At 39.8% G+C, this 72089-nt stretch overlaps 1 protein-coding gene across 2 annotated transcripts; it reads left to right on the top strand.

Annotated features, from left to right (window-relative positions):
• The first annotated feature begins 18876 nt into the window (after positions 1-18876).
• Positions 18877-62078, top strand: TMEM65 (transmembrane protein 65). 2 transcript variants are annotated; one of them, XM_080646873.1, is made up of 8 exons: positions 18990-19699; positions 34511-34591; positions 42009-42053; positions 43036-43103; positions 53469-53523; positions 54410-54452; positions 56275-56380; positions 59812-62078. In XM_080646873.1, exons 1-8 carry the CDS (start codon positions 19399-19401, stop codon positions 59911-59913), a joined length of 801 nt encoding a protein of 266 aa, XP_080502999.1. In that variant the 5' UTR covers positions 18990-19398; the 3' UTR covers positions 59914-62078. The 2 variants fall into 2 exon arrangements, with proteins under 2 accessions (XP_080503000.1, XP_080502999.1); XM_080646874.1 differs by lacking the exon at positions 34511-34591 and having other exon boundaries at positions 18877-19699.
• The last annotated feature ends 10011 nt before the right edge of the window (positions 62079-72089 follow it).

Below are 72089 nucleotides of genomic sequence, written 5' to 3'. Positions count from 1 at the left end.
AATTGTAAGAAGGCCCTCCAGGTTTCTGGCTTGAATGGCTAGGTGATGATAATAATGCTGTTCAATAAAATAGAAAACACTGAAAAAGGAGAAAGAGGTGTAAAAGAAAAAAAAAAGGATTTTTCCTTATTTATCATCTCAAGTACCCTGAGAGGTAGATATTGCTTTCTAGGTTTTAAAAGAAAGTCTAAAAATAATACAGAGCCACTTTAAAATGGAGTCAGAGTTGCTATCCCAGAGGAACTGCCTTGCATGCCTTATTCCTCAAACCTTTAGAATGCTAAAAGTAGGCGAAATAACCTTTGTACTGGGCCTAAAGTAGCATTGCATTCCAAACAACTACTTGCAAAGATAACAGGAAAACAGACATAACTAGGACTTAAAAATAAAGACATTCTCTAAAATTAGCATCACTATGTTAGCTTATATATAACTACAGAAATTCCTTTCTTAGCTTATTAACACCCATATAAATTCCTTCCTTCTATTGACATAATCAAACCCTTCCCTTTTTCATAAATACCCTTTGACTTCACCTCATCAGAACACTATCTGGGTTTCTGCCTGAATCCATGCTTCCCGATGGATCTCAAATAAACACCTGTTGCCTCTCACTTTGGCCTTTACTTTTAGGTTAACAGGAGGAGAGCAAAACTCAGAAAAAGGTAAGTGGTGAGACTGTGATTTGAACTTTTCTTTTGACATCAAATCCCATGCTTTTTTCTTCTATACCATGTCTCGGTTAACCTCTGCATCAACTGTCTGAATTCCTGTGTGGTGGGGAGAGATTTCAGGGGTAATGGGAGGCATCTGGGAGACCAGACCTGAGGGAGGGAATTTCTTATTCCAGGATTCAGAGGGTCCTTAGCTTAGTTGTGCAGAAGGCTGGACCAAGTCAGAGCGCCATTTCAACATATCACAAAGGCCAAGACTGTTGGGACAGAGGCATGCACACTGAACTTACAGTTCAGAGACTGGGATCTGGAAGCCAAGAAGGACAAGAACCAAGAACGTGTGTTTGTGAAGAGATGGGAATTGGACCAGCTTTCTAAACTTGCTTTAGCATCCTAGAAAAGGTCATCAAAAGTCAAGAGCACCAATAGCACTCATGGGTCTCACTATCCCCTCAGTCATTCCAGCTGCCCAACCAGGGTAGGCTTGGAAAGAATGTGTTCCCCAGGAGTTTCTCACTCTGGGATGGTCATCAAATTTGTTCTGGGTGAAGACTATTTTATTTCTGTACTAGAGGCCCGGTGCATGAAATTCGTGCATGGGGATGGGGGTGTCCCTCAGCCCAGCCTGCACCCTCTCCAATCTGGGACCCACAGGGATCGGGCCTAAACTGGCAGTCCAACATCCCTCTCCCAATCTGGGACTGCTGGCTCTTAACCGCTCGCCTGCCTACCTGCCTGATTGCCCCTAACTGCTTCTGCCTGCCAGCCCGATCGCCCCCTAACCGCTACCCTGCCAGCCTGATTGATGCCTACCTGCTCTCCCCTGCCAGCCCAATCGCCCACAACTGCCCTCCCCTGTGGGCCTAATCACCCAAAAATGCCCTCCTCTGCCACAACCCACGTCCTCTGCCAGGACCTGCCTCCTCCATGCGAGGTGGCAAAGACACTGGGACCAACCTCCTCCGTGCCACGCAGAGCCCCGGGACCCCCAGTCCTCACTGCGCAGAGCAGCCGCTGGGCCCTGCCTCCGCTGTGCAAGCAGCCATCTTGTGGTGGCCATCTTGTGACAACGTCACGCGCAAGGGCACGAGGACCACCAAGGCTTTTATTAGTATAAATTGGCAGTTTTTATTATTGTTGAATCTTTTATGACTGTGCAAGTATGTCTTAGACCACCCATAGACAGTAAGCCCAACTTCTTAAGGGCAAAAGACTGCGCATTATAATGTGTGTCCTACATGTATTTATATATGCAATAATTATTGAGCATCTTTTTTGCCAAGCATGATGGTAAGAGTGGAGATTGAGCAGTGAGCAAGACCTTGTCTAAGGTCCCCATAGAGCTTATTTTTACTAGGGGGAAATAGACTATAGAAAAGTACACAAATTAATGAATGAGCAAGGTTATTTCACATAACAAAAATTGCTAAATAGCGAAACAAAGTGACAAGAGTAAGAGTAAATGGGAGAGAGGTAACTCTATCTAGGGCAGTGGTTGGCAAACTCATTGGTCAACAGAGCCAAATATCAACAGTACAACGACTGAAATTTCTTTTGAGAGCCGAAAACCGACTTCTGCGCATGGGCCACAAAGTTTCAATCACACTGTATATGCATGCCCGCACGTGGTATTTTGTGGAAGAGCCACACTCAAGGGGCCAAAGAACCGCATGTGGCTCGTGAGCCACAGTTTGCCGACCACTGATCTAGGGTGATCAGAAAACGTTTTGACTGTCCAGGTTTTGACAGCCACTGGGAAGTTGAGAAGCAGAGTACTACAGAAGGAACAGCAGGGGCCAAAGCCCTGAGGCAGGGACAAGATAGGTCTGTCCCAGGATCCTAAGTCAGTGTGGCTGAAGTGCAGAGCAAAGGGCAGTGTGTACCCAATGTGAATGGGGTCCTGATAGGTCATGTAAGGTCCAGTGGGACTCAGTGAGGAGTTAGGATTCTATTATAAACCATGAGAATAGAAGAATAAGGGGTTAAGCACGGCAGTGAAATGATCTGATTTACTATGTTCTAGCAGGCGTCCTCAAACTACGGCCCGCAGGCCACATGCGGCCCGCTGAGGACATTTATCCGGCCCGCCGGGTGCCGCTGCCTGTCCTGCTTAGCAGCCGACTCGTCCCGGGCCTGCAGTGCGCATAGGAATTTGTTCATAGTTTTTTTTTTTTTAAAACTATAGTCCGGCCCTCCAACTGTCTGAGGGACAGTGAACTGGCCCTCTGTTTAAAAAGTTTGAGGACCCCTGTTCTAAGATAACCATTTTGTCTGCTTTTAAGGATTATGGATGTGAATGAGGCTCTAGTAGAAGCAGGGAAACTATTTAGGCTATTATGCTTTAGACCAGAGATTATGGGCCAGGACTAAGATGGTGGTGCTGAAGATGAAGAGAAACCTTGAAACTCATACAAAGACAAGGTCACAGTAACTCACTGTCTCTTCACTCTAAGGTCAACATGTCTGTGCCTGAGCTTGGCTGGACCTTAGAGATAAAAAAAGCTTGAACCCTGGAGTCACAGAGACCAGAGGATGGAATCCTGTCCATCATTTCTTAGCTGTGTAATCTTGGACAATGCACCTAACCTGTCTGCACTGTTTCATTAGTTTTCATTAAAAAAATTGAGGGTTAAAAATAGTTCCTATCTGATAAGGTTATTAATGAAAATAAAGAGAGCTAATCCATATTAAAGATATAGCACAGTACCTGCACCATGGTAAGCACTCAAAAATGGTGAGCTATAATCAGCATCCTTATTATTCTTATCTATAAACTAGAGATAACAAAAGCTACTTTGGAAGCCTAAGAGGATTGAAGGAGATGAAGTATGCAAAGTACTTAGCACAGTGTCTTCCATGTGGTGAATACTAAATGATTAGCTATTACTATGAAATTGATCAGCAGACCTAAGCATTTAACTTTATAGCAACCTGGGAGTGATGGAGGGATAAATAAATTGTTTTGCTCAAATTTATGAAATAAGATAGATTAAATTCCATTTTATTTTGTTTTAATAACATACCACATTTTCTTTTCCCATTCATCAGTTGATGAATACTTAGGTTATTTCCATATCTTGCTATTGTGAATAATGCTGCAGGGAATATTGGAGTGCAGATAGTTCTTTGAGATGCCAAAAATATGGTAGTTTTATTTTTTATTTTTTTGAGGAATCTCCATACCATTTTCCATAATGGCTATACCAATTCACATCCCCACCAGCAGTGCACAAAGGTCCCCTTTTCTCCACACCCTTGACAACATTTCTTAGCTCTTGTCTTTTTGGTACTTGCCATCCTAACAGGTATGAGGTGGTATCTTCGTATGGCTTTGATTTGCATTTCCTTGATGATTAGTGGCATTGAGTGCCTTTTCATATACCTGTTGGTCATCTGAGTGTCTTCTTTGGGAAAATGTCTCTTCAGATCTTCTGTCCATTTTTAATCCAGTTATTTGTTTTTCCACTATTGAGTTGTAGGAGTTCCTTACATATTTTGGTTATTAACCCTTATCAGATATATAGTTTGCATATACTTTCTCTCATTCCGAAGGTTGCTTTTTCATTCTGTTGATTTCTTTTGCCATGCAGAAACTCTTTAGTTTGATATAGTCCAACTGGTTTATTTTTGCTTTTGTTGCCTGTGCTTTTGGTGTCATATCCAAAAAATCATTACCAAGACCAATGTAAAAAAGCTTACCCCTTAGTTTTCTTCTAAGAATTTTATGAATTCAGGTCTTACATTTAAGTCTTTAATCCATTTTGAGTTCATTTTTGTGTGTGGTGTAAGGTAAGGGCCCAATTTCATTCTTTTGAATGTGGTGGTTATCCAGTTTTCCCAACACCATTTATTGAAAATACCATCCTTTCCCCATTGTGTAGTCTTGGCATCCTTGTCAAACACTCATTGACTGCACATGCATGGGCTTATTTCTGGGCTCTTTATTCTGTTCAAATGTTTTATGCTAGCACCATACAGTTTTGATTACTATAGCTTTGTAATATAGTTTAAAATCAGAACATGTGATGACTCCAGTTTTGCTCTTGCTCAAGACTGCTTTGGCTATTCAGGGTCTTTTGTGGTTCCATTTGAATTTTGGGATTTTTTTTTCTATTTCGGTGGAAAATGCCATTGGGATTTTGAAAGGGATTGCATTAAATCTATAGATGTCATTGGGGAGTATGGACATTTAAATGATATAAATTCTTCCAATCTATGAACATGGTGTATCTTTTTACTTATTTTGTGTCTTGTTCAGTTTCTTTCATCACTGTTTTACAGTTTTCACTACATAGATCTTCCATCTCCTTGGTAAAATTTATCCTAAGTATTTTATTGTTTTTGATGCTATTATAAATGGGATTACTTTCTTAAGTTTTTTTTCAGACAGTTCATTGTGTATAGAAAAGTAACTGCTTTTTGTATACTGATTTTGTATCTTGCAATTTTACAGAATTTATTTATTCTAATAGTTTTTTTGGTGGAGTCTTTAGGATTTTCTAAACATAAAATCATATCATCTGCAAACAGACAATTTACCTTCGTTCTTTCTGATTTGGATGCCTTTTATTTCTTTTTCTTGCCTAATTATTCTAACACTTCCAGTACTATGTTGAATAGAAGTGATTAGAGTGGGCAAGCTTGTCTTATTCCTGATCTTAAAGGAAAAACTTTCAGCTTTTCACTGTTGGGTATTATGTTAGCTGTGGGTTTGTCATATATGGCCTTTTTTTTATGTTGAGGTATAGTTCTACACTCAATTTATTGAGGATTTTTTAAATCATTAAAGGATGTTAAATTTTGTCAAATTCTTTGCTCCTATTGAGATTATCATATGGTTTATGATAATGTTAATATGGTGTGTCATGTTTATTGATTTGCATATGTTGAACCACTTTTGATTCCCAAGGATAAATCTCACTTGATCATGGTGTATGATGCTTTTAATGGGTTGCTGAATTTCGTTTGCTATTATTTGTTGAGGGTTTTTGCATCTATGTTCATCAAGGATATTGGCCTATAATTTTCTTTCTTGAAATGTCCTTATCTTGCTTTGATATGAGTTTAATGCTGGCCAGTAAAATGAAGTTGGAAGTGTTCTGTCATCATTTTTAAATAATAACTCCCCAACTCTGTCCAAAGCTAGTAAGTACTTTTGGCAATTGCTTAACACAGTTCTCAACACTGATAATAAACATGGTACCATTGTTTAGGTACCATTATTGTCTGAATTTTTCCAAAAAGGAAATTGAGGAAAGAAGGCTCAGGAGGTTAACTGATCTAAAAATATGGAGCTGATAAAGGGCAGTGTCAAGATTTCAGCCCAGGTTACTCTGACTCCTATACCTCTGTTCTTAACCTTTATTTACATGATGGATACAATATTGGGTTATGGCTTCTCAATTTTTTAAAAATATTTTTATTGATTTCAGAGAGGAAAGGAGAGGGAGAGAGAGATAGAAACATCAATGCTGGGAGAGAATCATTGATTGGCTGGCTCCTACACACCCCCTACTGGGCCTGTGCCCTTGACTGGACTTGAACCCGGGACCCTTCAGTCCACAGTCCGACACTCTATCCACTGAGCTAAACCAGCTAGGGCGGCTTCTCAATTTTAATAGGATTTTTCAGTCCCCAGATCTTTTCCTTAACAATCATATTTTTTTTATCTTGCTAGTACCTAGGACAAAATTAGATAGTATTATGATGACAGTTCATTAAAGTTACTGTTCTTTTTTGTCTTTCAAATAGCAGTATATCATAAAATCAAATACTGATGAGCAGAATGGTTACCAGGGGGTTGGGGGAGAGAATTAGGAGAGTTGTTCAATGGTATAAAGTTATCCTATATAATAAAAGGCTAATATGCAAATTGTCCCCTCAGGAGTTTGACTGACCGAGAGTTCGACTGCTCGCTATGACGTGCGCTGACCACCAGGGGGTGGCACAGAATGAAGGAAGGCTCCAGCCCGCAGCTGGCAGCCAGGGAAGGAAGGCCCTGGCCAGCAGCCGACAGCCAGCAGCTGGGGGAAGGAAGGCCCCGGCTGGCAGCCGGAAGGCCCCGATCGGCCCTGATTGCCAGCCAGGCCTAGAGACCCTACCCATGCACGAATTTTGTGCACCGGGCCTCTAGTAGTTATATAAGATGAGTAAGTTCCAGAGATCCGTTGAACAATATAGCACCTGTAATTAACAATAAAGTATTGTGTGCTTAAAATTTGTTAAGAAGGTAGATCTCATGTTACCGGTAAATGTTCTCACCAAAACAAAAACAAGGGACACAAGGAACCTTTGAGAAGTGATGGATATATTTTTTACATTGATTTTGGTGATGGTATCACAAATGTATACATATGTCCGAACTTACAAATGATTAATTATGTGCCATTTTTTTGTATGCCAATTAAACCTCAATAAAAAGGAAAAATATTGACTGGCTACTTAATTTAAAAATCCAACAAATGTATTAAGTATGTGTATGTACAGGATACTGTGCTAGCTGCTAAGGGAAAACAAAGATGAATTAGGCAGGGAAGCTTCCTTCAAATTACTTATAATTGGGGCACCCTATGTGCTAGAACACAAGGAGAAAGTTCAGAAAAAGAGCTCAGGTCTTCATGGATAGGAGAAGACATTTGAGCTGGGCCCTGAATAATGGGAAAGATTGGTCATGTAGAGAACATGAGGATGAAGGTGCACCAAGCAAAGGTGACAATGTGAACACAGGTGTGAAGAGTGGAAATCTTGGGGAGCACTTAGGAGTCATGTTTCTCTCAACAAAGGGGAAGTAATAAGAGATGTGGCTGGAAAAGCAGTTTCTAATAATATCATGAAGTTCATTAACTACTAAGGAGAGCTATCGGAAATAATAGTTTAGAGGCATGGAGAGGTAGTTGCTCCATAGTGACAGCCAACAAATCCTGATGGCTTAAACTCCGTCAGGCTCAGCCAGGATGGAAGGAGGAAATAAAAATTAAAAACATTTAATGGGCCGAAACCGGTTTGGCCCAGTGGATAGAGCATCAGCCTGCGTACTGAAAGGTCCCGGGTTCGATTCCGGTCAAGGGCATGTAACTTGGTTGCGGGCACAGCCCCAGTGGGAGGTGTGCAGGAGGCAGCTGATCGATGTTTCTCTCTCATCGATGTTTCTAACTCTCTATCCCTCTCCTTTCCTCTCTGTGAAGAATCAATAAAATATATTTAAAAAAAAACAAAAAACATTTAATGGACAGAATGTATAGCATTTGTCAAGGACAAGATGGAAGTAAAAGAGGAGGTCAGAGATGGTTCAAACTTTGATTTTCAGTTAGGAAGGTATACAAAGGAAATACAGCAAGAGGAACAGGCATCAGAGGCAAGATGATATTTTGGGGACAGGTTAAGAAATAACAGCCAGAAACCATTTTAATAACTAAAAGCACAAAATGATGTTCTGAATCCTAAAACTGTGCATGAACATGGGTAATACATGTGGAACCAAAGCAGCAGTATGTGGAGCATATTAAAACACAGTTCATATGAAGGAACACCTCTGATGCTGGAGGCTAATTCCAGCATGTCATAAATGCAAGAAGTTCATCAAAAGGTTGGTGGACCTTGAGGCTTCAGCAGGGCTGGAGATACATATTATTGCCTGTTGGAATGGCCGAAGGCATTTCCCCACACCTAAAGATTTGCATATATTATTGCCTGTTGCCAGACAGCTGAGGGCATTTTAATCTACATGTTATTGCCTCCTGCTGGCCAAATACCTGAACAGCCAAAGGCAGTTCCCCCCAAACTGACAATGCCTCTATATACTAAACCTTAGACTTTGATATGTATATATGCTTTGCCGGGCAATTTGTGTTAATAAAGTGTGAGGGGAGGGGTCCGGAGATTCAGGAGAATGTGGTTCCTACAGCTAAGCTCCTCTGGCTCCCGCATGGATTACAAATTTATATTGTATTTCTAGTCTCTTTATTAATTTACTAGAGGCCCAGTGCATGAAATTTGTGCATGGGGGTGTGTGTCCTTCAGCCCAGCCTGCACCCTCTCCAATCTGGGACCCCTCAAGGGATGTCCGACTGCCCGTTTAGGCCCAATCCCACCGGGATTGGGCTTAAACGGGCAGTCGGACATCCTTCTCACAGTCCAGGACTGCTGGCTCCCAACTGCTCACCTGCCTGCCTTCCTGATTGCCCCTAACCACTTCTGCCTGCCAGCCTGATCACCCCCTAACCACTCCCTTGCCAGCCTGATTGATGCCTAACTGTTCCCCTGCCAGCCTGTTTGCCCCTAACTGCCCTCCCCTGCAGGACTGGTCACCCCTAACTGCCCTCCCCTGCAGGCCTGGTCACCCCTAACTGCCCTCCCCTGCAGTCCTGGTCACCCCTAACTGCCCTCCCCTGCAGGCCTTGTCCCCCCCAACTGCTCTCCCCTGCAGGTCTGGGTCCCCCCCAACTACCCTCCCCTGCAGGCCTGGGTCCCTCCCAACTGCCTTTCCCTGCAGGCCTGGTTGCCCCCAACTTCCCTCCTCTGCCGGCTTGGTCACTCCTAACTGCCCTCCCCTGCAGGCTTGATCGCCCCCAACTGCCCTCCCTTGCAGGCCTGGTCCCTCCCAACTGCCCTCCCCTGCTGGCCATCTTGTGTCCACATGGGGGCAGGATCTTTGACCACATGGGGGAAGCCATCTTGTGTGTTGGAGTGATGGTCAATTCGCATATTACTCTTTTATTAGATAGGATAGAGGCCTGGTGCATGGGTGGGGGCCAGCTGGTTTGCCCTGAAGGGTGTCCCGGATCTGGGTGGGGGTTCCCTTGGGGCATGGGGTGGCCTGGGCGAGGGCCCTGTGGTGGTTTGCAGGCCGGCCATGCCCCCTGGCGACCCAAGCAGAGGCCCTGGAATCTGGGGTTTATTTATCTTCTACAATTGAAACTTTGTAGCCTGGAGTGGAGCCAAGCCTTCTGCTTGCTCCGTGGCGGCAGCCATTTCTATTGGGATTTTTGTATCTTCTATAATTGAAACTTTGTAGCCTTAAGTGGAGGCCTGGGCCAGCCAGGGTGTGTGGAAAGCTTGGCTTCCTCCATCGCTGGGGGCAACCCTAGCCTCTTGCTCTTTCCAGCTCCGTGGCTCCCGCCATTTCTGTTTGGATTTATGTATCTTCTATCATTGAAACTGTGTAGCCTTGAGTGGAGGCCTAGGCCTACAAGGGCAGGCGGAAAGCTTGGCTTCCTCCATTGCCGGGGAAACCCAAGCCTCCCTCCTGCTCTCTGTGGCCGTAGCCATCTTGGTTGGGTTTATTTGCATATTTGCTCCTGATTGGCTGGTGGGCGTGGCTGGTGGGCGTAGCTTGTGAGTGTAGTAATTTGCATATTACTCTTTTATTAGATAGGATGCCACAGCACCTTCTCCAGATTCCTGAACCCTTCCAGATGCTGAGAAACACCCACCGGCATTACTCTGATCTACCTAAACTAAGTGACTTTAACTAAACATTTGAATAACAACAGTTGGCTGTCTTTTAAATTTCATCTCCCACTCATCTTACCTTCTCTTCTCAACCCCACTATAATGTGACCTCTGCTCCCAGCACTTAACTGAAACTGCATGTCAAAAGATTATAAATTATTTTCTCATTGCAAATCCAAAGAGCACTTAAAAATTATTTCTATCAACGTTGCATCCTGTATAATAAAAGCCTAATATGCAAATTGACCGAATGGCAGAACAACTGGTGGAACGACCAGTTGCTATGACGAGCACTGACCATCGGGGGCAGACGCTCAATGCAGGAGCTGCCCCCAGCCCGCAAACCCCAGGCCAGCCAAGGTGGGTGCCAGCAGGGGCCCCCGATCGCCCCCCTAGATGCCCTGCAGAGGGAGGGGACTGGCAGTAGCAGCAGGGGGAGGGGCCAGCGAGCAGGCAGCGCCAGGCTGGCCAAGGCAGGTGCCAGCAGGGCCTCCCCAATCGCCCCACCGATTGGTCCTGACCACCGGCCAGGACTAGGGACCCTACCCGTGAATGAATTTCGTGCACCGGGCCTCTAGTTTTGTTATAAAAGTCAAATAGTTCTCCAAAGTATATAACATAGAAAAGCAGTTCCCAACCATGTCTTCCAATTTCCAATTGTTAGTTCAGAAAGGCAATTATTTTCAACTCTTTTAGAAGCTTCTTCTGAGTACATAAAAGGATGATGCCTATTGTTTCTTCATTTTTGTGTGTGTTCTTATTGTGTTGGATCTTTTCCATTTGTCCCTTGGATCTACTCTCTATTGTTCTCTGTTCAGAGAAACTCACCTGTATAAACAACATCAATGGGTTTATAAATGGTCCCTTTGGCTTTCAATTGAGTTGTTCTCTAGTTGGGAGAACCTGGAGAGGAGATGAGAGAGAGAGAGAGAGAGAGAGAGAGAGAGAGAGAGAAATAGAGAGAGAGAGAGAGAGAGGAGAGGCAACACAGAGAGAAGGGGGGAGAGAGAGAGCATGAGAGAGAGAATGATTATAATATTTATACCTGTGGCTCCCTCTTTGATGATCTATTCCAGCTGGCTGTGTCTTCAACTGGAAGTCACTGATTCCCTAAAGAAAGACTACTCTATCTGACTCCCATTCTAGATTGTGGTCCCCATGCACTACACTTTTACCCCTTTGGGCCTAAGGTTGGTGACAGTGCAATTGCTGTTAAGTCTTGCGTTACTGTACTATCTCTTGTGGCTTCCCTACTTTTACACCTTTTCCAAATTTCAGAGGGAAGTTGCGGGGAGGAGCAAGGGGAGAGTAATCAGTGAATTTATATGCATACTAGTGGCCCAGTGCATGAAATTCATGCACGGGTAAGGTCCCTAGGCCTGGCCAGTGATCAGGGCCGAACTGAGGGGTGACGGGCGGGGTGATCGGGGAGGCCCCTGCTGGCACCCACCTTGGCCGGCCTGGCACCGCCCACTCTCTGGCCCTGCCCCCTGATTGCCCAGGGTGCCACCAGTCACCTCCCTCCGTTGGCACCCACCTTGGTTGGCCTGGGGCCTGCAGGCAGTTCCTGTGTTGAGCATCTTCCCCCTAGTGGTCAGTGTGCATCATATCGACCAGTCGTTCCACCAGTTGTTCTGCTGTTCAGTTGATTTGCATATTAGGCTTTTATTATATAGAATATGCATAGCCAGAGACACAGAGTATAGTGTGGTGAAGGCCTGGGAGGAGCAAGTGCAGGGTGGAGAGGATCAATGGGAAAAAAAAGGGAACATTTGAAAAACTTTCAACAATAAAGACAAATTAAAAAATCCTATCTAATAAAAGAGTAATATGCAAATTGACCATACCTCCACTATACCCACAAGCCATGCCCACCAGCGGATCAGGAGCGAGTATGCAAATTAACCCAACCAAGATGGCTGCGGCCATGGAGAGAACATGAGGCTTGGGTTGCCCCCGGCAATGGAGGAAGCCAAGCTTTCTGCCTGCCCTGGCAGGCCCAGGCCTCTGCTCAAGGCTACAAAGTTTCAATTATAGAAGATAAATAAATCCCAACAAAAATGGCTGTGGCCACGGAGCAAGCAGGAGGCTTGGCTCTGCTCCAGGCTACAAAGTTTCAATTATAGAAGATAAATAAATCCCAGATACCAGGGGCTCCACTTGGGTCACCGGGGGGGGGGGGGGGGTGTGGTCGGCCTGCAAACCACCACAGGCCCCTTTCCCAGGCTGCCCCATGCCCTAAGGGAACCCCCACCCTGATCCAGGACACCCTTCAGGGCAAACCAGCCGGCCCCCACCCATGCACCAGGCCTCTATCCTATCTAATCCTATCTAATAAAAGGATAATATGCAAATTGACCATCACTCCAACACACAAGATGGCTGCCCCCTTGTGGTCAAAGATGACTGACCCCATGTGGACACAAGATGGCTGCCACAAGATGGCCAGCAGGGGAGGGCAGTTGGGAGGGACCAGGCCTGCAAGGGAGGGCAGTTGGGGGTGATCAAGCCTGCAAGGGAGGGCAGTTAGGGGTGACCAGGCCGGCAGAGGAGGGAAGTTGGGGGCGACCGGGCCTGCAGGGAAGGGCAGTTGGGGCGGACCCAGGCCTGCAGGGAAGGGCAGCTGGGGGGGACCCAGGCCTGCAGGGGAGAGCAGTTGGGGGGGACCAGGTCTGCAGGGGAGGGCAGTTAGAGGTGACCAGGCCTGCAGGGGAGGGCAGTTAGGGGCAAACAGGCTGGCAGGGGAGTGGTTAGGGGGTGATCAGGATGGCAGGCAGAAGTGGTTAGGGGCAATCAGGAAGGCAGGCAGGCGAGCAGTTGGGAGCCAGCAATCCTGGATTGTGAGAGGGATGTCCAACTGCCTATCTGGATCGGGCCTAAACGGGTAATCGGACATCCCTCAAGGGGTCCCAGATTGGAGAGGGTGCAGGCTGGGCTAAGAGACACCCCCCACCTACCGTGCAAGAATTTCGTGCACCAGGCCTCTAGTATATAAATAAAAGAGAAAAAAATTTGACCTTTTGTTAATGAACCCTCCTCAAATTATCCCATTTAGAGTATACTACTATCTGTGTCCCATTGTGACCCTACTTGGCATGCTTACTATGAAAGACAAGACTGTAGCTTTCTTACTCCCACTTTCTTGCTCTACAACACTATATACATAAACACACACACACACACACACACACACACACACACACACACACTTCTTGCTATGGACTGAATGTCCCTCCTACACAAATTGTGTCACTTTTTAGAGATAGGGATTTGGGAAGGTAATTAGGTTTAGTTGAGGTCATGAGTGTATGGCCCTCATGATGGGATTTGTGCCCTTATAAAAGAAGAGACACCAGAGAGTTTTATTTCTCTCTCTCTCCACTTATACAAAGAATAGGTCATGTGAGCACACAGAAAGATGGCAACTGCCTACAAGCCAGGAGAAGAAGTCTCAGAATGAAATCTACCTTGAAATCTATCCTGGACTTCCAGCCTCCAGACCTGTGAGAAATAAATTCCCGTTGTTTAAGCCATGCAGTCTACGGTATTTTGATATGGCAGCCCAAGTTGACTAAGACACTTCCCCTCCCCAACTGCCGAGTTTAGACACAGCATAATTTTTGGTTAATTCAATATTCTGTATTATTATCATCTTATAAATACTATTTACCTGTGCCCTTTTAATTTCTTATACTTCCTCCCTAATATAATTTTATTTACTAGAGTTAGTAATAGCCTTAGTTTTTGTTCACTTAATTTTCCCTCAGAAGTGTAACTCTGCTTTCAGTACTTCAAATACATCCAAAAAATCTAGTAAACCCATCTCTTTGTTAGAGGCACACCTCCCCAAACCTTCCGTCACTTCGCTCCCATTGGGACTGGGCACTCTCTAGTTGTCCTGTGACTTCCCATTTCCTGGTTTAATCCTTCAACTTAATGGAGTACATCTTACAGTTACTCCCTGATATGACATATGAAATATAAATATTTTGAGACTTCAATAGCTAAAAAGGTTATACTCTACCATCACACCAGATTGCTAGATATAGAATTCTAGATGGAATAGTTTTCCTCAGAATTTTAAAGCTGTTTCTCCATTGTCTTCTGGTTCCCAGTGTTGCTGTGGAGATGTCTGAAGCCATTGTGAAATGGGATTCTTTTTATTGAATGTCCCTTGAGAGCCACTGACTTTGCTGCTGCAATAAATGACCTTCTCTTTAGGAACTTTCCTTCGGACATTTCTTTGACAATTTTCTCCCTTATATTTTCAAAACTATTTTATCTTCTTTAACGCTCTTGTACCTCCTGACTTAAATCTTTAATTTTGTCATTTATCTTCTATTTTATATTTGTTATATTATCTACCATCTACTTTTAAAGAATTTTTTTTCTCAATGTTATCTTCTGATTCTTTTGGAACATTTTTTACTATGTCATATTTTTAATTTTCAAGTCATATTTTTGTTTTCTGGATGTTCTTTCTTTTGTAGATTCCTATTATTCCATAGATGCAGCATCTCTTCTTATTTTGCAAAGATATTAATGTTACTTACGCATTTTCAAACATTTACTTTGCTCCCTATATCCTCAGAGATCCCCCTATTAAAGAAATGCTAGCTATTTTGGCTCTGTCTTTCCATCTTGAAGGCTTTCTTCAACTTACTAGTGATTTTGGGCTCCTGGCTCATACTTTGTATTTAAGGGTGAGAAAACAAAAAGCTGCTTGGAAATTGTGAGCGACAGAGCTAGTTAACTGACGGCTTCATTGTAGGGTGGTCTAGCTGAGTCTTTTAGTAATTGCTCAGAGAGAAATCCCCCAAGAGTATGGCTACCAGTGTTTCTGAGGCAAAGCAGAAGCGTGGCAAGGGATCCGTGAGTCAGAATGTGGCACTACCTCAGTCTCCTTGTTTCTGGTGCACCTCCCTTGCCTCAGGTGTTTCTCCTGCCTCCAAATCTAGTGTCTCCACTAGTAAACCTCTAGACTTCTGCTGGGACAAGCAAGTGGCAATCTCCCAGCTGCATCAGATGCACAAGGAAATTTGGCTTTATTACTGCTCCCTTAAAATTTTTCACCTAGGTCTTCTTCTTTTTTTTTTTTTTTTTTTTTTTTTAGCTCAATTATATTTCTACCTTCAGAAGTACCTGGCATGTCCAATTCCTGTACTTTTTTGGGGCTGTTGCTCAAATTTACCTTCTTCTAGGTTGTTCCATTCTAGCTGATTTAGTAAGTCTTTCTGAAAAGGTGTTCAGAAAGTCGGAATGCATTCCTTATTTTTCTTCCAAAACAAATAGGAACATTCAAAATCCTTCTATTGATCTTTCTGCTGGGCTCAAAAATAGAGTCATTTTTAAAAAGTAGATGTATGATTTGGAGGCCTCACTAAAAATCTGAGCTTAAAGTTTGAACAGAAGGCATTTCGTAGCCCTATTACTTATATTTAGCTTGATCAATCTCCCTCCCCAATCTCAAATATGATGGGAAGCCTGGAAGGGGAAAAAGTTACAAAATATTACCCTGAAAAAGTCATATAGGTGGGTGTTCATACATGCACGTGCCTGGGTATTATATGTGTATGCGCACTTTTTATGTTGGTTGTGGGCAGTCACAGTCTTGTTGCCTGTAGGTATGTTTATGGACAGATAAATATGAGCCCATGGAGTATGAAATTGAGCAGCTTTAAAACACGCCCCGAATTCGTTGGGGAGAGGTGAGGGCTCTAACATTCCCTTCTTTTGAATCTGAGATGGCTTTTGTGGCTTGCTGGTAGCTAGTAGAATAAAGTGCAAGTGATGCAGCATGACTTCTTAGGATAAGTCCGAAAAGGTCATGAGCCTGGTACTTTCAGACACTCACTCTGAGGGAAGCCAGATGCCATGGGAGAAGTCTGACATGCTGGAGGGGTTGGGAAGGCTCTGGTTCATAGTCTCAGCTGAGCTTCCAGACAGCCAACAGCCAGCATCAACTGTCAGCCACAGAGTGTGCCATCTTGGATGTCCAGCCCAAATAAGCCTTCAAATGACAGCAGCTTCAGTTGACATCTGATAAGAGACTCAAACAATAAACTGGCCAAGCACGCCCTTCCCAATTTCTGAGCCACAAAATCAATAGCAAAATAAACGGGCTATCTAAGCCGCCAAGTCCGGCATAGCACATTCACTCAAAGAGCAGCAACAGTTACCTACCTTATCAACCAGTTTAGAGCAGAGTGCGAAGCAACAGGAAAGAGATGTGGTAGATAAACGTGCCTAGAGAGGGTAAAGCAGAGTGGAAGGACCACAGTACCTCCATTTTGTTTTATGCAATGTTCATATGTCCTAACCCTCTCTGCTGTGCCCGTCTTCTCTGCAGAGGGTGTAGTTCTAAGGACCGGAGTGAAGAGTGAGTAAGGGGCGTTTAGCAGATTAAAGGAGCCAGGAACCAACATGCCTCTCTTCTGTCAGAGATGTGAGGACACGTATGTCTAGTCATAACTGTGTCTGGTCATTAGCTGGCTGAGTAGCTAGGGGTTTATCTAGTACAGAGACTGCATGAGGCCATAATGAAGTTATAATGGGTGTTACTAGTAGGTGGCCAATTTAGGGATGACATTGTTGTCAGTCTAGAAGTAGTACAATTCATGCTTTATTAGTATTTAAAGTTCACTTGGTCTACCTCTTTCTATCTAAAAATAGCACTTTCATTTTTTCCATCCTTTTTAAACACATATCCATTTATATTATGTGTAACATGTCTCATAAGCAAATTGTGTGTACATTTCAGTTTCTCCTATTTTTTAGAGCAGAATGAAATATCCATAAATCATACAGCAAACACATTACAGCAGACACATTATAGCAAGTCCCAACGAGCAAGCACTTATCAGATCAGGTTGGTGATGTCCCACTAATTGGCTAATAGCAAGTCATATGGCCAAGCCCACAGTCAGTGTGGGACAGGTCCACACAAGGGAGTGGATACCCTAAGGCATGGCTCATTGGGACCACGACTATAATAGTCTACTACTAACACCCAGCTAGGCCATGGTTTTCAGCAATCTGTTGGGAATGGGTTCTTAGTGAGTAGTTTTTCCAAATTTCACTTCCCAGGACCCCACCCCAAGCCCAGTGAGTCAGAATTTCTTGGGGGTAAGAGATATAGAGGAAGGTGGTGGTAATACCAAGAATCCGAGACTGAAATAACTGCAGAGGATTCCAACACACACGGGGGAATATAGGGTTTCAAAGACAAGAAAGACAGTCTGTGCACTCAAAAAACTTAGTTTCCACAGAGTACATTCTTTTTAAAAAAACATTTCCATTGATATCAGAGAGGGAGAGGGAGAGATAGAAACATCAATGTTGAGAGAGAATCATTGATCATTGATTGGCTGCCTCCTGCATGCCCCCCATCAGGGATGGAGCCCAAAACCTGGGCATGTGCAATGACTGGGAATGGAATCATGACCTCTTGGTTCAGAGGTCAACGTTCAACCATTGAGCCACACCGGCCAGGCCAGAGTACATTAATTGTCATTACTATACCAGAGACGTTGAGAATTAAAAGAAAAATTGCTTTCCATGTTTCTTTAAGTTAGAGCAGTGGGTCTCAAACTTATGCGTGCACCAGTATGAAGTAGAGGGCCTGTTAAAACACCGACCACTGAGCCCAACTCCCAGTTTCTGATTCAGGAGGTCCGGGTGGAGCACATGAATTTGCAGGTATAACAAGTTCTGCTGTCCAGGGACCATACTTTGAGAACCACTAGGCAGGGAGATTTAGTGGATATATTGCACTCACATGTTTACAGCACATCTACTACAACCCAGGGCTTGGTCTGGCTGCAGCAGCAGCAGCGGCGGATATAATAAGGATAGGATTTAGATCTTGATTATACTTGAGCAGATTTAGTATCTAAGTGGATCTATTCCCTTAATAAGGGAAGCCTAGGTGACATTAAGACAAGTTCAGATGAAGAGAGAAAGTAAAGCTTGGAGTAGGCGAGTCTGAGCTGGGTCTTGAAAGATGCCTAGAACCTGGACATTTGGAAATAGTGGAGAATCGCGGAATTCTTTGTTTTGGTACAGAGAAATCACACAAACCTTGAGAAAATACCGGGGAAAGGTCTGTGACACAGGTCTCCAGCGCTCCAGCATCAACCATCTGCAAGCTGCTGGCATCAGAACGAGGAAGGGTGTTCTCAGTGTCAAGATGTCAGTCTCAAACCCTTCTTGGGAAGGGGTAGAACTGGCCTCGCCCTCTCTTTGGAGCTCCCAGAGCGGGTGCCTTGGAGACCGAAGTGTCTGTCCGAGGCCACGGTGGGCGCTGACTTGGCAAAGAGCACAGCTTGGGCGCTTCCATCTCCAAAACCCTCAGTGGGGTGCTGTGACCCCGCGAGGCTCGGAGCGGTAGCGCGGCTGTCCGGGCGGCCTGGCTGGTACCCTCCTGGCCCAAGTCCGGAGAGGGGGGCGCAGGCTGGGGCACTGTTCGGAAGGAGCCTCCGATTTAGGCACGGCGCTTAAGGCGGGCCGGGTGACAGCTGCACTACCCGGCCGGGCGAGGGGTTCAAAGCTCCTCTTCGCCATTTCCATCCCCAGACTTAAAGGTGACGGACTCCAGCACAACGGGGGCGCGCCCTCTCTGCCTCCATTTCCACGCACCGGAGGGGGTGCGCACGCTGGTGCACGCTCCCCACACCCGAGCGCGGCCCGCGAGTCAGAGGACTACGCCTGCGCTGCCCCACCCCTCCCTGCCCGCCCCCTGCCTTGGCTCCGCCCTGTTACCCCTTAAACCACCGCTAGAGGTACTGGCGGCGGCTGCGGCCTGACAGCGCGGCCGCTTTGAGGGCGCGGAAAGCGATCGGGGTGGGAGCGAGCGCTGGGAAAGCCGGCGGGAGAGAAGGGCGGCGCTGGAGGAGGGCGGCGCGTGGCTGACTCATCCCCCTGGAAAGGCAGATCGACAGACACAAACCCCGCCGAGCCCGCCTGCCCGCGCCGCTCCTGCTCAGCGCGGGAGGCGCCCGCCCGCCCCGCCCGCCCCCCCTCCCAGCCCGATCGCCTCGCACAAAGTTTGTCTCATCAGAGGGACCGGAGCCGCCGCGGGCCTTTTGGAAGGGATCGGGGACGGAAGAGGACGCGAGAGCCGTGCGGGCCCGGGGAGTGCATGGTGCCCGGCGCCTCGGCTGCCCATCTGGAGGACATCGGGGCGGGGTCGGCGGAGCCCAGCTCTTTCTAGCCTCAGCCTCGCCCGAGATCGCCCTCCCGGACTGCCGCGGGGGTCCCCGCGCCCCACCCCGCCATGTCCCGGCTGCTGCCGCTGCTGCGGAGCCGGACCGCGCGCAGTCTGAGGCCGGGCCCTGCCGCCGCCGCCGCGCCCCGCCTGCCGTCCTGGTGTGGCTGCGGGCGGGGGCTGCTGGCGATCGCGTTCCCCGGAGGCTCCCCCGGCGGCCCCCGGGCGCTGGGCACCCACCCCAAGGAGCCCATGGAGGCGCTGAACACAGCGCAGGGCGCGCGCGACTTCATCTACAGCCTGCACTCCACCGAGAGGAGCTGCCTGCTCAAGGAGCTGCACCGCTTCGAGTCCATTGCCATCGCCCAAGGTAAAGGGGATGGAGAGGGGGGTGACCCTGGGGGGCCTGGCGCCCTCCCCTGCCCCGCCTGCCCCGAGAGCCCTGCCGCCCCTCGGCCTGGGACCCCAGCCATCGCCGCCGCCGCCCCACCCGCTGGCCCCCCTCGCCGGCCTGGCCCAGCGCCTGGGACGTCCGAGGTGGGGGGAACTTTCCGCCTCTTGAGTGTCCTCGGGGCAGGTGGGACCGGAGCCGATCTGGCCAGGCAGCCAGGGCCAACGCTTGGCTGGCTGGTTCCTCCCCAGTCTCAGAAGCCCGAGCTTCAGCCCAAATGGCCAACCGATCCTGTTTTGATTTTGTTTTGATTTGCTGTGTGCCTCCCCCTCCCCAGGCCTCTTGTCACTCGATGCTTTCGTGTGAACAAGCAGCCGCGCAGGTGGCATTGCCTGCTTCCCCCGAAAGTGCTACGAACCCGAGAGGAAGAAACTTTCTTGAATGGTTATGGAACGAAGATGTCTGGGGGCCCATAAGCAGGGATGTTGCTTCTTAAGGCAGAGATGCTCTCGGCCGCTTGTTTGCAAACACATCTAGTTGTATTCATTTGAGCAGCGGAAGGGAACATTTCCCCGGGAAATGGAAAGAATGGATCAAACCAGCAACGGCAGATACATACTTACAAGCCCATATTAAGTTCGGTGCTTCGCGAGTTAAAGTCCAGTTTTTGTTGTTTCCCCAGAGGTTGAAAGAATGAAGTAAACAAGAAGGTATTTTTCTGAGAATCTGTGGCTCTACAAGAAAAAGCAGACCTCTGCTCAAAAGTAATCTGCAATGGTGAAAGCAAAGCTATTTTTAAGCCAACATGTTAAAATAGGATATTTTTACAATCAGTGCAGCATGCTGGTAGGTCAGAATTCGAGTCCAGCTGTAAAAGCTAACAATTCATAAAATCAAAGGGATGAAAGGAGCAAAAGATAAAATCATTCCGTCTTAAAATATTTGCCATTTAAATATGGTAATATAGACAAAATACATTGCTCCTATTTTATATTACATTCTGATGTGTTTGAACATTAAAAGTTTACCTCCCCTCCAAAGTTGGTAGGTACATAACCATTCTGTAGATTCCTTGAGTTTACAGCATATTGCTTTGGAAGATGGTATTTGATTGGTCACAGGCACTTGAAGGTGTTTCTTTGGCCTATGCACAGGAATGGAGGAAAGATTTATCTACCTCTTTATGACTTCCTATACCACTTCTTCAAAAACTTTTTATTAGTTGTGTCTTTTTAAAAATATGTATTTTTATTGATTTCAGAGAGGAAGGGAGAGGGAGCGAGAGATAGAAACATCAGTGATAAGAGAGAATCATTGATAGCTGCCTCCTGCATACCCCACGCTAGGGATCGAGACTGCCACCCGGCATATGCCCTGACTGGGAATCTAACCGGGACCTTTTGGCTTAATTGTATCTTTTAACCACTACCCTCCCTCCCCACTAAATTCAGGGAATTGTGGACCAATTTATACTATTGGGTGGTTCAAGAGAGTGTCTACCCACAGCGCTTTTACAGGAAAAATGTCACATTGCAATCAATTCATTTTTTAATGTGTAATCACATTATATTAAATCATAATCAAATGCTAGCATATTTTGTAAGCTATGTGTGTACTCAGTATGTGGTTTTAAAATATTCAGTTCTGAAAATGAGCTCCTTGATACAATAGACACTCACATGCTGAAGTTCTCCATGGGCAAGACTATTTGAGCACACATTTGACCTAAGTAATTTCTTGGAAATTCTGTATTACCATTGTTACAAGATTGAAGGGCCCTATTAATATGATTTTGTGACAATTCATGAAAAAGGATGTCCTGGGTAAATTTTACTTCATACCTATTGCACATTGCAATAGATAGGCTGCATTTTACAATGAAGATAGTATTTTGAAGTTTAACACAGTTTTATGTATGCTGGAAAGGACCTATAAACTTCAGTCAATGGAGATTAGTTAGATCAATTATACTTAATAAGTATGAGAAAGAACGCTTATCTCCTATTTATACGCTAAAGAACTTTAAAGTTTAAGTAAACTATTTTTGCCAATGTTGATGACTAAATTATTGCTCTTTGACTCAAATGACACTTAAGTGATGCTACTGGTTTCATTTTTACGACAGTTTTAATGTTCTTTATTGTTTTCAATATCAATACATATAGTTACTATGGAGATAACTGGAGTAGAATCGTTACTAATAAATTACCTTATTCATTATTATGTTGCAAATGAATGCAGCTCATTACATTGCTGAAATCAACATTTCTTTTCCCAGACAAACAAAAAATTCCTGTTTTTCTTTTATTGTTGCTTTTTCAATACCCGATTCACGTATTAAATGTGTGTGTGTACTTAGTGGATTTTCTAATGAAATAAATTTTTGTTAAAAGGGCTTTTTCTTACTGTAGGGAATCTTATGTGTTCCTGGGAAGGTTTCTTGTATGATGTTATGACATGTTTTGGATTTGGTATGGAAACATTACAAGAAAAAAATCATCAATGCTTTGATATGTCAGTGGAATCTACTGCTGAAATTTGGTACTTTTGCCCTTATCTTCCTTATGAGTTTATCAGTAGGCAAGTGATATAGTCTGTGACAAGATAAAGCATTAAATTCATAGAATTGATTTATAATAGATAACCCCTACTTTGTGGGATGTCTTATCATAGCTACTTAGGGTACTGAGATTTTTAAATTACAAACTGATTTCCTCCCCAATTTAAAAAAAGTTGATATTGTGTTCTCAATTTACCTACTCAACCTGTCTTTTTCCAGAAACAGTTCATATCCTCAGATAGTACATTGTTAGTTCATTGTTTTTACAAGTAGGGCTGGCAAGCTGACATCATTACAGTTGCCTTTAATTTTAGCCAAGACTTTCAAACAAATTTGTCTCCCACTTTTTGCAATTACAATTTCTATTTATAATTATTTTTAAAAACTGGTTCCAGGACCCTTGTGGGTACCAAAATCTGTGGATGCTCAAGTCGCCTCTATAAAATGGCATACTATTTGCATATGACCTATGCACATCATGATCCCTGTGTACTTCAAATCCTCTCTAGATTACTTCTCATGCAATGTAAATGCTATGTTAATAGTTGTTACAGTATACTGTATTGTTTAGGGAATAATGACAAGAAAAAAAGTCTGTACATGTTCAGTACAGACGCAACCATCCTAGGCCTAACTACAGCAACGCGTAACTCCCTACCGTCCCCCCCTCGAATATTTTTTATCTTTGATTGGTTGAATCCCCAGATGCAGAGCCTGCAGATACTATGGGCCGAATGTACAGCAATTTGGTTTTTGAAGGATGGGCAGTGGCATTGCTCATTGTATTAGTTGTACATTGCTGTATTACAAACACCCCTAAATATAATGGCTTAAAACAAACAAGGTATTGTCTCACAGCTTCAGGAATCCTGGAGCAGCTTAGTGAGATGTTTCTGACTCGGGTCTCTCATAAAGTTGTAATCAAGCTTTCAGCTGTGGCTGCATCGTTTGACATCTTGACTGGGGTTGGAAGATCCATTCCCAAAAAGGCTCCTTCACTCAGCCGTAGGCTTGAAGTCTCAATTTCCTGCCACGCGGGCCACCCCCGGGGGCCACCTAAGTGTTCTCAAGATGTGGCAGTTGGCTCTCTCCAGGACAAGCAATGCCACAGTCTAAGTTGGAAGCCACAGTCTTTTATTAGCCAGTCTTAGAAGAGATAGTCCATCTCTTTTGCCCTGGTACATCGTAGGAGGGTACTGTACAGGGTGTAAAACCGGGAGGTGGAAGTCATTGGGAGGCATCTGAGAGGCTGCCTTCCACACTTATTTAAGGTGTTGTAATTAATGTTTGCTGGAGAATTACCTAGAGATAAGATTTGGCTTTGGGGAAAGCGCAGCAAAAGATTTGAATTGAAAAAAAGGAGCTTCTTAGGGAATATTTTTGTTAAACATGTACTTTAAACATTTTAAAAATGAGATTCTTTTGACATATAACAAGAGATATATTACAGTGAACAGAGTAGTTTTTCCATCAATGTTAGATCTTTTTAATAATATATATATTTTTATTGATTTCAGAGAGGAAGAGTGAGGGAGAGATAGAAACATCAATATGAGAGAGAATCATTGATTGGCTGCCTCCTGCATGCCCCACACTGGGGATGGAGCCCGAAACCTGGGCATATGCCCTGATGGGGAATCGAACCCTGACCTCCTGGTTCTTAGGTCGACACTCAACCACTGAGCCAAGTGGGCTATCAATGTTAGATCTTAATTAGCTTGCATTTTTTCTTTTTCGCCATATTAAGTGGTAATTGTGTACATCTAGGTTTTCTTTTTACCATTTATCTACGTCCACATAGGCACACCAAATATATAATTCTAAACTATGTATAATCTTGTAGTTCCTCATCTTCTGTGATTACTTAAGTAGATGAGGAGCTTCGTTTTGAGAACTTGCCATATAGCAGAAGGGCCTTTGTCAAATGAAAGGCTGCAAGATAAAAAGCTGATGTTAAAGTGGATATCTAGAATACTTAAAAACAAAATTTTTCATGGAGTTATGACCCAGTAGGGATCTTGGACTCTTAAGGAGAGTATCTCCATTTTTCTCAGCCTATTGTTCAGAATTATGGGAGAAAATAGCCACTCTGTTAAGCTATTAACTTCTGGGATGAATTGGAGATAATTTCAGCTTTTGCTGAAAGAGAATGAGAACGAGGGTAAGGAAAGCATTTCATACTCTAAATTCAGATGCGTGAATAAAGATATTTCAGTGCCTTCCCTGAAATAGTATAAGAGGAACAAAGGAAGTAGCCCCAACTAGACACAGCAAAAAGAGAAGAGCCAGGGTGAGGATGTGAAGTGTGAATTGAGTCAGGAGGAGTGAGAGATATCTAAGAAGCTGAGAGTGTCTATATCTTGGGCCTAGATAAGTTAAAACAAAGCTTATCCACAATCAATTATTTTACTAATATGGAAAGAACCTAACATATCAGCATATTCCAACAACCTTAATTCTGAATACTTTGGAGTTATTGGGCATGTTGGAGTGGCCCCTATTACTAGGGATTACTGCCCGTAAAGAACAGATAACACAAATAAGATTTTTTTCCATTATAAAATGGATATATGCTATTTAACAGTCTTTAATCATCACTTAGTGGTACATATAACTTGGTGTCCAGAGTTACATGTGATTTAAAACAACAACCATTCTATTATATCTTTTGATTTTTGTGGATCAGGAATATAATCAGGGCTCAGCTGGATAATTCACCTGGTTCATGTGGTATCTATAGAGGTCACTCTGTAGACTTCAGCTGGAAGATGGGCTGATTACAGAGTCCAAGATGGTTCTGCTCACCTCTGGCACATTGGTGGAGATGGCTGAAGGCTGGGCTCCGCTGCAGCGGTTGGCCAGAGTAGGTGCATGTGCCCTCACCAGCATATCAATCTCAGCATGCTGTAATAGCTGGTGATAGACCACGGTCCCAGAGAAAATGTTCCACAAAAGCTAGATAGAAACTTTAAGACTTTGTATTGGTTTCATATTGCTGCTATAACAGATTACCACAAATTTAGTGGTTTAAAATAATACAAATGTATTTTAGCATTCTGGAGGTTTGAAGTCCAAAATGAGACTTAAGGGGCTAATAAAAGCATCAGCAAGCTTCTGTCCTGGAGGCTCCATAGGAGAAGCTCTTCCTTGTCTCTTCCAGCTTTAGCCATTCCTTGGTTCCTGTCCACATCACTCTGATCTCTGTTTTTGATTGTTATGTCATCTCCTTCATTGACCTTCTCTTGCCTCCCCATTATAGTGACCCCGCCCCCCCCCCGAGATCACATTTAGGCCCTGGATAATCTCCTTCTCTCAAAATCCTAATTTAATCACATCTGCAAAATCTCCTTTGCCATACAAGGTAACATATTCAAAAGTTGGAGGATTGGGTATGGACATTATTCAACCATCCACCCGACTTGTTATGACCTAGCTTTGGAAGTCCCAGAATATCACTGCTGCTGGTTGAGCAAGTCACTAAGACCAGTCTGGATTCAAGGGAAGGGAAATTAGGAAGAGGTATTCCATGTAGATGGCCATGCTTAATAGCAATTTATTACTTTCTATCCGTGCATTTAAAAAAAAAAGAATAAATTTCTGTTGGAAATCTTGTATTACATCTTTCTCTATTAATACATACCATTAACATATTGGGTTTTGTTTATTTTAAGAAATTTGAACATTACTTCTTATGCTGAGTGCTAGTGCAGTGATTTCTTTTATATATTGAGCTACGTGGGACTCCTTCCTCCAAATCAGGATTTCTCCACATTGGCACTATTGACATTTTGGGCTGGATACTTCCTTGTTGTGGGGGCTGTCTTCCACAGAGGATTTTTAGCAGTGTCCCTGTCCTCTACCCACTAGATGACAGAGCATCCTTGTACCCACCTCACCCCAATTCTGGAAACCAAAAATGTTTCCAAACATTGCCCAATGTTCCATGGAGAAGGTGTGGGTGGGGGGAAGAGGAGGAGGGTAGCAAAATTGTCCTGGTCAAGAGCCATTGCTTTATATGAAATGCTGTAAGCTGCTGCTGCTTCCATCCTCTGCCTTATCTCTCCTTCTCTTCTATCATACATGGATACTTGCTGTTATCAGTGTGTTCTCTTTGCTTCTAGCTCATTGCTTTATTTTACATTTATTTGTCTCTGGATAAGGTCAGAAGAGTAACTCCTTACCTCTCTATCAAACGCCTCACCTCTCTATCAAATAAATGAGCTTTGCGATAACTGTTTTCCTTGATTGCGATGTCTCTTAATTTCTAAGTTCTTGACTAAATTCTAAATATTAGATACTTAGAAAATATGGCTTCAGGTAAGTTGAACACTGCTAGAGTGTTTGATTCACTAGTAATTAATTTGGTGTTGTTCATCTCAGTAGTCACTTATTGCTAACTTAAGCAATCATGACAAGCAAGTTTTTATAAACAAATTTGTGGATAGGAAAATTGAAATAATATAAAGTCTGCTACTTACAGGGGCATCCAGAAGGTCAGTTGCAACTAAAGATAATGGGTGTTTTTAAATGTTGGGGATGATCTGATATTGAACCATTAATAGTTTCAGTTTTTCTAAAAATAGTGATGAGTTTGCATAACCACACTTTTGACTGGTTTTCTTTGGCACGTCCGTGTAAAGCTAACTGGAACAAATAAAGACCAATCCCTGAGTGAAAAATTTATTAGCATTTTTCTCAAGTCAGTTGAATTAATTAGTATTTGGGTTTATAGGACTCTTCCCTTGTGCTTGACTCATAGGTTTATGTCCGCTTTAAGTTAATGAAAACAACCACATTAGAAACAAGAAGTTCGATGTTAAAATGTAGTAACTTAGTTACCTCAGATCTTCTGGTAAATGAGAGATCTTCTAAAGGACTTTGCAGGTAACGAGATGTCATTCCTCTGAAGCTCTTAAGCATTTACTTCGATGGCTTTTGTTGGAAGCATATTTGAACATAGTACTGCATTTTTCTCTGCCTTAATGAAAGGATAATGAGCACAGTTTAGCTTCTGCTAGATGTCAGAGTCTTTATATACTGTATTTTACTACAGTAATATTTTGGGGGGCTACTTCTATTTGTAGATATACTACTAGTCATCACACCACATGCCATTCCAGTTGGCAGGCTTTTTAGACTCTGTCATATAGTGGTAGTGAAATGTGCTGGACTTATAGTAACCCTCCCCCATCCCTCAGCGCCTGCAGACTATTCTACGCTATTCTCATTCATCCCTTGTGGTTGTGGTAAACTCTTCCCTGCTGTGTTAGGAGGTTTGCTTCTTGGCATCTTTTTTATTATTTTTAATGTCTGCTCTTTGTTACTCTTCCATGTGTGTTTTCTTTCTTTTCTTTTTCTTTCATTCTCATTTTGTTTTTGATCCCCCTAGGCTTCTCAATAGGGTTTAATCCTGAAATACGTTTCAAGGTCATAGACCACTACCCTTGTTTGTCTTTCCAGCTAGCCAATTGCTTCTATCACATTATTGATCTTTGACGCTCAGATCTCACATTGAAGATCTTGTGAGTACTTTTGCTAATATCTGGATTTTTTTTTTTTTTAAATATATTTTATTGATTTTTTACAGAGAGGAAGGGAGAGGGATAGAGAGTTAGAAACATCGATGAGAGAGAAACATCGATCAGCTGCCTCCTGCACACCTCCTACTGGGGACGTGCCCGCAACCAAGGTACATGCCCTTGACCGGAATCGAACCCGGGACCCTTCAGTCCCCAGGCCGACGCTTTATCCACTGAGCCACACCGGTTTCGGCTAATATCTGGATTTTGGCTGTTTAAAGTATCATTGTTTTAAGCACCTGATTAACTGAGATATTACTATTTTTGGATCTTAAAGTTTCAAGGGAAATTTATACTAGAGTGGTTTTCTTATTTGGATTAGTTTAGATTTTCTGTTTTCTTTCTGAGTTTTAGGGTAGATTACTTAGTACACTGTATGGTTTAAAACATTCGTACTTTGAAAAACAGCCTAGTATTTCACAAAACTACTTCTGAATTTCTATTGTAAAATGGTTCTTATATTTTATAGAAGACCTTCTGCAGCTACCACTCTTGCTGCTGCTAACACCATCTTCACTACAATTACTTAGCAATTATTAAGTATTTGCTATGTGTCAAACATGCTGAACTAAGTGAGTTTTCATGTACTTATTTTATTTACTTCTCATGGAGAGAGAAGGAATGATCTCTATTCTATAGATTAAGAAACTGAGGCCAACAGGAGTTTGCCCAAGATCCTGCAACCTGTGTGGCAGAGTGGAGTTTTTAACTTAGCTTTGTTTGACTCTAAAACCTGTGTTCTAATTATTACCCTCTTCTGGATATTCATTCCTGGGTTTTTTTATGCATGTTCGGGGAAAAAGGTTACACCTCAAATGCTCAATAAAAGTTACATATCTTAGTCTATCTTTTAACATTCAATACAAAAGCAAATATGGCATTTGCATAAGCAAAATCAAAGTAAAATCAGTGTGCAAAAAGGTTTATAAATTGAGGAATTTGGAAAAGTCAGAAAACTAGTATTTGTGATGCATAACTGTCAGATGTTTCTAACCTTTACTCTAATTTTTCTTTAGATTTTTGAGTGAGTTTTATAAAAAATATCTAACATACTATACATTGGAAAGCTTTCCAAATTTGTTACTCTCCCTACCATATAATAGAATTAATTAACTTGGCACAATACCCTCATGAGACTTACATTTTTTAAGAGAGGAAAGATATGAGTAATATAGCAAATAAATTAAATCATTGTATATAATCTGTGCTGTTAGAATAAACAGAATGACACTTATTTAGATAAGGCGATCTTCAAAGGCCTTTTTGAGTAGGTAATATTTAAACTGAAAAGTAAGGTTTGATGAAACAGTCATTCAGAGAGCTGGAGGAGAGCATTCTGAGGAGGAAAAGCAAATACCAAGACACTGAGATAAGAAGGGACTTGGCAAAGCATAGGAATTGACAGAAAGCATTTATGGGTGGAATTTAATGAACAAAGTGGAGCGTGGAATGAGACAGGCAGGTAGGCAGAAGCCAGATTAGTCAGGGCGTCTGTAGGTAAACTTTAGGAAAGCCGTTTGAAGGTTAAGCCCTAGAGTGAAATAATGGGATGTAAAGAGCACTGTGGCTGCTAATGGACTAACTGAAGGTTGCAAATGCATAAGCTAGGAGACCACTTAGGAAGCTGTTACAGTAGTCTAGGCTAGGGGTGATGGTAGTTTAGACTAAGTGGCCACGGAGATGAAGAAAAGGAAGTGGATTCAAGATATTTATTTGAGCCTGGCCAGCATGGCTCAGTGGTTGAGCATCGACCTATGAACCAGAAGGTCATGGTTTGATTCCTGGTCAGGGCACTTGCCCGGGTTGCAGGCTCGATCCCCAGTGTGGGACGTGCAGGAGGCAGCTGATCAATGATTCCCTGTCATCACTGATGTTTCTATCCCTCTCTGCCTCTCCCTTCCTCTCTGAAATCAATAAAAAAAAATTAAAAAAAGATATTTATTTGAGAGTCAACTGATGGAACTTGCTGATGAGCAGAAAGGGGCAGGTAATTAAGGGAAAGAAAATAGAAAGTGAGGACTTAGGGTTCTGACTAGTGATTGAGTAAAAGATGGTCCTAATAATTGTGAGGGAGAAGTCTGGGGGCAAATAGGTTTCAGGGGGATGGAAGTTAAAGTCTTAAGTTTGGACATGTCAAGTTTAAGATACCTGTGTGAATGTGAATGGAGATGTCAAGTAATTAGGGTGTGTGTGTGTGTGTGTGTGTGTGTGTGTGTGTGTGTGTGTTGTATTTATATTACAAATCTAAACACATAGGGAAGTTTAGGCTGAAAATGTGAGTATGGGTGTCAACAATTGTGTATAGATGGAAAAGAAGATCCATGAGAGAACTCAAAAACACCAATGTGTATTGGAAGGGAAGAGGAGGAAGAATCAGAACTAGAAGGACACTGAGGAGGAGTATCCACAAAGACAGGAAAAATACAAGAATGTGTATTCCAGAAGCTAAGTGAGAAAGACAGTGGGTTGATCTGATGCTTTGACTAAGTCAAGTAAGGGAAAGGCTTGGGGGCAGAGGTGTCGGAAGAGGGTGCATAGGATTTAACACAAAAGAGACTGTTGTTTTTGTCAAAAGTAGTTTTTTAAAAACATATTTTTATTGATTTCAGAGAAGGATGGAGAGGGAGAGAGAGATAGAAACATAACGATAAGGGTCATTGACCAGCTGCCTCCTGCATGTCCCACATTGGGGATCGAGCCTGCAAACCCTGGCATGTACCCTGACTGGGAATCGAACCCTGACCTGTTGGTTCATAGGTCCACGCTCAACCACTGAGCCATGCCGGGGGGGCTGGCAGAAGTAGTTTTATAAGAACTATTTGGGAAGACCCAGATTGTAGTCAGCTGAGGAGGGAGTATCAATAAAGAAGGATTCAGCTCTTAAAGTTTAAAGCAGGGGTGGGCAAACTTTTTGACTCGAGGGCCACAATGGGTTCTTAAACTGGACCGGAGGGCTGGAACAAAAGCACGGATGGAGTGTTTGTGTGAACTAATATAAATTCAAAGTAAACATCATTACATAAAAGGGTACGGTCTTTTTTTTTTTTATTTCAATAGTTTTATTCATTTCAAACATTTTAACAAGAAGAATGTAAACACTAATTATTATAATTTGAAACTTCAAAAAATGGAGGAATCATAGCACAATAACATACCTTATATTGAAGATGGCAAAGGCAAAATAAAATTGCCTAACAAAGGAAAGGTACAAAAGCCTTTCAAATTAAACTTAAATATAATAAAATAATTTAAAACTAAAACAAATAGAAAAGAACAAAATGTGTAAACAGTAAATTAAACATTTTCTTTAGTGCAACTTCCAAATTATGCCCGGGACGTAGATGTAGATGGCAATGTAGACTGGGTTGAAAGGTTTTTGGTCTTTAAAACATCAACTTCAGTGGGAACAGTGTTGTTGGTCTCCTTTTTAGCTAATGCTCTGATACTGTGCTCTCCAGAGGCGTGTCTCCCTACATCACCACGATAACGTGTCTACGCATTCCCAGGGTGATGTTGGGGGACACGTCCGCATGCATTACAAGGAGCCTCTGGAAGATTGAGAGGTTGTTCCTTCTACTGAATGGGTGGATATAAATCCGCCCACTCAGAAGAAAGAGCTGTGGCCGGTTCCCGACGTTGCCATGTTAACACTGCTGCTGGTGAAGGAGCGGAGGGGAGAGCAAGAGAACCCTCCGCTCTTTCGGCTCCGCGGGCCGGATAGAACAGCCCAAGGAGCCGGATCCGGCCCGCGGGCCGTAGTATGCCCACGGCTGGTTTAAAGGGAACTTTGTATAGTACTACTATAGCTTGAGTATTACTGAGATTATTCCTTTACTCATTGGTCAGAAGTCTAAACTTATTTTAACTACTTATTACTAGTATACTCATTTTTTTTTACAGACAGTCCTGTGTAGAATTCTAGTTCATCAGAGAAAAATAAAATATCACAGGCAAGCAAATCACACCCCTTTTTAGCAGCATTTTGTAAAAATATGCAGGCCATTTAGCAGGTAAGATCTTTTTATTTTCTTTGGTAAGAAGCTTATGAAATCAAGAAGATGATTTGAACTTCCTTTTTCAAGTTAAAATACCCAAGAGCTAGGGATACATTTTTTTCCTGGGCTATAGGATTTTCAGTGCTAAAACTGAGCTAGTCCCTGGCAAACTGGATGATTGGTCACCTTCCCCGACAATATTTTTGCCCTTCTCACATACTAAAGCCTTTGACTCATAGGAGAGATTGAAAAAAGGATCCAGGTAGAATTTCATGTCCCTTCCTCACGACTGCTTTTCCACTCCTGAAGGTCTGCACCAAATTGGACACTTTCTCAAGATTCTTTCTCTTAAAGCTTTCTGTGTCTAGTGGGATTTCTGGTGAAAGAATCTGCAAGAAGTGCAGACTCCCCCAATTCATCTGTACGCCAGTGCCTTCCCACTGTCCCCCCAGCCCGCACTCTGCCTTCACCTGCGCCCTTACTACTCCAGGGGCACCCTTCTTAAGGTGCCTGGTTGCATGGATCCCAAGTAAGCAAGTGCTGACGACCCCTGTCCCCTCTGTCCTCGCAGGTGCCTGCCTCTCTCTTCATTTAGGCCAAGTTGTTTGCGCTGTGCTTCAGCTCTCTCAGGGGTTTGGTTCGAAATAAGTGATGAATTTGAACTTAGTTTGACTTTGTTTCTCTGTAAGGGCAGTGACAGTGCTTTCTGAAGCTTTCTACATCCCGCAGTGGAAACTAGAACCTTGCTTCACAGAATTTATTTACACAGAAAATCACCTGGGAATCCTATTGAAATACAGATTCTGTTTCAGTACGTGTGAGAAAGGGCCTGAGAGTCTGCATTTCTAACAAGTTTCCAGGGATTTCAGTGTTGCAGCTCCAGGGATCCTACCCTGAGTAGCAAGGTTCTAGCAGGTGGTTTTGCTTTTTGTTTTAAGGTGGGAAAGAGGCGAGGTCACATAGGAAAACGTAGGCACGCTTGAGTTGTGAAAGGGAACAGGCAAACAGATGTGAGAGTGATAATGTGAGATGTGGCACATTTGGTGAGCTGGCAGAATTTTATGTTTGTGTGTGAGAAAGATCTTAATGGTTTAAAAGACATCATCCTAGCTTTTTTTCTTTCTTCTTCTCAAAGGGCCTTCTTAAAGACATTAGAAAAAAATGTGAATTGTTAATACTGATTTTATAGGTATACAATGAGAACTTTTTAGTGTAATTGTGCTTTTCCCCCTTCACATTATTTCTTACGCTTTGAAACAATCTCACATTTATAGAAAAGGTTTAAGTATAGTACAGTAAGCTCCCCCTCCACTTCCTACCCCCCCCCCCCCCAAATCACTTGAGAATATGTTGCTGACATGAAGCGGTATCATCCCTGTCACAGGTTAAGGTCCTTGGGAAGCAGTCTCTGAGACAGATTAGCATAGGACATTTATTGGGGAATACAGTGTCAATGGAAGCCTCAGCGGACCCTGTGGAGGCTTCTAGAGATAGGATGACCCCTCAGTGTTGTCCTGAGTTGGGTGAGAAGTCTCTCTACCTCTGTGAAACTGAGCTCTTGGGTGTGGACTGCCCTGGGCAGGGGGCAGGGGGCAGGGGGCAGGGCTGCGGGTGCGGGGGCATCTTCAGCTGAGGCGGTCCTCCAAGACCAGGGGGTGTTGTCACTGCTGTTGAACTGCTGCCATTTGAGACACTGCAGACACGCAGCGGGAGGAGCCTGGAGAAGGCGCACTTGTTATGGACGTAAGTGAGGAGCTTGTGGTGAAAAGGATGCAGATGTTCCAGAGAAGTGACGCTGGTTCAAACCTCACACTAACGGAGCTCTCAGAGATATTTTACGACATTGAGAATACAAAGGATAAAATGTATACGCTAACCCAGTGGTCGGCAAACTGCGGCTCGCGAGCCACATGCGGTTTGCCGCTCTGTTGACTAATGAGTTTGCCGACCACTGGGATAGGGGCTTAATTACAAGGAACAACAACAACCTGTAATTATTGGAATCGAGAGTCTAGGTCAGCTGCTAACCCAAACTCACAAAGGAGTGTGGCCACTCCCCGAGGCAGAGAGAAGACGCGGGCTCCACATCGTGAGAGACATGAGGAGTGCTAGCACTGTTCAAGCGGCCTTGGATCATCTTCTCTACAAAGAGATGATAAAACACTTCAATTCAGTGTTTCTAATATTTTAAATCATGGCATACTAAATAAACTTTAGTTTTATTATTCCCAAATTTTCCTTTATAATTGTCAGTAGACGAGTTTTTAAATTTTTTATTGTGTTATAATTGACATCCACTGTATTAGTTTCAGATGTACAAGATATTTGTATATATTGCAAAATGATCACTACAATAAATCTAGTTAACATTCGCCACCCTACATAATTCCAAACTTTTTTTTCCTTGTGAGATAAATTTCAATGTTTGGTGAAAAATTTTTTTAAAGATCACAGAACAATTGTAATTTTCTCCATTGCTTATTAAGATTTTGCAGTTTCAGCTTGCACTGTCATTTTAATGGTCCCACACGACTGTGCAAAGTGAGAACTGCCTATATTCAAGCATGCTTCACTTCAAAATTTCACATACCCTTCTTATTTATACATTTTATTTACTTAATTACTTGAATACATTTTGATTTTTAAATATTTTTAGCATGCAGATATCCCAAACCTGAGGTAGCCATTGTGAAGACCGCGAAGAAGGTATCATCAGCAGAGACCCCCGGTAGTTTTGGTATAGTACCATCTTAACAGTATTGATTGTTCACTAGATGTTTACTGCAGATAGCAAAGCATCTCCTTAACAGAACTTCTTGCCTTCTTGCTGGTTTGAAATAGCATGCTTTAGTTATAATGACAATTTTTTTTTGCATCATTGTTTTGGACTACCTACAAAATATTTTTTATTATCTAATCCTAGATTTTGTGGCTATGATAAAATAATAATTGCATGTTTAATTAACTGAAGGATTAAACTTATGACCTTAACAAAAGACAAAATCACTTATATTTAATTATATTCAAATAGTGTATTTTAAAAATTGTTGCAGTAACCCCGGCAAGGGACACATAACGAGCAACAAAGATGAATGAGTAGGGAAAAAGGACCACACAGGGAAACCTTCAGAATATTGTAAAGAAAAACTGTATTTAAGTAACTAAACTTCATGAAAATATATTTTAAAAATACATTCTTGAATAATTTGAAAGCCTTATATAATTTCACTTTAAGGCCATTCATGAACATTTTTTTAAAGATTCAGTCTCCATACAGCTTGATATCTAATTTATGTTGCATTCTGTAGTGGTGGTGGTACTGGGAGAATTGTATTGAGTGTGTGTGTGTGTGTGTGTGTGTGTGAGAGAGAGAGAGAGAGAGAGAGAGAGAGAGAGAGAGAGAGAGAGATGGGGGAGGGAGGAAGATATAAAAATAAATATCTGTTCCTATTTTATTTTTTATTACTATTTAATATAGATACATTGCCTAAGAAGTATAACACAGTATATAAAAAGGAATCAAATATTTTGTGGACCAATTGAAATTTTAAAAGGATAAAGGGTACATACAACTTAGTTTACTTAGGTTTTATAGGGGGTGGGTAAAAGTAGGCTTACAGTTGTTTGTATGGGAAAAGACATGCAGGTTAAATCAATGATTTAATACAATAAACTGTTTTACATACTGACAGTGTTTCACATATTCATATACAATTGATTGTTGGTTCTTCTATATTTTTGTTGAAAGTTTACTTCTGAAAGGAAAATAGAAGAAGAGAGTAAGAATATAGGTTTTGGACTTGGCTATGTATCTTTGAGTAAGTCACTTAACATCTCTGGCCTTAAGTGGCTGCATCTTCAAAGTGGGGAGTTAAGTCGGTATTTCTCAGTGGGCATACTGCTGGCATTTGGGCTGGATAATTCCTCATTATAAAGGACTTTCTTGTGCATTATAGGATGTTTAGAATTCCTAATGCCAGTAGTATTTCCCAGTCATTATCACATCCAAAATATCCCTGCATTTCTGAGCATCTTGTAGGCTGGTGATGACGAACCAACCCATGTTGAGAACCACTGGTGGGTGGGTTTTAAGAATCCTTTTACTGCTCACATTGTATAAAATATTTTCATTTGGGGAATGATTCAAAGGGGAAGAGGTAATGTATTGACTGAAAAATCTCTGCTCATTCCTAGTATAAACCAATTTATTTATTTATTTATTTATTTATTTATTTATTTATTTATTTATTTATTTATTTATTTATTTATTTTTGTTAATCCTCGCCTGAGGAGAGTGGAAGAGAGACGGAAAGACAGAGGGAAAGATCAATGTGAGAGAAACACATCAATTAGTTGCCTCCTGCATGAGCCCAGACCAGGGCCTGGGCCGGGGAGGAGCCTGCAACCAAGGTACATGCCCTTGACTGGAATTGAACCCGGGATCCTTTGGTCCGCAGGCCAATGCTCTATCCACTTAGCCAAACCGGATAGGGCAAAGCAATTTTATTTTTAAATGAATATCTTCTGGGGCTCCATGTAATTATACCCACAGATATATCTACCACTTATGATATTCCAAGACGAATTATTAATTTGTCCTAACTCACTTTAAGTTTTACATCTGTAATATAATACAAAATCCATAACTAAATGATTTTCTAAACTTATTATAGTGCTATCTCTATACCTAATAAGTTACAAGATCTGTTTTTTTAAAAGTTGTACTGTTTTAATATCTCAGTCTTTTTAAAAAGGAATATCATTGTACATAGTAGTCATTCTTTTTGTCTTCCTTTGGCATGAAGGAAGGGAAGGAATATAGCCTCTGTATATTAAGTACTGTATATAATTACCCCAAGTACACAAGTTAGACATGTAAAAGCAACCACTAATCAATAGTTTTTTTTATTGATTAGTTTGATTATCTTTCTATTTTTTAATATATTTTTATTGATTTCAGAGAGGAAGGGAGAGGGATGGAGAGATGGAAACATCAATGATGAGAGAGAATCATTGATTGGCTGCCTCCTGTACGCCCCCTACTGGGGGGATGGAGCCCGCAACCCCAGCATGTGCCCTTGGCCGGAATCGAACCTGGGACCCTTTAGTCCACAGGCTGATGATCTATCCACTGAGCCAAAGCAGCTAGGGCTATATTTGATTATCTTTAAAAACTTTATGGAGTGACAGCTATAAGAGAAATAAATTATTATACCCCTAGTATTTACTATTTCTTAAGCCAGAGGTAAACAATTAACAGGTGAGTGTATTAATGAGGTTAGTAAAGATGATGATTCATTGGGCATTATCACCAAATCATTACTACTGGGCAACTCCTGTTCTCTCAGCTGTTACACCAGGGGTCTGCCTCAGCCCAGGAACTGGTTCATTGCCCTTAAGTAAACTGGATTGCAGTCTAGGTTGCAGTGAAGACCCAGGTCGCATGATATGTACCCCAGACGGTTAAAGAGATGGCAGTATTATGTGATCTACATAGAAATTTCTTTACTCCATAATGTGCATGAAACTTTTAAATACTAAGTAAAATTACAAAATCACACTCAAATTCTTTTTTGGGGGATGGGGTGGGGGGGCTTAGCTAAAGCATATATATTTTTTTAAATAATTTTAAAATCCTTTTATAATTATAGTCTTAATTTTAAAAGACAAAACCTGTTAATTGAAATTTACCGTTAAAAAGTTAATTTCCTTGCTATTTCTAAAGAGTATTTTCAGTTTTCAATTTTGAATCTCAGTTTTTGTATTTCTTAGCCATATTAACTTATTTTAAAATACTGCTGTGTAGCTTCATAAACCTCTTTTGGTGCATGTCTTTTTTTTGGCATTTAATATGATTTGCTTAAATTGCTTTGCATACAGCATGATTTGTACTTCAAGTTTGTATTTTTTAATGTTATGTATTATAAATTTTACCTTATCCATTGGAACTTTTGGTTCTATTAAAAGTCTAAGCAGTTATTTATAATGTTCAGAAATATAGCCCCCAAATTGTTTCTTAAACATGGTAGTTTCATCTCTGTCTTTTTTATAAATCTCTTAATTAGGCCAAATTGTGATTTATGTGGCCAATTCTACACCTGTACTTTATTGGGAAAATGGTAGGGTGGGGCCTGGAACAGATATGATTAGGTGGTCAAAAGGTCAGAAAGTAGATAATTGGGCACTTAAGGAGTATTTGTGTTTTTTTTTTTGTAATTAAAGGACTAGTGTGTGCATTAAACTGTTCCTTTTATGTCATTCAGGGTGAAGTTGCTTTGGTATTTACTACGTCTATTACGCCTTCCGTATAATTTTGAGTATAATTTCATCTGCTACTTTAATACTTGAGTTACTTTTGATTGGTCTCCATCTATTGTTTTTCCTGAGACTGAGTCATATTTTCCTGTTTCTTCGTGAAGTAATTTTGAATTGTACCCTAGTCATTGCTGTGATTATTATGTTACAGAGACTCTGGATTCTGTTTTATTCTTTAAAATATAGATTTTTAACATTTGTTGTAGCAGGTCATTAATGGTTAGGCTTAAGGTACAAGCTCTTGGGCTGCAGCTTAAATCTTTAGTTATTTTTTACCCTTAGCTAGGGTTTTTTGGGGTTTTCCCTGCCACATGTGTGTGGCTCATAGATCAGCCATATATCTGAACTGAATGTATATAGAATTCAGGACTCCTCCATTCTGACTCTGTTTTTTCCAGGATTCCCCTCTTACTTTTCGGTGGCTTTGGTTACTTTGTTCCCTGTTCACTGCTTCTTCAGACCAGAAAGTGTGAACATATTAGCATTTAGTTGTCCTACATGTTGTGAACTGAGGCATGCCCTTAGGCCAAAAGCTGCAACAAACAGGCAACTCACTTAATACCATGCCTCCAGAATCCTAAGTGTTGATTCCTTTCCAGAATCAACCTATTTTTGGTCATTTTTCAATGCTTTCGGTTGGTTATTTGTTTATATTGTATTTTAGTCTATACTTTAGAGTTGTTCTAGGCAGAAGGATTGGTCTGATAGAAGCTTATTCAGCCAGTGTTAGAAATAGGACTAGAATTTTTTAGGTAAAAATAGTTGGAAAATATGGTGTGTGGTGAAGTACAATCTTAATGTCATATTATTTAAAAATATTCAGGAAAAGAATAGAGAGATTATGATGTATATAATACACACCATAATGGAAAGAATTGGTTTTTCTGACTGTAAAGTCTGCTGCTGACTTTAGAATACATTTCCAGTGTAAGTGTATATAATTTACCTATATCAGAAGGACATTCTTAAGGTTAAGATACATATGTAGGGAAATAAAGCTTCGAGGGTTTATTGTCTATTTTCAGGGAGGTTATATTAACAGCCATTGCATTTTAAAACCTGTATATTTTGATGACACCTTGGGTTTATTTTCAAGATTGAGTTCCGTTGTTACATCTAATGTTTTTTACTTCTGATATATATTTTGTTTTGATTCAGTTAATATAGTAAAGAAGATAACTTACAGTGTTTAAGTCCTCAAAATTATCAATTTATAATTAAAAAATTTTTGATGGCTACTTTCCCTAAAGTTTATATTTTGCATAAAATTTCCACTTTCTAAGAAATGTTTCTTTCATATTTCCTCTTATTATTCCTTTGGTTCTTTATGAAGCAGGAGGCAGAATCTGTGATTTGATTTTACATTCAACTCTGTGCCTGTGGTTTTCCTTTCTGCTCTATCTCCTTTACATTTCTTTAAAAAGATTATTTTTTCATCACCTTTAATTTTTTAATCCTTCTGTGTAGTCAGAAAGACTAGGGTACTATATATATTATTTGCTTTTCTTTTTCTACTGCTGCACTTTATACATTCACCTGGTCCTTAACCTGAGGAGTTGTAAAATATTTTAAATATTTTGGTCAATATGTAGGGAATTTGAAGAAGTAAAAGCAAGGACACTACATACTCTTAGCTACTGGGAAGGTCCTGCTTGATGAATTTTTAGATGTTTCAGGAAGTTCTAGTCACCTGACAAGGACTTCATGCAGTGTCAGACCTGGAGTGATGGGTAGAGTAATGCAGCTAGCAAATAGTTCTATTTACTTCACCAGAAAACTCTGTGGACTACAGTGGTATTCTACATTCCTTTTTAAAAATTTGGAAAACTATTTGCATACCTTAAAGGTAAATTTTGAGATAATAGGGCAAGTCAAAGTATAGAGAAAATATTTTAATCAAACGTAAAACTCTACAACGATTAGTATATCTTTATTTCTTAACCCTTCTAAAAGAGGGAAAATACCTTAAAGTTGAATTCTTAGAACTTTCTGAATAATACAATAATTGATTAAACTCTAGGTTTTAGTGTATTTCTTATTATAAAGCCAGATGGTATTATATGCTTTTTAAATAAAATAGCATTCACAAATATGAACCATATATTTTTATACAGCTTATATACAAAGATTTATTTAGTTCTCACATTGTCATAGATTATAAATAAATATTTTAGAAAATGTGTATCCAGTTTGTAATGTGTTTCATTGGAAAATCTGGTTGTATTAAATCGTAGAGCAGAGTAATCCATGGTGTGGGTTCTTCTCTATAAGTTATCGATTAATTCTGTGGGATTGGATGAGGATGAAGAAGGTAGAATACTCTGCCATTTTACCATAGCCTATTCTTGTGCTTATATAAATGGTGAGGTTATTATTTTTTTTAATATATATTTTTACTGATTTCAGAGAGGAAGGGAGAGGGAGAGAGAAATAGAAACATCAATGATGAGAGAGAATCATTGATCGACTGCCTCCTGCATGTCCCCCTCTGGGGATCGAGTCTGACTGGGAATTGAACCATACCTCCTGGTTCATAGGTCGACACTCAAACACTGAACCACACCAGCTGGGCGTGAGATGGTTATTATTATGAGATTAGATAGCTTGCTTTTTTGTAATTATTGTTAATTTTTAGATTTAATGATGTCATTGAAGATTTTAGTTTGACATATACTTGGGAAAACCTTGTGTGTTTATTATGACATACTGTATATTATAAATAGTATATTGTTACTTGTTGAATAACACCCTGCTTTTTTTGTGTGTAGGATATTTTTTATTACCTGGTAGTATAGGTTTCAAAACTCAAAATATTTAGTATATCATCAAGGGAGATTAATTAAAGAACAGAACACAATCATTATTGTAATATGTTGCTTTAAAAATATTATTTTACTATTTTTAAAGGATATTTAGGCCTATTTGAACATTCTTTTTCTTTAATATTTTTTATTTTTATTGATTTCAGGGAGGAAGGGAGAGGGTAGAGAGAGACAGAAACATCAATGATGAGAGAGAATCATTGATTGGCTGCCTCCTGCACGCCCCCTACTGGGGATGGAGCCCGAAACCCAGGCATGTGCCCTTGACTGGAATCGAACTCGGGGCCCTTCAGTCCACAGTCCATGCTCTATCCACTGAGCCAAACCCACTAGGGCTGAACATTCTATTTTCCAGTATCAATGCTCATTTGCATGTAAATTTCATAAGTTACCTAGGGTTACCATCTTAAGAAGGGTAGCTATATTTTTGAAATAAAAAAGAAATGTTTTTATTGATTTTTAGAGAAAGGGAGAGGGAGAGAGAGAGTGGAAAACACTGATGTGAGAAACATCAATCTGCTGTCTCTCACACGCACCCCTACTGGGGACCCTATCTGGATTGAGCCTGCAACCTGGGCATGTGCTCTGACCAGAATTGAACCTTTTGGTGCACAGGACAACGCTCAACCAACTGAGCCACATGGGTCAGGGCTATTTTTGAAATGTTGAAAACTGCAATTAATGTATACAGGCTTGTTACATAGATGCAAGGACTTAGAAAACAAAAAAACAAAAATCAAATGATTTATTCAGGGCTATAGACTCCATGACAGGCTTGTAACTAAAGCTCAGTTTTGTTTTCCAACCTTGTATTTAATCCATACTAAGTAACATTTTCTGTATAGCTAATTTAGGTCCATTGACCGAAAGATAATTTATGAATAAACTCTGATATTTTCCAAGCTTTGTAAATCTGTTGGTGTTTTCCTCATTGTAAAAAAAAAAAAAAAAAAAAAAAAAAGAGAGATCATGCTATCGTAACTAATTCTTGCCCCACCCCCTTTTCTTTCCCTTTAGAAAAATTGGAAGCTGCGCCACCCACCCCAGAGCAGCTGAGATACGGTAACGGTTCTATAATTGTTGAATATTGTGCACCTGTATCTTGGACTTGAAATAACTATATCATTTATTGGTAGTACAAGAATCAATACATTAAATTTTTCTAGACAGAGTGAGTTATCCTACGTATTATGCCAAAGCAAAAAATTTATAAACTCAGTTTAAGACATTTCTAATATTGTTAACCATATCTATTATTGCTTAAATATGTTACCATCTAGAAATAGAAATATGAGGCTAAATGTATAAAAAACATATAGGTATTAGTTCTTACTAGTTACACCTCTATCATCTCAGGTTATTCAGATCGTGTTCTAGATAGATGAGGTAAGGTGTGCCTTTGGTAGGAGGAGGCCAAGTTACATTTTGATTTAAATAGAATGGTGCGTTTTGTTTTTCTTATAGTTTGTGAAAGCATTCAGGGATACTGAAGTATTGTGAAGAGGAAAAAGATTTCTGAATGTAAATGTCTAATATAGATGAAATAATCACATTTTCCTAACATTTGTTTAAAATAATTATTTAGTGAGTAAAAGTGACCAAATAGCTTCACTAAAATTTGATTCAGGGAATTATTTATTATTTCTAATGTGGAGATCAATTTTATGATATCAGTTTTTAGGTGTAAGAGAGAAACAGATTGATGTCAATATCAATTAAACAGGAAAAACATGGTATTCATAATATGTATTTACTTATTTGTTCTGCTGTTAACTATATATACTTGTAATTTGTATGTGTAAGAAAACACAAAAGCCTAACACAATTGTTTTTATATGTTATGGATTTTTATTTTGTTTTTTTTTGCTTAGTATAGCTTCTACTAAGTATCTAAACTTATAGTAGGAGTAGAATCTTTTGGCTATGGGGAATGGCAAGCAAATTCCAAAGCTTATTGAGGAGACTTTAATCATATGGTCTATTTTTGTCATTTTAAAATCATAGAAATCTTAAAATATATTTTTCTGTTTTTGATGTTTTTCAGTATTCATCCACAATGCGATACCTTTCGTAGGGTTTGGCTTTTTGGATAATGCAATTATGATTGTTGCAGTAAGTTCTTTCTCTTACCCCTTCTATTTTGAGCTAATAAAGAAATTTAGGTGGTCTAAATTTTTCTATAAATTTGCATATCATAGCTGTAAAGTTTTAATTAACATAATGAATGAACCTATTTTTTTACTATGTTTTATGATAATTAGACTCTAGCTCAATTTTAAAGCATCATGTATGTTAATCATTATGACTTTTGGTAAAGCATTGACAATAATAAACACATATTTATTGAGTCTATGTTATTCTGTTCTGGTTTCAACATTCATATTAAAGAAAAATGTATGTAAAATTTTCTTACGTTCTTTAATTGTATCAGCAGTTCACATCACATGTATGTTATTTGATTAGTTCCTTGTTCAATATTCCCATGCAAACATGTTGTGGTTTATTTATTTATTTAATTTATTATTTTGGTTAATCCTCACTGGAGGATATTTTTTCCATTGATTTTTTTTTTTTTTTTTTTTTTTTTAGAGAGAGTGGAAGGGGGAGGAGAGGAGACAGAGAGAGAAAGATCAATGTGAGCGAGCCACATCAATTGGTTGCCTCCAGCAGGCACCCCAACTGGGGTAGAAAACCTGAAACTCAGGTACCTGCCCTTGATCAGAATCGAGCCCCCAAGACCCTTTGGTTCAAGGGGTCTGTGAATTTATGCCCCTTCTGTCTTTGTTCCATTGTAATGGGTAAAAAAGAATTTTCCTTTGCTGTGGTCATTTTAAGGTAAGGGTGCTGTTTAAAAGTTAGTCTCAGGAATGGCCGATTTACTTTTTAACTGTTATGTGACACCTTTTGTTAATGGATACCAGTATTGGGTTCAGATTCTAAAGTCAGAAATAACACCATGATTAAATGCAACTATTTTGAAACTACCCAAGTGCTCTATCCACTTCTCTTCACTGACTCTAACTTTAATAAAAATCTATAAATTTTAGCTTTGTGTAGGAGACTTTAAAAAAAGGTAACGATTTTTTTTGGATTATTGGATATGAGGAAAATACATATGAGAGATAACAAGGTTTTTGTTTTTGTTTGTGTGTTTTGTAGGTCACATGTCCTACTACATGTAGACATAAATAGAATATTTGTTTTCAAAATCAGGATAAAAGGATAATTTACATTGTGTAGATTACAAAATTTGCTTAGAGAATATCTAAAATTGGTTCATTCAAGAATTTTTTTTTTCTTTTGCTATATAGTCTCATTTTATGTCCAGATTCATGGAAATGAGATATCCAAAAAGTCTAGCCATTCCCCTGGTTGGTGAACCTAACAGGGTTCACACAGCAGAAGGTGTCCTGCTTCGTAAATAGTCACAGAAGATACTCTAACATGCACACAACTTGAAGGTGATAACACCCATTGGATAATTCCTTTTCAGAGTATTCTGGCAATAGCTTCTAAAATATAATTTCAAAATGCTAGTTTTTTACTGATTTCAACATTTTCCTAATATGTACATAAGAATCACATTGGCCAATTTATATATATCTATAAATGTGAGACACTCAGCCATTTAGAACTACACTGTCTTTTCTGAAATTACTAAAATCTGAGTTGGTTAGATTATTTAAATAGTTAATGTAAGTCAAATATAATTGTAATGAAAACCTCATTTTGATGAATTTATAAGCTACTAGAGGCCCAGTGCATGAAATTTGTGCATGGGTAGGGTCCCTAGGCCTGGCGTGGAATCAGGGACGATTGGGGCCTTCCGGCTGCCGGCCAGGACCTCCCTTCACTTCGCACCGCCCCCTGGTGGTCAGCGCACATCATAGCAAGCAATTCAACTCCCAGTTGAACTCCCAAGGGGGCAATTTGCATATTAGGCTTTCATATACATAGATAGTTAATGTGTTTCTTGAATAGATTGTCTGAATTAAAGTCTTTCTGTGGCAAGTATTTCTTTCAATTTTACATGACTCAATCTTTTAGATTCTTTTTATTAACAGCTACTAGCCCCCCTACTGCCATCTTAATAATAATTTTTTTCATCTCAGTAGAGCAGACCTTAGATATTCAAATGCTGAAAGACTAACCTTGCTACAGGAAAGTGTTGAGATGATATATTTTGCATAAAGGGGCTAAGGAGATTTTTAAGAGTGATCAGAATAGGAAAACTGGGTAGCTTTTTAGATCCTAAATAAGACCTTCCCCGTAGGTCTTATTATTTCTTTGATATAAATATCTAAAGTAACATATATCTGTGTTTAAATAGAGCTACCAACAAAACAAAACACCCACATTCTGGAGTCAAATTACTGTACTAATGTTCACTATTTAGTGTGACTCAGGCCTGTATCTCATTAGTAGTATAAGTGAGAGTGACCTATTTTTGCAGGCCCCAGATGGCTCAGTAATTTAGTATTGTTTGTTTTTCTAGTTTACATTGAAATCCACTTTCAGGGACTTACTCACCAGGTTATCACTTGTATAATACTAAAATAAATATTTAAATCACTGGCTTCAATACCTGATTGACAGTAATAGGTATGGCAAAAATTAGTTTCCTGTGATAATTGCAAACTACTTCAGGGACAGTGAAGTTTTCCAAAGAGGCTTTGTAATACACTTCTGAGATTAAAATACATAAGTAATGTAACTAGAGAATCTATGCAAAGGGAAACGATGATCATTATTATCATAAGGATTTTTTTATGAGAGACAAAATGGCGGCGGAATAGACAGACGTGTCCCGAGCCTTGTCCTGGAGCAGATAGAAAGAACAGCTAAGGGTCGCACGGGGAGTGTTTGTTGGTGAGTTGAGGAACAGCTATACTCCAGGAGACGGTGGGGGACTGCTGGATGGGGCTCCCCTGACCAGGCAGCCCCCACTGCTGCTGGCTTCCCTCCTGGAGCAACCGGATAGGATGCGGAGAACGTGCCATCTTGAAGGGGAAAGTGGATGTTATCAGACGCCTGAAAAGCCCAGGGAATCTACAACTATGGCACCCACCGAACAGCTGCGAACCTGAGAACATTGGTCCCCTAGTGGCGCAAGCACGCAGATTCAGAAGATTTCTACACTCCACCATGGAAAGGAGAGAGAGAACTACATAACCAGACAACCAGAGAAGAGAGATCATGGGGAGACAAAGAAACAGCCCGCATATGAAAGAAAAGCAGGCATCACCAGAAAAGGAAGTAAATGAAATGGAGGCAAGCAACCTGTCAGAGAAAGAATTCAGAGAAATGGTTATAAGGTAGCTGAAAAGAATGGAAGACAAATTCAACAATATGTGTAAGAACCAAGAGGGAAATGAAGAAGAACCAAGAAGAAATGAAAAATGACATCGCTGCTGTAAAGAACTCAATAGAAAACCTCAAGAGTAGACTAGAAGAAGCAGAGGACCGCATCAGTGAGCTAGAAGACAAGGTAGGAAAAAATACCCAAGTAGAGCAGCTTCTAGAAAAAAAATTAAAAAGCAGGAGGAAAGCCTAAGGGAACTTTGGGACAACACGAAACAAAACAACATCCGCATAATCAGGGTTCCAGAAGGAGAGGAATCTGAGCAAGGAATAGAAAACCTTTGAAGAAATAATGACAGAAAACTTTCCTGATATAGGGAAGAAAAAACCCACACAAATCCAAGAAGTTCACAGAGTCCCAAGCAAAATGAACCCCAAAAGATCGATGCCAAGGCACATTATAATTAAATTGGCAAATACAAACGACAAAGTAAGAGTAGTAAAAGCTGCCAGAGAGAGACAGAAAGTTATCTACAAAGGATCCCCCATCAGGCTAGCGACTGATTTCTCAACAGAAACACATCAGGCCAGAAGGGAATGGAATGAAATATACAAAGTCATGCAAAGGAAGGGTCTGAATCCAAGAATACTGTACCCAGCAAGGCTATCAATCAAAATTGAAGGTGAAATCAGGAGCTTCACAGATAAAAAAGGAATAAGGGAGTTTATTACCACAAACCAGCAATGCAAGAAATGCTAAAGGGTCTGCTATAAAAAAAACAAAACAAAACAGAAATAGGAAGTGAAGAAGGAACACAGGGGTAAAGAATAAAAATGGTGACAAACAAGTACCTATCAATAATAACTTTATTTTATTTTTTAATATATTTTATTGATTTTTTACAGAGAAGAAGGGAGAGGGATAGAGAGTTAGAAACATCGATGAGAGAGAAACATCAATCAGCTGCCTCCTGCACAACCCTTACTGGGAATGTGCCCGCAACCAAGGCACATGCCCCTGATCAGAATCGAACCCAAGACCCTTCAGTCCACAGGCCGACGCTCTATCCACTGAGCCAAACAGGCCAGGGCTCAATAATAACTTTAAATGTAAATGGATTAAATGCCCCAATCAAAAGACATAGGATAACAGATTGGATAAGAAAACATGACCCATATATCTGCTGTCTACAAGAAACCCACCTCAGAAAAAAAGACGCACACAGACTGAGGGTGAAGAGATGGAAAAAGGTTTTTCAGGCGAATGGAAATGAAAAAAAAAGCGGGGGTAGCAATACTTATATCTGACAAATTAGATCTCAAAGTGAAGGACATAAAAAGAGATAAGGAAGGCCACTTCATAATACTAAAGGGAGCAGTTCAACTGAAGAAATAACTCTGGTAAACATATACACACCCAATACAGGAGCACCCAAATACATAAAAAATCTCCTGGAGGATATCAAGGGAGAGATTGACAGCAATACAATCATAGTAGGAGACTTTAATACCCCACTATCACCATTGGACAAATCCTCTAAACAAAACATCAGCAAAGAAACATCAATCCTAAATGACTCACTAGACCAGATGGAATTAATTGACATCTTCAGAACATTTCACCCCAAAGCCACAGAATATACATTCTTCTCAAGTGCACATGGGTCAGTTTCAAAGATAGACCATATATTGGGTCACAAGCAAAGTCTCTTCAAATTCAAGAAGATAGAAATCATATCAAGCATCTTCTCAGATCACAGTGGCATAAAACTGGAAATCAACTACAATAAAAACAATCCAAAAAAATCAAACACATGGAGACTAAACAGCATGCTATTAAACAATGACTGGGTTACCAGAGAGATCAAAGAAGAAATAGAAAACATCATGGCAACAAATGACAATGAAAACAGAACAATCCAAAAACTATGGGACACAGCGAAAGCAGTCTTGAGAGGGAAGTTCATAGTTCTACAAGCCTACTGCAAAAAACAAAAAACAATGGTAATAAATTACCTAACCCTACAACTCAAAGAGTTAGAAAGAGAGCAACGAGAAAAGCCCAGTGTAAGCAGAAGGAAGGAAATAATAAAAATCAGAGTGGAGATAAACGACATAGAGACCAAAGAAACAATACTAAAGATCAACAAAACCAAGAGCTGGTTCTTTGAAAGGATAAACAAGATTGATGAACCTCTAGCCAGGCTCACCAAGAAGCAAAGAGAAAGGACCCAAATAAATAAAATCAGAAATGAAAGAGGAGAAATAACAACAGACCCCACAGAAATACAAAGGATTGTTAAAAAATACTACAAACAACTCTATTCCAACAAACTGGACAACCTGGAGGAAATGGACATATTCCTAGAAAAATACAACCTTCCAAAACTCAATCAGGAAGAATCTAAACACCTCAATAGGCCAATAACTATGGAAGAAATTGAAGCAGTCATCAAAAAGCTTCCAGCAAACAAAAGCCTGGGGCCAGACGGCTTCACAGGGGAGTTATACCAAACATTCAAGGAAGAACTAAAACTTATCCTCCTCAGACTATTCCAAAAAATTCAAGAGGAAGGAACACTTCCAAGCTCATTCTATGAAGCCAGCATCACCCTAATACCAAAACCAGATAAAGACAACACAATGAAAGAGAATTACAGGCCAATATCCCTCATGAACATAGATGCCAAAATCCTCAACAAAATTCTAGCAAATCGGATCCAGCAGTACATCAGAAAGATCATACACTATGACCAAGTAGGATTTATCCCAGGGATGTAAGAATGGTACAATATCCGCAAATCAATAAACATGATACATCACATAAACAAATTGAGAGATAAAAATCACATAGTCATATCAATTGATGCAGAAAAAACATTTGACAAAATCCAACACCCTTTTTTGATAAAAACTCTCAGCAAGATGGGATTAGAAGGATCATACCTAAACATAATAAAAGCCATATATGATAAACCCACAGCCAACATCATATTCAATGGGTAAAAACTAAAATAATTTCTCCTAAGAACAGGAACAAGACAGGGATGCCCACTCTCACCACTCCTGTCTGACATAGTACTGGAAGTATTAGCCATTGCAATTAGACAAGAAGAAGAAATAAAAGGCATCCAAATTGGAAAAGAAGAAGTAAAGCTGTCCTTATTTGCAGATGACATGATATTGTACATACAAAACCCGAAAGACTCCATCAAAAAACTAACAGACTTAATAAATGAATTCAGCAATGTAGCAGGATACAAAATTAAAGCTAAGAAATCTATGGCATTTCTATACACCAATAGTGAACTTACAGAAAGAGAGACTGAAAAAACAATCCCATTTACCATCGCACCAAAAAAATTAAGATACCTAGGAATAAACGTAACTAAGGAGGTAAAAGACCTATACAGGGAAAACTACAGACACTGAAAAAAGAGATAGAGGAAGACATAAACAGATGGGAGAACATACATGTTCATGGATTGGTAGAATCAACATCATTAAAATGTCCATACTACCCAAAGCAATCTATAGATTCAATGCACTCCCCATTAAAATACCAATGGCATATTTCCCAGACCTAGAAAGAACTCTCCAAAAATTCATCTGGAATAAAAAAAGACCCCGAATAGCCACAACAATCCTGAGAAAGAAGAACAAAATAGGTGAGATCTCAATAACAGATTTCAAGCTGTATTACAAAGCCATTGTTCTCAAAACAGCCTGGTACTGGCACAAGAACAGACATATCGACCAATGGAATAGAATAGAGAACCCAGATATCGACCCAAACCACTATGCCCAATTAATATTTGACAAAGGAGGCATGAACATACAATGGAGTCAAGACAGTCTCTTCAATAAATGGTGTTGGGAATATTGGACAGATACATGCAAAAAAATGAAACTAGACCACCAACTTACACCATACACAAAAATAAACTCAAAATGGTACAGGACTTAAAAATAAGATGGGAAACGATAAAAATACTAGAGGAATCCACAGGCAGAGAAATCTCAGACATATGCCGAAGCAATTTCTTCACCGATACCGCTCCTAGGGCAATGGAAACTAAAGAGAAAATAAACAAATGGGACTACATCAAAATAAAAAGCTTTTTCACAGCAAAAGAAACCATCAACAAAACAACAAGAAACCCCACTGTATGGGAGAACATATTTGTAAATGTTATCACTGATAAAGGTTTAATCTCCAACATCTACAGGGAACTTATACAACTTAATAAAAGGAAGATAAATTATCCAATAAAAAAATGGGCAACGGGCCTAAATAGAATGTTTTCGAAAGAATACAGAAGGAAGGCCAAGAGACATAAGAAAACATGCTCAAAATCACTAATTATCCGAGAGATGCAAATCAAAACAACAATGCGGTACCATCTCACACCTGTCAGAATGGCAATCATCAACAAATCAACAAACGACAAGTGCTGGCGAGGATGCGGAGAAAAAGGAACCCTCGTGCACTGCTGGTGGGAATGCAGACTGGTGCAGCCACTGTGGAGAACAGTATGGAGTTTCCTCAAAACACTAAAAATGGAACTCCCATTTGACCCAGTAATCCCACTTCTAGGAATATATCCCAAGAAACTAGAAACACCAATCAGAAAGGATATATGCACCCCTATGTTCATAGTAGCACAATTCATCATAGCTAAGATTTGGAAACAGCCTAAATGCCCATCAGCAGATGAGTGGATCAGAAAACTATGGTACATCTACACAATGGAATACTAAGCTGCTATAAAAAAGAAGGAATTCTTACCATTTGCAGCAGCATGGATGGACCTGGAGAGCATTATGTTAAGTGAAATAAGCCAGGCAATGAAAGAAAACACCACATGATCTCACTCATTTATGGAAAATAAAGAACATTATAACCTGATGAATAAAAAGATAGATACAGAGGCAGTAAAGCACTGAACAGACTGTCAATTACAGCGGAAAGGCTGGGGGGTGTTGGGGAGGGAGGGAAATAGATCAACCAAAGGATTTCTATGCATGCATATAAGCACACCAATGGACACAAGACACTGGGGGGTGGGGTGGTATGAGGGCATGCAACAAGGGGGTAGGGGAGGCTGGGGGAAGGTCAATGGGGGGGAAAAAGGAGATATATGTACTACTATATGTAATAAAAAAAAGGAAAAAAAGTTTTCTGAAATAGCAAAAAAAAAAATTTTTTTTAATGTATCTTCATTTTTGAGAGTAACTACAGATATCCCCCCTTTTTCCTCACTGTCCCCCTCCACCTGGATCCCGCCCTACCTTCATAAGAATTTTTTTTACCTTTTTAAAAAAACACTGATTGCCTCCTGACACTGTGGGGCAGCTGTGTCTGCTTTAAGATACTAAGTTGAGCAGGTCTTTGATTCTGCTTTTCTGTCATGCCATAGGCATTTGGTTCTTTTCTTCCAGGTGTGCCCTCTGGCCTGCTGCTGCCCCAGTTGTATTAATAAAAATTACAAAACTTCTTATGTAACTTCTTAGATTTGACCTTTATTGTTGACTGCTAATCATACTAAGCTTTTGGTGTTATAGCTCTTTATTCTATTTTTATAGAAAATCCCAGTGGGTTTGGGGATTATTTTTCTTGTAATTTAACTAGTATAACATTTATTAGAATTCTAGAGTAGATTAATTATATTCAGGTGATGAACCAAGTATAACCTTTAAGACAACCAGTATTAAATTCGTTTGTCATTTCCAGCTCACCTGTTAACTTGAAATTTTATGTAACTATGGAAAAAAAAGGCATGGATAGTCTATTGCCTTCAAACTGACTGACTTTATATGAGGGTTTTTATGCTGTTAGAAGGACCTTCAGGTTCCTTAAATTTAATCAAATGATTAAACACTTAAATACTTGTTAAATACATGTCTTGCAAACAGATTCTTCTTGGGTCATTGCTATTAACAATGCTGTATTTATTTTCCATACTCCGAAACTGTCAGGTGCTTCTCTTGTGTATTAAAGCCCCAGTGTTGTTGCTGTTTGTATCCATATGTAAAGATACACATCTTTTTTCTTTGTGCCTGTTCTTTTTTTTCCTTCTTCAGAAATCTCTTTCTTTGGATACCTTTACAATCTTGTCATTTTAAGTGCCTGGGAGACTTTTTAGCTGTTTGGGCCAAAGTCTATAGGAATTTATATTAAAGAGGTGGGACCAAAAGGCTCGGGGAGAGAAAATTGAGGAAAACTTAGCTCAGCTTCTCTCCAGTTTTAGAAATAATTGATTAATGCATATTTCTACATACCAGACAGGGCATTCTCTTTTTTCTCCACAGACGTCATGGAGATTCTTTTAATGTTCAAGCATTAGTATTCAAGAGGGCTTTTGAAAAGTATGTGCATTTATGGCAGCATTGCCCAAGGACTGGAACTGAGCTAGCATCACAGGGTCTAGGATTTCTAATTTAGTCTATGTAATAACCCATTAGATAGTTTCATCTTCTTCACTTCAGTTCCTTCCTGTAAAGTAGAAATAAAAATGTGAAATCCTCTTTTCTTCAGAGGAGTGAGAGAGTTGTGTAGAAAGTCTTAAACTCTCCCAATAAATAAATGCGGTGGAAATACAATAGGGCCTCATTTTTGCTTTAGCTCTCTTGTATCAAATGTTGTTACTTATGAATGAATCAGATAGTCCCAGTACTTAATGGCTAAAGACCTAAGTGTTATAAGGGTAATTTTTGAAGTTTATGATATTTTGGGTTCTTAGAAACTGGTTTAGCCTGTCTTTTCAATATTTTATAGGATAAATAACAATAGTATAGATGTAGCATTCAGAATTTAAAATTTAGGTGAGTTTGTTGACTTCGTGCTCAAAGAGTTTTAAAGCACCTTTCTCTGTGATAAAAAAATATAAATCTTAGATTCTTAATGATGAATTGTATTGTATCTGTGTTGGTATTTTTTATTTTTCCAAAAACCTAATTTTAATGAAGAAATATTGATATTAGTTCTGCATATTGCATATCCTTGGTAATTAAGTGAATTACTGCATTATATATGCATATTTCTGCATATTTTTATAATTTTGCTGCAATAACATGTTTGACTACTTTATCTGTTTTTATTAATGCTTCGCTATTCTTTTATAGTCACTAGAGCTTTAATATTTTAAGATTAACTTTTTTGTAATAATTTTTCAGGGAACCCATATTGAGATGTCTATTGGAATTATTTTGGGAATTTCAACTATGGCAGGTATTTAATAATAATAATATTCTATTATCTGTTTATTTAAAAAACATTTCAGTAGGTTAAGTATAGAAGGGGATAATTTATTTGAATGCATTTACTCATTGAAATGTCTATTAGTTTATCTCCTAAATCCTATTCCTTTAATTCTTAATTTTGTGTACATAATACTATTTTTTTCTGAGAAATTTTAGGTATTGTATGATAGTTAATGGGTAACAATAATCTACTACATTGACTATGTTAATAAAAAGTTTTTCTTTTAATTACTGGTCACCCTGAAACCTTTCTACCCCTTTTCTCTATTAAATTATTTATTTTCAAGTTGGGTATAAAAATCAAAGAAGGAAATACAAGATGGAAAATTTAATTTGGTTCTATCTTCTGCTTTTCCCGCAATTAACACTCTGTTCTTCATGATGGTGAAATCTGGGGATAGTTCTGTGTTCTGTGTGTTGTATGGAGCACATAAGTAGATGAATTAATGTAAGAGACATTTCTTCTTGATTTCCTAGAATTTCAGAGTTGTACATGTGGCTTTACTTTCCCCCAAATATCCAAATTCCCTTTATCAAACATTATCTAAAAGTTACAACAACTACAAAATATTGCAACGTGTTTTAATTTTGAACCCAAAATGGAAACTGGCTACCACAATAGGAAAAAACCTTGCTCCTTGATGAAGGTAGAATACTGTAATCTCAGGAGAATTGTGCTCGATTATGAAATCTTGAAATTCAGACCTATGCAGTGAGTTACTTTGGATATACTTGTTTCAGTTTGAGAAGTGTGGTAACACTTCCAGACCAGTGCTTTATTAATTAGTGATGTATTATAATGCTTTTTATGACTTCCATGTGACAATTTACTTGTCCATTTTTCACTTTTTTAGCTGCTGCTTTGGGAAATCTTGTGTCAGATTTAGCTGGTCTTGGGTAGGTCCATATATTTATTCATTTGTGCATGTCTTTACTTACTTGCTCTCTTTCTCTTCTCCATTATCCTGTAATTGGAAGGCTAAAAACAAATATGACATTTATTTGTGTTTTAGAGCTAAATTTTAAAATTTCTAAATCGGTAGTACTAAATCTTGGGTGCGCATTAACTACTGATGCCTGGGTCACACCCCAGTCATACATAATGAGTGTTTCTTGGGATGGGGCCTTGACATTTGTGTTTAATAATCTTCTCAAGAAATTCTGACATATACAAAAATTTTCCTAAAGCTATCATAATGTAAGCAGAGTTAATTATTTATATGTATGTATTTTATAGACATTTCCAAGGCTGAGACAGGATTAACAGTAAGAGCCCCTATCATTATTCCACCCCAGCTGCCTCCCACTAAGCCCCCAAATAAGAGATGTGGCTCAAAGGTGAGGCTACCGACTGGGCATGTTTTTTCTAGAGAAAGGAACTTTCTAAAGGAACAATGTGTTTGCTTTCTTTACTCCCGGTGGCAATAATGATGAAACAAACTGAGGATGTCTACTTAGAAAGACCAGTTTTCTCTCTTTCTACTTTTCACTCTCACTTCTAAGTGGCAAATGGGCTGCTCCCTGAGCTTGGGGAAGCTTGGGAAGTATAAATTAGACTAAGGTGGCATTAATTGTAGTGATCAACATACTCCTGTACTCAGTCTTTGGTTTTGTCTCTTCCTTCCTTGGTTCATTGGAGTGGTAAGTTTTAGAATTTGGATTTGGGGCTAATAGAAGTCTACTTAGCCCTATAGTCTAGGCAAAGGCAGCTTTATAATTGGTCTGACCGTACATGTTAGACTTTTGCACTGGAGTTGGGGCCAAAGCTACAGTTAAAAACAGAGTTTCTTTGCTTTGGGGCCAAGGCAAAAATTTTACATTCCTAGAATTTCTGGCATAAATTCATAATGATATCATCCTTCAAACATTACATTTCCCAGCTTCCAATACTAAGGTTAGTAATGGTATTATAGCTGCTGTGATGGCTTTCTATAGTTAATAAAACTAAATGATTTAATAGATTGTAAGGCTGTTTTGTTTTAGATTGCATCATAAAACAACTATTTTTTGTTAGAGATAAAGATTTTGTTGGGAGACTTTATATTTAAGAACTATTTCTTCTTTGCCTTTTAAAAAATATCATTAAATAACAAACACCACATTTTATCCATTCTTAGATGCACAGTTTTTTTAGATTTAACATATCTGACATTGGGATCTATCTCATAATCAATGGTATGCATAGTTTAATTGGCATTTTTTTCCCTTACAGTTCATAAAGTAAGATAGTATCCAATAAGTGAAGGTAAATTAGAATTGATAAATACTTGAAGTTGTTATGAAAATTCTAGGCTGTTTTTCTTATTATATCTATCTGATAAATTTGGAAATTTTTGCTTTTTGATGACAGTTATTAATTTATATCATATGTTAAAGTGCTTTACTTGAAATGTAGAATAAGTGCATAAATTGAAATTGTTGTAAAAAAATTTCTATACCTTGAAATAGTCTTTTAAAAGTAATGGTAGAGAATAAGTTTGCTAAGTCAATTAATTTACCTATGTATTAAATATAGTAATATGAAAATAGTTTTAAACTGTATATATTTATACATAATAAAAATTTATACACAAAAATGTTTATGAAAATGTTTATACCATTTCTAGAGTGCCAATTAATTATAGGTAAAAAAACTACCTTGTTTCTCTTTGTGTTAATCGTTTTTTACTATCTGAGGACTTTAACAACTTATATTCTGTCCTTGTGTATTTTTTTAAAGACTTGCAGGCTATGTCGAAGCTTTGGCTGCCAGGTTAGGCTTGTCAATTCCTGATCTCACACCAAAGCAAGTTGACATGTGGCAAACGCGTGTTAGTACACATTTGGTAAGTACTTCACATGGCTGATGAAAATGAATTTGGGTAGCCAGAGCAAGTTCAGTCCCTGGAGAAATTTGAGACTAAAATTGATTTGAGTGGAGTTTTTAACACAAATTGTCCAAGGCTTGGCAGTTTTCAAAGGAAGAATAATTTTTTTATTGACTTCATATTTGGTAGATGTACTTCATTTTAAAAAATTCTTCATATAATTCAGTTAATCTTAAGGTATCAGTTATGTGCTAGACATAAAATGAATATAGTTCTCTTGAGGATTGTTTAGGTAGAGAACCAGACATTTAAACAAATTCTAATTTGGTGTGACATATGCAATAATGGAATTATAAACTAGATATAGCAATAGCACAAGTACAAGAATTAATACTTAGTGGGGAAAAGTTTCTTTTCATGGGAAGATTTCTTGGTGATTATTAGATCTAAGCTGATTTTAAAAAATTGTTGGTGAGACATTTACTAAGTGAACAGGAGAATTCCAAGTATATTGACTAGCAAGTAGAAAAGCATGATAAAAACAGGGTGTGTTAAAAAAAGATTAAGTAATTGCTGGGATATGCTATGTAGTAGTTGTACATCGAAGCAATAATGGAAAACAACATTGGAGATGTAAGAATGGACAGAAAGGCATTTTTCTGTCGATGTATAAACTGTGCCAAGGAGCTTGAACCTCATACCCAGGTGATGGAGTGCTATTTTAAATAGGAAGGAAACTGGATGGATCACAATGTTACCAGTTAAGAGGAGGAGGAAGAATAACTTCTGTAAGGGAAGAGAATGAGTTCTATTTTGGACACGTTGAATTTGAGATGTTAGTAGAACACTCAAGTGGTGATACCGAGTAGGCATTTGGGTTAAAGGTCAAGAGTTGGAGAGGTTTGAATTAGAGATGGTGGGTGTAATCATTCACCCATTAATTCAACAAATATTTATTGTTTACCTATTATATGCAGGGCACAGACCTAGGAGCTTTGAATATATTGGTTAACAAAACAAGATCTTTTTTTTTTTTCTGGTGGATCTTATGTTCTAGCAGCGTGAGGAGAGAGAAACAATTTAAAAACCTAATAAGTAAAATATTTAGAATATTAGAAGTTCGCAGTGTTCTGGGAAATTAAAGAGAAAAAGAAAGCTAAGCAGAGTAAAAGAGGTTGGGAGTACTAGAACAGAGACAGATTGCAGGCCACACTGAAGAGGTCGGCGATGGTGGAAGCCAGGTGAGAAGGGGGTTGCGTAGGGCAGTGGTTCTCTGAGTGCAATGCCAGGACCAGCAGGATCAACATTCCTGGGAACTGGTTAGATATGCAAATCTCAGGCTCTACCTTAGACCTGTCACTGCATAAAAAATTATGTGTGTATGTGTGTCGGTATCCTGCAATTTGTAGATCAATTGAAGTGGATTAGTTAGCTAATATCAATCTGCCAGACTTGTTGAGGAGTAAGGATATTCTAACATTCTAGGAATTTGGCTTAACATTTTAACGTAACAGTTGGAATCAAGACAAGATTATTTCCTGGGGCCTTCTGACATAATTGATAATTCTGTTTTTTTCTACATTATGTATGAGCAGGTCCATTTCCCCCCTTCTATAAAAAAAGCATGTCAAATATTAAACTGTCATATATATACTTGTATGCATGTTTATTGATAAAACCCTATAAGCATATGGATTCTGTTCCTTAGTTGTTGACTTTGCTTGCTACGTCTTAGGGTCAAATCTTCTATTCTGTAACATAACATTTGATTATAAACAGCCTGTAGTGGTTGAAGTTAGTGATCAGCTATCTAGTTATAACATATGCTAACTCTGAAATTTACCTATAATAGAATATATGCCAGTACACATGTAGTTTCTAACTGACATATGTTGTATTTTAAAGCCTCATTTGTAATTTGGTTGTTTGAAACTCTGAAAATATTTTCTTGCATACGTTACAGATATACTCAAGTCCTCAGTTTGCTCCAGTATAATTAACTATAGGGCCTAATATTATAAGACCCAATAATCCTACATAATAAAAGCCTAATATGCTAAGTGTTCAACCATTCATTTGACCATTTGACCAGTCACGATGACATGCACTGACCACCAGGAGGCAGATGCTCCGACCGGTAGGTTAGCTTGCTGCTGGGGTCTGGCCAATTGGGACTGGGCAAGATGGGCTGGACATGTCCTGGAGCCCTCCCATGGTCCCTACCTGGCCCCAACTGTGCACCAGTGGGGTCCCTCAGCCTGGCCTGTGCCCTCTCGCAATCTGGGACCCCTCGGGGGATGTCGGAGATTGGTTTTGGCCCGATCCCCGCAGGCCAGGCCGAGGGACCCCACTGGTGCACGAATTCATGCACCGGGCCTCTAGTAATATATATAAGTGACTATTCTTATGATGGAAAAATATGGCCCTAGCTGGTTTGCTCTAGCTGGTTTGGCTCTGTGGTTATAGCATTGACCTGTGGACTGAAGGGTCACAGGTTTGATTTGGGTCAAGGGCAAGTACCTTGGTTGCAGGCTCGATCCCTGTGCAGGAGGCAACCAATGGTTTCTCTCTTGCATCAAAATTTCTCTCTCTGTGTCTCTCGCACTTTTTTCTGCTCTCTCTAAAAATCAATGGGAGAGAAAAAAATGTCCTCAGTTGAGGATTAAATATATATATATATATATATATATACACACACACACATACACACACACATGTATATATGTGTGTGTGTGTGCATGTATATGTATATGTGTGTGTGTGTGTGTGTATATGTATATATGTGTGTGTGTGTGTGTGTGTGTGTGTGTATTTATTTCAGGGTCTGGATCAGGGAGCCAGAAAAGGAAGGCTATCCCATTTTTTTCCTCCTTCTCTGCCCTATTGACTTTATGCCCCATTGAGAAAATTGTGTTGGAATTCACTGACTGGCATTCCTAAAGTGAGGGCAGAGAAAGCCTTAGTTTTCATGGATGACAGTAACAGGCATTCTAACATTTTGGGTGGGAAGTGGAGTCTGTTAGCAATGGTCATTTCATGTATATGGGGAAGTCAGGAATCTAATATAGTCTCTGTAAATATATATAAATAAATACAAACATTATCTAAGGTCAAAATAAGAATCTAGGTGAGGATTTTTCTTGTCTTCTGACATTAAAATATACTATGTACAATATTTAATGAGTGTTTTCTACTTGAATATTTCTTGGATGTTATTTTTATGGCAATTTGATAAAAGAAAAATTTTCTGGTTGCTTTGAACTCTAAATATCATTTGTTCTAGAATATTTTTGTAGCCTATTTTTACATTTAAGTTATTATGATCAAAAGACATGCAGTTACAGTTGAATTTTATAGTACATAGTAATTGTTTATCATAGATACTTAAGCAGGGCTTCCTCTTACAGCGATAAAATAACTTTCAAAAACGTTTTGTTTTGTTTCCTTAGGGCAAAGCTGTCGGGGTGACTATTGGCTGCATTCTAGGAATGTTTCCTTTGATTTTCTTGGGAGTAGGTGAAGAAGATGAAAAACTGGAAAAGAAAAATTAACCCTCGTAGAGTACCTATAAAAAGATGTAAACTAATGTACCTCAATGATTAAATATGCTGTCACAACATTTAGGAATTAAGACAGTAACAGTGTTTAGATATGGGATCAAATAATTCAGCATGTATTATGGAAAACACTAACTTATTGTGGCTTGGTTTTCTTAGGACATCTTTTTAAAAAAACTGTTTAGTATCATTTCGTGTAAATTGTTGAAATGCTTTTTCATCAACAGCAGTCAACATTTAATCTTTTCCTTCTCTTTCTTTATATATCCAAATATCATTTATCAGTCATGGATGTATTGTCCTGACTTGGGGTTTGCTTATTTGTTATGTAACGTGTATATGCATGAAAACATTTTCTGTTATTGTGTTCCCTATAGTTACAATTCAACCTTAAGATTTTTCCAAATTACATAAGATGTTTATTGTCAGTTGAAGATTTTTTACTCGCTTTCTGGCAACATCAATTTTGTACTATTTCACAGCAGACATTCATAATCATATAATTTCAGTCACTTTTATTTACTCCCACATTTATACAAAACAGACGCAGACTTTAAGTATTTTAAGTTTCTGTTATTCATTCTAATTTCTTGTCTCAAGTGCCAGAGGTCAATCAGAATGAGCAATTATGTGGTCTTCGTACTACATAAAACCATATATCTTAAGTATATTATTTTGAATGGATTGTTTTACTTTTAATTTCTCAATTTTGCATCATTACATGGTGGTTTTTTACTCATGAGATGAAAAAAATTATTATTGTGGGTTCTTTTCAATGGTGATTATGGAATTAGAGTGAACCAAGGGGTTTGACATGACACTTGAAAATTAAGAGGCTAAACAAATTTTTTTTAGAGAAATAGAAAATGGGAACTGTCCAGAAGGTTTGTGGTATAAGTGGTGAAGTGGAAAGGATGTTTGTAAGGTTAATGAGATACAAATTACATTGTACAGGAAAGATGTGTTCCCTCCAAAATGTCTTTTCATCTGAATTAAATGAGTCTGAGTATTTCCTATTCATAATCCTGATGTTATATCTTGTTTAATGAATTTTACTTCTGCATAACTTCTTTTGAGGTGAAAAAAATATATATATATGTATGTATATGTATATTTTTAAATTTATTTCAGAGAGGAAGGGAAAGGGAGAGAGAGAGATAGAAACATCAATATTGAGAGAGATCACTGCCTCCTGAATGCCCCCCTACTGGGGATCAAGCCGTAACCCTAGGCATGTGCTATGCCTGGGAATCAAACCATGACCTCCTGCTTTACAGGTTGATGCTCAACCAGTGCACTACACTGGTCAGGCAAAAATATTTTATATTTCGCTCTTTGCTACATATAGTCTAATAGTCAAAAGTTACATGAGTTGAAATCTTTTTTTTTTCTTTTTGGTCTTTTTTTCTTCTTTTGTGGTATTTAAATCAGATTCTAGGTTGAAGTTATTTATTCCAATCTTGTATATCTGACTTAAGTATAACCGTGTAGGAATCATAAGTTTTAATTTTATGAACCCTTAAAGTTTGTTAGCATGTGGCCTGTTACACATGCTTAAAAAAAAGACATCATGGAGGAGAAAAACTGAAATTAAAATTACTATTTGGGCCACTGAAATTATTAAAGTTGGTAAATAGATGCAAAAGAAGGGAAACTTATAAGATGGCTGTATTTACAGCTATAACTTATTTTAAAAGTTTATTTGCAAATACGTACTTTGAACTCTTTTTTACAAAGGAACTGATTTTCCCCACAAGGCAATTTACCATAATTTCGCTTCAGTGCACTTAAAAATAATTTAGTGCTATCCTTTAATCATAGATTTTAGAAGGAAAAACATAAATCAAACAATGAAAAGATAAACATATACCATTCTTATTGTGTACAAATAGTATGACAGTCTCTTTTGATCAAATTAGAATAGAACTTGATATCTTAAACAGAATTGTGGTTTGTATCTTTCACATAGTACCATACACACACCAAAATTTTTTTTTAATTATTTCAGGTGAGAGGATTAGAATGTTTGTTAAAAAAATTTTTTTGGTAAATATTTGTGTGCTTTTGTCCCTAACTTGTATATTGCCAGTCCTTTCTGTTTTCTAAAAAAGCATATTATTGTGGTGCTTAAATTTTTCTTTATTAATTAAATCCCATATCCAGAAACTGCCTGTGAGTTTAGAAAGGGCTTTTGATTACTGTTGTGTGTTTTTCTTCCTGTTGAAAATAACCCAGTCCTACAGAATCTTTCAGTTTAGCTGAACATCTGCAAAGTTACTTAAGGTGTCACAATATGTAGCATAAAATCTTCATATTGGAAGACATTTTAATTTATGGACACAATAAAAATTTGCATCATTCAGGTAATTAATTACTTTCGAAAAATGGCACCCTTTTGTCCTTAACCTAAATACACATTTTCCCAAGATCTTTGTGTTCTGCACAAAGTGATTTCTGAGAAATGGTTCCCTTTAAGATAATTACTTTATGTAACCATTATTTTATGTTACTTCTTACAAAGAACCTTATTTCAAGTTGAAACTGGAATTCTTATTTCTCATATTAGTTATTTCCTTATTGGGAGCACCATAACTGTGGATAAATGCAACATGAGCTACTTTTTAGTACTGTCTGTTTAAAATTCATGTTGTCCATGTATTATGATTTATTGACTTCTTGATGCATGTAAATTGGGTGCATTTTGTTGCCACTGTATGTTAAATGGTGACCAATGTTTCTACAAAAGAATTCAACAAGAAAAATCTTTTAAGAAATTTGGAATGTGGTTTTGACTTTGAAATTTGCTTTTCTTCCTAATCTCAGAAGGCCCTGGTTATTGTGTCGCTAAAGGAAGTAGGATTAATAGATGCAGATTTGTTGCAGGGTTGTAGCCATGTCGCTGAGACAGTAAAATAGAACTATTTATCACCTCACTGAAACCCACACTTGAGACACAACATTACAGATTATGAGAGAAGAATGAATCCATATGGAGATAATTGATCTTTAAAGGGATGTCAAAAAAACCTTTAGAAAGGTTGGCATAAATTACACTGAGGGGCATTTACAGCAGTGATTTCTAAGCCTCTATAAAATAATGCAGCATTTTCTTTGCTCCTTTTCTCTATTACTGCTTCAATTTAATTAGTTGTTTTTAGTCTATTCAGATTTTCTGATTCTTCCTGAGTCGGTTTTGGAAGATTGTATGTTTCTAGGAATGTGTAAAATTTGTTGGCATATAGTTGTTTGCAGTATTTTCTTACAATCCTTTGTATTTCTGTGATGTCAGCTGTTACTTCACCTCTTTTGTTTCTGATTTTATTTATTTAGGTCCTGTTTCTTGATGAGTCTGGCTAGAGGTTCATCAATCTTGTTTATCTTCTCAAAGAACCAGCTCTTGGTTTCATTGATCTTTCGTATTGTGTGTTTTTTTCTCGATCTCATTTATTTCCACTGTGATCTTTGTCATCTCCTGCCTTCTACTTACTCTGGACTGTTCTTGTTTTTCTCTTTCTAATTCTTTTAATTGTAGGATTAGGTAGTCATTAGAGATTTTTCTTGTTTCTAGAGGTAAGCATCCTTTTTATGGACACAGTTATTGTGTTGCAATGCAGTACTTCAGGAATCTGGTTTTTATTTCTCATTTTCCTCCCTTTATTTTTATTTTTTATTTTTGTTGCTCTCACTTCTGGAAACTGCTTTGTCTTTCCTCTCTAATTTTCAGGTCCTAGGCTGTATGGACTTCAAATTTTATAGGATTACATTATGGAGAGGGGGTAGATAACTTAGGGGTTTTGCATTCACAATGTGCACATTCTGGCATTTGGTACCATGCGTTCCATATTTATATTCCCTTGTGTAGAAAATGAAAGTTCTAAACTTTCCTCATTTATTTCAAGTCATTTCTTTTTCTAAGAAGATTTCAAGAGAAATGATATGTTACAGAACAGCTCTGTCAAAAGCTTAGTAAAATTATTTAGTCTTTCCTAGAAATTGCAGCCAGTATTTTGGCTATCCACTATGAACACATTACCCTTTGCATACCATCTGATATTTGGCATGTTTTATAAACAGGCTGAAAGCTCTAGGCTGGATGCCAGCTATATTCAGGTTTTATAATTATATCTTCCTGCAATATTCTTCCCACTCAGACAGCTAATAAATAGTTTAACTAATTTAAAAATTCATCCTTTTCCTTTGTCTCTGCAAAATTTAGAAATTATAAATGCAGTTCAGAAAAATAATATTTTCTGCAGCCACTCCTACCATTGTGTCTTTGGTGTCCAGTAATGAACCAAATTATGAGGGAGGTGGGTCAACAGAATCATGAGATTCAATCCCCTCTCCTGAGGATCTTCTAATATCAGAGAGATGGACAATCTTCGGGGATTCTGCAAACTCCAGAATTCTGTGATTCTGAGTGACTCACGTGGCTCACAATGGTGCTAAGGCTTTATAATGTGCTAGTAGCCCTGCGCACGAACCCACGAGCCAGTAGCTCGCTGCCGCCCTCCTGTAGCTCTCTGCCCACTGCCCTGCCCTCCTGTAGCTCCCCCTGCCCCCCTCATAGCTTGCTGTCCTGCACCCTCCTGTAGCTCTCCGCCACCCGCTTGTAGCCAATAGCTCGCTGCTGCCCTCCTGTAGCTCTCCGCCTACTGCCCCGCCTTCCTGTAGCTCCCCCCGCCCTCCTCTCCCTTCTTCCCCCACTCATAGCTTGCTGCCCTGCCCCCTCCTGTAGCTATCCCCCGCCCGCTTGTAGTTCACTGCCCCACCCTCCTGCAGATCCGTGATCCAGTTGTTACGCGATTGGTCATTACGCCTCACAGCGTAACGGATAATTAGCATATTCCTCTCTTATTATATAGGATTATATTATAGTTTATTCTTATATAACTCAATATATTGAGTAATAAAGTCATTTTGACATATTCCTACTCTGCAGGAAGATTTAATGTAAGCTTTTAAATAAAAACATTCAATTTCAGGAAAAATATAAATGAAATATAGCAAAACATCACTTCAGGTTAAAATCTCCATGATCCCATGACTCCCTGTTGGTACCATTAGCACATTGTTTCACATCTCTATGTGATAGCTCATCACCGAAGCAAAGGTTACTTCTACTTCACTGTTGTGTCCTTGGTATTTATCACAAGTCCATGTTACCGATTATCCCTCTTTGTTGTTTTTTTTTTTTTTTATCATCAGTATCAATTTTGAACTTTGAAGGCTTGATAAGAGAACTGCAAATTCATTTCATATACATTATAGAATTAAACTACTCATTCATTGTCAATGCTTTTTTTAAGCCTTCAGCCTCTGAGCTGAAGGGGATAGCTGCTGCTGATAGACCTGGCAGTAGGTCATATAGGAAGACCTACATTCACTGCTGAAGTCCTTTGCTTTTGGAAACTGTGTTAATAGTATTTGCCATTGGGAATCCAACAGTTCTAAGTCAATCAATTGCTAGCTGTGGGAACTTACACATGAGGACCAGTCTTTCTCAGGCTGTCCCCATTTATAAAATTGAGACAGTACAATCTCTATGGAATTTTAAGAATGGAGATGATATATTTATAATACCTGGTGAATATAAAAAATTCTGGGAATATGAGAGGTGCTCCATAAATGGTTGCAGTGAAGATAATAGTTTTGGGGGATCTTTCTCCTGTCTTGCATTTGGTGATTCAATAGTTGAAAGAAATGGAACCTGTTGAGTTTTTGAGCTGAGGAATACTGGGAAAGTGAAAACATTCCATTTTGTGTTAAGTGTTGAAATTTCTGTCCATCAGACACAACTTTGATGAAAGTTAAGCTATCAAAAGATATCCTAGATCAAACACATGGTTTTGAAGTTATATGTTCCACTGCTAACCCTAAAATAACTGTGATGAAGCGCAATGATTTGGAACCTCCCGTATTTTCCTGGCATGTTGTGAACATCTGATAAGGTCCTATGAAACTCAGGACATATAAACCAGGCAGTTGAAGATAAAAATAGCAGCCCATTGCTAATAACGTCTAGGGTGAGGTGGGCATCAACAATGGAAAATGTGCAGGTGAAGCTTCCCCTTGGGGGAGACCTTCTTGACAGCTGTCCCTCTGTGATCCCAAGCCGACTGGCAACCCTCCTCCCACACCTTGGGGCACCACTATACTTTCAATTCTATTATTTGGCTTTGCAATTCCTAGGATGGTTTTTTGTCTTTTGCTCCTTCTAGACCAGGAGTTTCTTCTGGAGACATCCTAGTGAGATGACACATGAATAATACATGGCATTTATTGCATGATTCTAACATGGCCCAAGATGAGTGATTTTCAAAGTGTTGATTGCATCATGGTACTTGTTAAAGATGCACATCTTCAGTCCCAAACCCACATAATCTCATTCATTTGGGTCTGGGGGAATCTGCATTTTAACATCATCTAAGTCACACTGATGCAGTTGGTCAGGTGACTCCTTGTTTTACTAAGTACTGGCCTGGGTTCCTCACGCCTCCTCTGGCATCTTGCTGCTTACCTCTGGGCAGTTTCCCTTCAGATGCCAGAGATGGTAATTTGGTGAAACTCATACCAGGGGAGTAAAATGTTCTCTACTGAAAGTCAAGGACTAAAATAATAATTATTTCTTTCCATTTTCCCTGACTTCCTTTTCCGCTGGCAGAAAATGACTGGCCATATTTAAAGCTTGGTTGTTGTTTTTTTGTGTGTGTGTTTTTTTTTTTTTTTTGAAGCATCTTGTGAATAGCTTTTCAAAGCTAGAAAAAGTCATTCATTTGAAAATTGAATTGTGATGAGCTTATCTGTCAGCTGCATGTTTCCTCAGTCATTCTGTTCTGGGCAGTGAATCCATAATCACTGGAAGCAAGAGCTGTTCATTATATACATTCATATAGTTCAGTTCGGAGGCCCAGAGTATCCACATGGCCGATAATAGAAACAGCTACCATTCACTTATCATTTACTTTGTACCTGGACTGTGCTCAATGTTTTGCATACATTTTGTTTTTTAATTCTCATTAACATATTTGAGATAGGTTTTATAGATGAGGAAAGAAGGGCTCAGAAAATTTTAAATAATTTGTCCAAGGGGCAGAACTAGGATTAAAACATGTATCTGCTTGATCTCCACGTTACCCTGCAGGCCAGCTCCTTAGAGCATGCCTCTGTGGTCTACAGATGGTAGGTTGAGGTCTACAACCTCGGACATAGGGCTGGTTAGTTTCAAGCCAGAAGTTAGGACCCGGCCTTGCTGACCCCATCCTGAAAGTAGTACATGAATGACTGTACCTTGGGATCTATACCTAGAATATAAATCTTGGAGCCCGATGGGTTTCAGAATAGTGCATTACTTTTCACTCCCAGAGGTACCTGGAACACTATTCTCAAACCAAACACATTATTATTTCTGCAGTAAACCATGAGTATTCACTATAAGTGGGATAAATACAGTCTTTGAATAGACTCACTCAATTCATTCAGGCCAAGTATTGCAGCCAAACGAGTTACCAAAATACTGTCTTTCAGACGTTTTTGCATTTTGGAATTGTGGATATTTTTAACCTACAGGAAAAGAGACCTAGAGAGCCCTAACCGGTTTTGCTCAGTGGATAGAGCGGCAGCCTGCAGCCTGAGGACTGAAAGGTCCCAGGTTCGATTCCAGTCAAGGGCATGTACCTTGGTTGCGGGCACATCCCCAGTAGGAGGTGTGCAGGAGGCAGTTGATTGATGTCTCTCTCTCATCGATGTTTCTAACTCTCTATCCCTCTCCCTTCCTCTCTGTGAAAAAATCAATAAAATATATTTTAAAAAAGAGAGAGAGAGACCTAGAGAAAAAGAAGCAAACCCAAGACCTAAGCCATACTTTGTAATTTACAAAATACCTTTTCTCTCATTGTCTTTCTTGTGAAGTAGACACCCATGTACGACAGAAAAGCAACCTGAGGTTCAGAGAGGGTAAGTGACGTAGCCAAGATCACACAGCTCAGCTGGTAACCAGCTGGGCCAGGGCCAGAACCCAGGTCCTCTGCCTCCAGGTTCTTGGATTTTTCCACACCATAACCCATATCATATAATAAGTCCTGAAGAGTCAAAGTCACAGAGGTCAAATTCTTGAATGTGTTCCCTGGAGCACAGAGATGCTTCCCTCCAGAGAAGTGACTTCTCTGTAAACTAATTTCCACAGGGAGACCTCTGGAAAGGAAGGATGAGGATAGAGGACTTGACCTTGGCCTTTCAGTGTTGAGCTGTAGCTATATCCAAGGTGGTTGGATCAATCTCTTCTGTGCAAAGAACCCAGCCTAAATGCTTGTGGTGGTCCAGTGATATTTCAGAGGAACCATTGCCTGCTGCTTCCAGGAATTCTAATAATAGTAAACATTTATTGACCCTCTGCTATATGCCAGATGCCTCCTTCCCATAACATTTTGGGGTATTATTACCACTTCCCCCACCCCAGATGAAGAAATGGGGGTTCAGAGACATTTCTAAGGTCCCATAGCTGCTAAGTGCTAAGACAGGGTTGGAATAAGTCTGTTTCTGCCTAGGGGCCACACTCTCACCTGGAACACAAGACAGAGCAGTGGCAGAGCCCTGGATTTTCAATCCACCCATGGGAGGAATGCCTTCTCCGCTGACCCCAGGCTGCAGACGGGCAGGCAGCACAGGTTGGTTGGTGGAGTGGGGACACCAGCACATCTTCCGTAGTCATCTGAGGGTGGCTTCAGATGAATGCAGGGGGTACTCTATTTGCAAAATGCAGATGCAAGGGCCTTTAGCCATGAATCTCCTTGTGCTCCAAGGGAAGGACTTTTCAAAGAGCCCTTTTACAACTGGACCCAGGTTTTGCATGCCTCACATCCCAGAAATCCAAGTGCAAGTTGATTCAGCACCTGCTTTTGATGGTGCAGCCCCCAGCAGTAGGGAAATATGAGTATGCTGTATTCAGGAAACCACAGTAGAAGCATAAGATTGGAATGTAAAATGAAGGCAGAGTTTGGAGAAGAATTGGGGACAAAGGTTAAATCATGAAGGGCCTTGTTGTTCTCCCTAAAGAGATTGGGTTTTGTTCTCTAGGCAATGGAGAACCACCCAGTGGCTTTGGGTAGGGGAAGAACATGGTCTCATTTCCATGTGTGATGGCTTATTTGACTTGGAAATCAGGGACTGCTTCCTGGAAGAGGTATCAGTTAATCTAGGATGGAAAAAATGGATAGGATATCAACCAGTGGAGATGGCTGTTCATCCAAGGCAAAAGCAGCTGTGACAGCCAGCTGTGTTCAGGGTTTGCAATGATATGAATCAAAGCAAACCATGTTCACATATTGAGCACTTACAGTGTACTCTACACATGCACATATATCATCTCTTTCAATCATGGCAGAAGCCCTGCAAGGAAAGTCATAGCTCCTAAGATGTGGAGGTGGGATTCAGACCCATTCCTGTCAGACCCCAAAGCCCATTCTCTTTCCATCTCACAAGTCACTTCTCCCAGGGGTTCAGCTGTTTTTACTGAGATGGTCATTGGAAAGACCCTCGGACTTCAGCTTTCCATCTTCATTCCTAAATGTAAGGGTTGTCTCTTTCTCCATAAAGACCATTTTTCAAGCGAACAGGCTGTGGATGGGATATGCAGAAACATGGGCATCAACCGGTCTCTCCAGCTGCCCCACTGTCTATGGTGAGTGACTTGTGGTTCTGAGGATGGGGTTGGCACCTTCCTTGGGGCCTTGGACATGTCTCCTGAGAGAAGTGCCTGGTCATCCTCCTTTCTCACTAAAAAGAAAAGCCACCCGTTCTGTTTCCATTTTACATCCTCCTCCATTTCTGGGGCGTGAACATCAGGCCTCATCATTGTTCCTGAGGTCAGGAGGCAGATAGGTCTAACCACATTCACCGTCTTGGAATATGCTGTGCATCAAAGCTGAATTTCTGAAGGATACTTAACAACTCCAAGTTAGAGGTTTTTTAGAGAACAGTCTGGTCAGAGCTTCATCATCACCTGGGATAATCAATCACTATCCCCATCAGAGTGGGCACTGGTCAGGCCACAGGGTGCAAGCATTGCCCTCCTCTGAGGATCCACATCCATGGCAGGCCTGCTGCTCCTACAGTTTCCCTTGGGCTTTCTCACACTTTGAATCCCATTTGGGGTTTGGGGTTGGGTTAGGGTTCTGCCACAATCACTCGACAGAACTTCTCTTGGGGACATCACATCTGTCCCTTTCCCCTAAGATCGTGTGATTGGCTTTGCAGAGCTACGAAACACACTTAGCCACCCCTGGGAAAAGGAAACTAACACTTACTGAGTGTTCCATTGTGCCAAGCATCAGGATCAGAATGTCAGGTGCATTGTCTCATTCTCAATAGCTCGCTCTCTCTCTCTACTTTTTTTCCAATTAAATTTTTGTTGTTGTTAATCCTCACCTGAGGATATTTTTCCCATTGATTTTTTAGATTGGAAGGGAGAGAGAGAGACAGGGAGATGAATTGCATGAGGTATGGTTTCTACCAGGGCCGCTTTGTAAAGCTGTGTGGGTTGCACACTGTACAATATATTCTCACTGTAGTCTATGCAAGTTCTCTCTCCCCCAGGTTGTTCCATGCAATATGTGGTATGTGGGGGGCTCTGGCACATCCAGGGAGCTTCTAATATAGTTTGGATTTGAAGGTTACAGCTGCATCATGGAGCTCCCCACAGTGCCTCCATGTGGAACATTTCACTAAGTGTAGGAATTGAGACTGGAAACTGTGAATTCCTTTTTGTGAGTAATGTGGTGCTTATTCATGAAAGGAGCAGTCCAGGGAAGTGACTAGAAATGAATGTATGGAAGAATCCTGGCCACGGGGAGAAGCTGGGATGTGAATGTGAAATAACTGTTTCAGCCCCATCTTTAGGAGCCACAGGAAGAATGGCAGATGAGAAAAATATGCTCTCAAGCGCCGTGGTTCCCTCCTGGCCACTGTCTAGTGACACCATAAAAACCATTAGCTGGAAATAGAATTTTCCAAAGCCACCACAGAAACAAGTCAGCCAGGTTTATCTTAACTCATGAGTTGATGTTGTAGAAGTTTCTGGATGTTGAGAAATAGACTGTATTATTCAGCTTGTGCTGCTGTAATGATGTCCTTAAACCACAGAAAGTTGTTTTCTCGCAGTTCTAGAGGCTGGAAGTCGGAGATCAAGGTGTCTGTAGGGTTGGTTTCTCCTGAGGCCTCTCTCCTTGGCTTCCAGATGCCTATCTCCTTCTTGTGTCTTCACGTGGCCTTTTCTCTATATGCTCACATCCCTGGCGTGATTTTCTCTTCATATATGGACACCAATAGATTGGATCAGAGCCTATGTTAATAGCCTCACTTTATCTTAATTACCTCTCTAAAGGGCCTATCTATGAATACAGTTATATTTTGAGGTACGGGAGGTTAGGGTTCAACATATGACTTTGGTGAGGACACAATTCAGCACCCACACACCGTCTGAAGCGCTATAGGGGAAAGGGAGAGTGTACTCTGAGGAGTGAATGATTGCCAAAGGTGGGCTGCAACGTATCAGAGAGAAATCTAACCAAAGATGCGTCAATAAGTACAACTCCCTGTTCTCTAGCCTGGGCCCTTGGATCTAAGTCAAAACTGTCTGCAGGAATGTGGTTGGACAGGAGTCTGAGGAATTTGCAAATATCACAGCAAGGCAGAGGATACCTCCACCTTGAGACCATCAAACCAAAGATGAGCAAATGGGAAAGGGCAGGGGAACAAACCATTCCACGTTGAATTTGAAGGCTGCTGGCCCCAGAGAGCTGTCCTTCTGAGACAGAACCAGTCACTGAGGATCCACATGTGGCATTATCTGAATACAAGTATGCACCATCAATTTACATGGAGTGTAAATTGAGGTGTCATATGTTTAACCAGTGATACATGTTTAAACTGAGTTTGTTGTATTAATCCTCCTTCTCTGTGATCTTTCCTGTCTGTGTATAAGCAATGTTAATAATGAATAATTATTACATTGATTTATTGAGTGCTAGAACTATGCTAAGAGGTTATGTGCACATATTACCTTCTTGAATCTGTACAAGCATTTGAAGTAGGTTTTAATTGAGAGCTGGGACCCAAAGCTAAACTGAAAGTAGGTGTCAGCTCCAGAATTTGCAGTCTAGTCTGGCACATTC

This window comes from Plecotus auritus, assembly GCF_963455305.1.
Source record: "Plecotus auritus genome assembly, chromosome: 11".
NCBI classification, from domain to species: Eukaryota; Metazoa; Chordata; class Mammalia; order Chiroptera; family Vespertilionidae; genus Plecotus; species Plecotus auritus.
Note: the sequence above shows the minus strand (reverse complement) of the source record. Positions and strands in the feature narration are given on the sequence as shown.

What these genes read in the sequence shown, in the direction of transcription:
- TMEM65 (XM_080646873.1), top strand. Translation starts at nt 19,399, where the DNA reads ATGTCCCGGCTGCTGCCGCTGCTGCGGAGCCGGACCGCGCGCAGTCTG. An exon ending in ATGCAATTATGATTGTTGCA is followed by an intron (nt 43,104 to 53,468) that starts GTAAGTTCTTTC and finishes ATAATTTTTCAG; the next exon opens with GGAACCCATATTGAGATGTC. An exon ending in TCAGATTTAGCTGGTCTTGG is followed by an intron (nt 54,453 to 56,274) that starts GTAGGTCCATAT and finishes ATTTTTTTAAAG; the next exon opens with ACTTGCAGGCTATGTCGAAG.